General features: G+C 46.5%; 4 protein-coding genes and 2 pseudogenes across 6 annotated transcripts in view; 3 read left to right on the forward strand and 3 right to left on the reverse strand.

Annotated features, from left to right (window-relative positions):
• Nucleotides 1-18240: 18240 nt before the first annotated feature.
• LOC123121641 (endoribonuclease Dicer homolog 4) lies at nucleotides 18241-23000 on the reverse strand. The gene is made up of 5 exons (XM_044541656.1): nucleotides 22568-23000; nucleotides 21148-21246; nucleotides 20799-20979; nucleotides 19439-19553; nucleotides 18241-18848 (listed from the first exon to the last, which is right to left on the reverse strand). Exons 2-5 carry the CDS (start codon nucleotides 21220-21222, stop codon nucleotides 18698-18700), a joined length of 522 nt encoding a protein of 173 aa, XP_044397591.1. The 5' UTR covers nucleotides 21223-21246; nucleotides 22568-23000; the 3' UTR covers nucleotides 18241-18697.
• On the forward strand, nucleotides 22931-32355 carry LOC123121644 (uncharacterized; annotated as a pseudogene). Its single transcript, XR_006459812.1, has 8 exons — nucleotides 22931-23099; nucleotides 24617-25262; nucleotides 25342-25521; nucleotides 25673-26374; nucleotides 30585-30683; nucleotides 30759-31024; nucleotides 31479-31806; nucleotides 31929-32355. The product of XR_006459812.1 is annotated as an uncharacterized protein (transcript).
• Nucleotides 25933-29348, forward strand: LOC123121640 (protein SRG1). The gene is made up of 5 exons (XM_044541655.1): nucleotides 25933-26157; nucleotides 26809-27518; nucleotides 27764-28029; nucleotides 28491-28818; nucleotides 28944-29348. The coding sequence occupies exons 2-5, from the start codon at nucleotides 27297-27299 to the stop codon at nucleotides 29184-29186; spliced, it is 1059 nt and encodes a 352-aa protein (XP_044397590.1). The 5' UTR covers nucleotides 25933-26157; nucleotides 26809-27296; the 3' UTR covers nucleotides 29187-29348.
• An 11773-nt stretch (nucleotides 32356-44128) lies between the features above and the next one.
• LOC123121643 (sugar carrier protein A-like) lies at nucleotides 44129-44431 on the reverse strand. Its single transcript, XM_044541657.1, has one exon. The coding sequence runs from the start codon at nucleotides 44422-44424 to the stop codon at nucleotides 44197-44199; it is 228 nt and encodes a 75-aa protein (XP_044397592.1). The 5' UTR covers nucleotides 44425-44431; the 3' UTR covers nucleotides 44129-44196.
• Nucleotides 44432-46886: 2455 nt separating this feature from the next.
• LOC123121645 (protein SRG1-like) lies at nucleotides 46887-48567 on the forward strand (annotated as a pseudogene). Its single transcript, XR_006459813.1, has 4 exons — nucleotides 46887-47201; nucleotides 47292-47557; nucleotides 47795-48134; nucleotides 48252-48567. The product of XR_006459813.1 is annotated as a protein SRG1-like (transcript).
• Nucleotides 48568-68572: 20005 nt separating this feature from the next.
• Nucleotides 68573-71282, reverse strand: part of LOC123121646 (sugar transport protein 7) — a 4077-nt gene continuing 1367 nt past the window's right edge. The window contains exons 2-4 of the mRNA XM_044541658.1: nucleotides 70042-70361; nucleotides 69329-69955; nucleotides 68573-69245 (exon numbers count right to left, since the gene is read on the reverse strand). Of these exons, the coding sequence (XP_044397593.1) occupies nucleotides 68775-69245; nucleotides 69329-69955; nucleotides 70042-70361 (1418 nt within the window). The 3' untranslated portion in view covers nucleotides 68573-68774. The remainder of the gene's footprint in view (nucleotides 69246-69328; nucleotides 69956-70041; nucleotides 70362-71282) is intronic.

A 71282-nucleotide genomic window follows, 5' to 3' on the forward strand; every position in this document is an offset into this window, starting at 1 on the left:
GTGTTGTTGTGGGAATATTTTGCAATATATTTTTGTGATATATAATCATATGGAACGTGAATATTTGGAATGAAAGTGTTCTGGCAGACACAAGTCCACCATAGTCTCGATAAAAGAAACGCATAGGAACACACGATAACAAAGATACGGTGCATGGGTAAATATCATGCGCTCCCACACCAAAATTACTCCAATGCTCCCACACCCAATATGTAAACCTTTTTTACATATCCTAAACTCATACTTTGTGAATGTTCATATAAAAATGTTGAGTTTTTTAAAACACTTAAATATGTTTTTTTTATAATGGTAGCAATTTTTTTAACACTTAAGATCATTTATTCATTCACCAGCAGCATTGCAATGTTCGCTAGGACCATCGTCCACCCAAATATTAGGAGAAGAAGGTCTAGATAGACTAGCTAACTTATGCGCGACTACATTAGCCTCTCTAGAACAGCGTTCACAGATTACATGAGTGAAGTCAAGCGACATGAAATAACAATCATCAATTAAGACACTAGAAAAGCCCGAAGATGAGCCCCCTTCATTCATCGTCGTAATCACTCCAAGACTATTCTAATTCACAACCATTTTGTTACATCCAATTGTACGGGCCAGGTTCATCTCATGTCTCAATGCAGTGGCTTCAACAATCAGGGTGCGTGGAAGCACCTGGTATTCTTCCGCGCGTGGTGCATGCATCAGAAAACGATCGAGTAGCACGTACAGCTAGACGCGCAAGTGGCACAGAGCACGTGAGCGTAACGCATACTAATCCGCGGTCGTTTCTTCTTCGTAGCCGTGGACGACGACCGGACCAAGCCATCAGACCGTCCATGCAGGACCCAGATATAGTAAAAACAAACAAGCACAAATGGTCAAAATTGGTGTCTGCGGCCGAGGAGCTTCGTAGGATGAGACGAAGGATCGATCGTGCGGTTGACACGGCCGGGGCTTACTCCACACGAACGGACGGTCGGTCGGACGACCTGGACACGGCCGGTCATCGCCTCGCCGCCTGCCGGCACGGCGATATCGATCCTCCTCCGAGGCCGGAGCGCAACCGTCCAGGAGAATCGAGCACGGGTCGTCGGTATTTCACCGGCCGGGACGCCCCGTCGCGCGCCGCTGACCCGGTTGTACGTGCGACCTAGCTCACCTCGGCGCGCGGCCGGCCTCCGCCGGTTCAATGCAGCCGTTTTGTGGTTGATTAGGGTTGGCGGCAGCGGCAGCGTATCGGTGGGTGGCAATCGGCAATCGCCATGTGTTCCACGTGATTCTTTCCTTGTTGGCCGGCATACCAGCTAACTCGGTCGTCAAAGCTCAACCGGGACGACTTGGACCGACCGGCGCTCTCAAGTTTTCTCATGGTCTGCGTGCCACTCCCTGAGAGACTACAACCTTTTAACTTTGCACGCCTGACGCACGAATGGTTTCTTGTCCTTTGCGCTGCGTGGACACTACTTTTCTGCTCAGCTACGAGAGACGCGGAGTATCCTAGTATTACCCAGGAATCTATGAGACGAACACCGTGTATAGTACGTGTATCTCTGTGAAACGGCACGAAGGAAATTGACCTAGCTGTGATAACGACAGTAGGTTGGTGACACAGTGCTAGAGGTGCGACTCATACGACGAAAGCAAGATCGAAAGTGGTGGCAAGTTGACTGTAGTTCTCATACGAGGAAGGAAAGCAACGATGGAAAGTGGTAGTAAGCGTCGTGTTCTTTTCATCGGTTCTTAACTTCTTATAGGAACTTAACTTCATCAGGTTTATTTGTACATAACCACGGGAGTTTGGCAGGGTAGTTTTCGATTTACAATTCAACGAATTTAAGGGACAAATTGTTCAGTGAGTTTAATAGAGAAATATGGATCCAAATATAACCTACTCAAAACAGGGGACAAAGAAACGACTCTCGTGTTGCTCCCCACAAGCGACCCGGGAGTGAAACTCTAGCCACGAGTGTCCACCATCCCATCTCACCCCTCCTCTCCGTTCAGCCGTCGCAGGGCGTCCCCGGTCTCCACCACCGTACCTCATCCCGACCCTCCTTCCTTCGCCATTGTTGAAGGGTGCCTCCTCGCAAAGCCTTTTTCCTTGCAAGGTGTGGGTTGCTAGAAATATGGATCACAATACTCCTTCTAGAGGAGGACCGCCGTCACAGCGAGGGGCCTAGGCTATAGCCGGGCTCCAACGCCGGCCTAACGACCTTATTCCTCGGAGGTCAGACACCCACGGTGTAGTGTACCGTCACTCCGCGCCTTCTTCTCATCGTCACCCCTTCCACCGCCACTGCCTGGACGCATATTTTCCCAGCATTTTTTTTTCATAGATTTAGTTTAGCAGCTCATAAATCTCTGTGGATGACATAAGATTCACATTATGCATAGATCGATCTGATGGTGGAGCTCATGTTTTTTGATGATCCATCCTCGGATTTGAGCTCGAATTCTGAGAGTGAAATGTTGGATGCAGAAGAAGACACGGTTATATTGATGGTCGCTTAATGGATAGCATCCACCGGAAAGAAGAAGAATCGTCTGAAATCTCAAGTTGGCCACGTGACATTTCATCGGGACAGAAACAGAGACCACGACCGTCTGATGAGAGACTACATTTTGCCAGGTTGTATCATCCTGCCGTACGTGTTCCTGCGACGCTTCTGCATGACCGAGCAGTTGTTTCATCAAATTGTCGATGACATGCAAGTCGTCGAATCTATCCTTCAACAATGAAGAAGTATCGCCGGTTTCCTTGGGTTTTTCAATTTTTGGAAGGTGACCACGGCACTCTGAATGCTTGCATATGGCTCCCCCGCAGATTCAATAGATGACACTCTTTGATTGGCTGAAAATACAATCATCAAATGCAGGAAAGTATTCGCTGACACTATGGTGAATCTGGCATTGCTACTTTGGTTGCCTGGATCTCGCAGTGACATAAATGTTTTATAGAGTTGTCATATATTTGCAAGGCATTTATGTCATTTATATGATCAACGGTACTATCTAGCGGATATCATCTATTCATCTTGGTCTACATTAATTTGTGACAACAATTTCTAATCCATCTCCAATGCCGACCCCAAACCGTTCGAATACGTGCGGACCACATGGTCCGGACGCTGGAAGCCATCCAAGGCGGTCCTGTATCAGTTCGCTCCGCGGTCCGGGACACACTTTACTGGATGTCATCACTTAAGTGTGTGTTCTTTATTTTCATTTTAATTATTTGAGGAATCATCAGGTGGAGAGTTCTCCCACCCGAATCTATTGCTCAAAAGCGGCCAAAGCCAAGAATCACCCTTTAGACTTTGACTGATCCAGTTTTTAAGGAAAACCGGACCAAAACCTGAACAAGTTGGCCCTTTTATGAGGGAAACCAGACCGAAAATCGTTATTTTATTTTTAATCATTCAACAAATTTAGGAGCATGCAAATATTAATCGTTAGATATAACACTAAGAAATGACTAATTGTATAATTTGTTTTTAATCTTCTCTAGTAGTATGGTATGCACGACATACGATAAGACCATCTTCTCAACGACTATTGCGCCTTTAGACACAGATTGAGACGCAAAAGAAAACTCAATTGACTACACAGAGGTCCTTCCTCCTAAAATAAACGTAACACTAGAGCGAGGTGAGCTCCCCAACCCAAGGTTCGTGATCTCGACGGCGCACAGACCGCCACCCACGGGCTCCGGCATACCATTGACAGACCACCTACACACACTACACACACCGAACGGAAAACCGCAAAACAACAAAGAAATCTTCCGGCTCGCCCGCTCATATGCCATGCATGCATGTCCAGTCCAGCAAAGGCATAACATAAAGCATCGCACATCATTCCAGCCCGTGACCGGTCGATCCACCCGCGATATGATATGATTATGAACTGACCGCGCGCTCTGGGGCGACAAGAATCGCGGGCTGCCACGCCACCGCCGAGCAATCCTCGTAATCGCTGACAGCAACCGAGCGACCGACGACGTGCGTACGCGCCGCGCCGGCGATCGATGCGCACGCGAGGACGGACGGACGGACCCTCCGCTCCCGAGATCCGGGTCCGGCCAGCGGAGGAGCGGAGCTAGCTGGGCGTGCGCAGTCGATGTCCCCCACCCCGTCTTTCGCTGCTGCCGGTGGGCGACCGGCACGGGGCCGGGCCGCTCAGCGGTCCCTGGCAGGTGGCCAGGCCAGGCCTGCCTGTGACGGTGGCGAAGCAGCTGTCATCAGGGCCAGGCCGGCCCCCGAACGGTACTTTAATCGGGGAGATTAAGTTCCCAAATCATGCCCCCTGGAACTGCAATCGAGCTAATGGAATGAAGTTGGGGAGATTAAGATTTTTCTCCAACAAAAAGTGAGATAAGGATGAACAGCAATCGGACTGGGGCGCCGTCCATGCACAACTCAGTAGTAACATCATCATCCGAGCAGTAACGCAACATTATTCCTGGATAGGAACAGTGGCGGGTGCGACTCGATCGCGGGGCACGCCATGTGGGGGGATAGCACCGCACAGCAGTTCCCTCGCGTTGCCGGCCCGGGCAAGAACTCCATGTCGGTTCCGTCTGGATACGTTCGGCAAGGCACAGGACAGCGCTCTTCTCCTCTCCCAGTTCGGCCGGGCGTGGCGGTGGCTCCTCCTGGTCCTGGCTCGGGTGGATGCACGCGATGCGCCAGCACGGGCGCGAGCGACGTGCGTCCGGTTCGTTCAATGCACGCACCTCGCCCAAGTACATGCAACATGTGGTGCATCTACCGGTCGCCGGATTGGATTGGATCGGATCAGATGAACTGAAAACGAGCAGTCGTCGCGCCGCGAGATGAAAGTTGTGCGAAAATCCACGGGACGCTTTACTCAGTGGAATTGTAGCGACCAGACCTCAAACAGTCTGATATCTGTGCATCGGTGTCATCCCTAGATAAGTAATGCTGACACGCACCGTACTTGAGTATTTATAACAAAGTGGCAATCACACACTTATTACACCGAATGTCTCAAAAGAAAACTTATTACAATAAATATTGCTTAAGGTCATCTAATACGTTAACAGCGGAAGGTTTGGAAGATAAAGTGAGTCCATCAACTCCAACGCATCACTGAGTGAAAAACCACGACCTAAGGCTCCTTACTCGTCGTCTGAAAAGTTTGCAACATGATATGTTACAGCCCGAAAACGGGTCAACACATGAAATATGTTGGCAAGGCAACACAAAAGAGTAATGAACAGAATAAAGCTATCACTACATGCATATATAGCTGGTGGAGGCTGTATGATTAATACGTTTAGCGGAAAGCCAATTTTTTCCTACAACAAAGAAATAAATTTTATTTAACTACAAAGTTGGTTGAAAACATTGAGAATGGTAAACCCCATCTCAATCCCAATTAAAGGTAATTAATAACCCAACAAAATTACTTTAGAGTGTTGAGATCCACATGATAATTCAAGAACCAGATACTCAAGATGTCCATAACCGGGCACACGGCTAACAATGATTAGTTTGTACACTCTACAGAGGTTTGTCACTTTTCCCCACAAGACCCGATCTTCTCCGTTTGATTTTCTCGCACTACATTATGTTTGAGAAACGGATGACCGAGACACAGTCTTTCCGAAGAGGTCCCCTTAACCGATAGATATGCCTGTACACCTACAATCCCCTACATCTGCTAGCCCACCATGGAAAGGTTTCCCACAACTTACTCAACTATGCCAGAGCCCATAATGGCATGTGGCTGCACACGGAAGTTTCTAGCATGAATAATCTTATGTTCCCTTTGAGCCTGGGTGGCAGTCCATAGGAGAATCACACGATACCTCGCGATTTCCAAAAAAACAGACAACACTGGGTTCCCCAGGTGCCTCAATCCACCCAGATGTGTATTAAAGTTGCCACCTTAAGTTAACCATTAATTAGCAATACTCACATCTGTCATGAATACACTTAAACCCAAACCACGTCTACGAGCATAGCATAGCATTATAAGCAACGTAGAAGTAACTCACATAGGTTTGATAATAAACAGGTGAATAGGTACTACCTCATCTACTTCCCAAATCCACAATTTAATCAGATCCTAACCATGCAATTGTTTAAGGATTGATCTAATGCAATAAAACTGGGTAGTAAAGAGGTATGATCAAAGTGTTACTTGCCTTACTGATGATCCGTGAAACCTAGAGACTCGTAGTAGCACGCTTCGCACTCCGGGTACTCTATCGCAAACATACAAGCATACAATAAGCACTCAAGCAACGATGCACGGGTAAAACTCAAATAAGAAGATCTAACCAGAAAGTTCAACTTAAGAACTCCGGTTTGGAAAAAGAATCAAATCAAACGAAGCAACAAAACTCAAACTGCGAAATAAACAAGCTTCGATTACTAATCTGGACTAAAGTCAAATTTTATAGTAGCAAAAATTTGTTTAAGTTGGTTAAACAGAAAGAGGGCTTCGAGACGAAACTCTAGGCGCTTGAATCGCCTGATTCCCATAAACGAGCGAAAAGATAAACTAAAACGAAAATCGGATCAGAAATCGCGAACAAAAATAATCGCGGAAAATCCGAGAAAAAAAGTGACGAACAGACTAACGAACGAACGTTCGCTGTCTGCGGCTAAACGGTGAAAACCGTTCGTTAAAATGAACGAACGGGCGTTCGCTAAATAAATAAACCGAAAAAACCGATCTAAAATAAATAAAAAAAGGGATCCAGGGTTTCGAAAAAAACCGATTGGTTTTCTCGCGAAAACCGAGGCGGCGACGGCTACCTCCGGCGAGACGGCGGCGGCGGCGGGCGGCTCCTCCGGCGGGGTCGGACGGCGGCGGCGATGGGATCCGACGGCGGCGGGCGGCGGCGCCGAGGGCGGCGCGGGCGGTGCACCGGCTCGGCGGCACGGCGGCGCGGGCGGCGGCGGCGCGGGCGGCGGCGCCGCGAGGCTCCGGCGGCGGCGGCGGGTTCGGGCGGCGGTTAGGGTTTCGGGCGCGGGGCTGCGGCTCGGGCCTCCGCGGCTTATAAAGGCCGGCCGGGCTAGTGTCCAGGTCGGACACGGCTCGGTTAGGTCGGTTCTTTTTTTTAATATTACGTGCAGAAAAACAAAGAAAAGAAATATTAAACAGGCTCTAAAAATCCTGAAATAAATTTTTCCCGTCCTCTAAAAATCTACCGGACAAGGTGAACATTTATTTGGGACTCTAATGCAATTTTGAAAAACGCATATTTTTCCTAATTCAAATAAAATAGCAATAAAACTCCGAATAAAATTTCTATTTGATTTTAATATTAAATCTCCCATATTTCTTTATTTGAGGAAGTCATTTTATCCTCTCTCTTTTATTTTCATAAAAGAAATATTTGAAGAGAAAATAATTAAAATCAAACGATCCTCTTTTCAAAATTCGAGAAAACTCAAATATGAAAATATCGAAATCCCCAACTCTCTCCGTGGGTCTTTGAGTTGAGTAGAATTTCTAGGATGAAGCCAAAATGCAATGAAATATGATATGCAGTGATGATCTAATATATAACATTCCAATTTGAAAATTTGGGATGTTATAAACCTACCCCCACTTAAGATGGATCTCGCCCTCGAGATTCGGGTTGGCTAGAAAATAGGTGAGGGTGATCCTTCCGTAGGTCTTCCTCTTGTTCCCAGGTGGCTTCATCTTCGGTATGGTGGCTCCACTGAACCTTGCAAAACTTGATAACTTTGCTGCATGTAACTCGGCTGGCAAACTCGAGGATCTTGACTGGCTTCTCCTCGTAGGTCAAATCGCTATCCAACTGAATCGCTTCCAGCGGCACTATATCTCTCAGAGGTATATTAGCCATCTCTGCGTGAAACTTCTTCAACTGAGAAACGTGGAACACGTCATGAACTCCTGACAATCCTTCGGGCAATTCCAACTTGTAAGCAACTTCTCCCATACATTCCAAAACTTTGTATGGTCCCACAAAACATGGTGCTAACTTTCCCTTAACTCCAAAGCGCTTCACTCCTCGAAGTGGGGATACACGAAGATACACTCTGTCTCCAACTTCGTAAACTGTCTCCTTGCGTTTAGAATCGGCATAACTCTTCTGCCTGGACTAGGCTACCTTGAGTCTATCGCGAATCAGCTTAACCTTCTCTTCAGACTCTTGAATCAAATCTGGTCCAAACAACTGTCGGTCTCCAACTTCATCCCACAACAAGGGTGTCCTGCACCTCCTTCCGTGCAATGCTTTGAAAGGGGCCATCTTCAAACTGGCTTGATAGATGTTGTTGTAAGAGAACTCTGCGTAAGGCAAATTGTCGTCCCAACTAGATCCATAGTCTAGCGCACAAGCTCTCAACATGTCCTCCAGAATCTGATTGACTCTCTCAGTCTGTCCATCCGTCTGCGGGTGAAAAGCTGTATTGAACTCTAACCTGGTTCCCAAAGTTTCATGCAACTGATTCCAAAACTTTGAGGGAAACTGGGTTCCGCTATCCGATACAATGGTCCTCGGAACTCCATGTAGACATACGATCCTGGTCATGTATATCTTTGCCAACTTAGCACTGGTGTAAGTGGTCTTCACTGGGATGAAATGAGCTACCTTCGTCAAACGATCGACTACAACCCATATCGAATCATTGCCTGAACGAGTCCTGGGCAATCCCATGATAAAATCCATGCCTAGTTTGTCCCACTTCCATTCGGGTATCGGCAATGGTTGTAGCAATCCTGCTGGCTTCTGATGCTCTGCCTTCACTCTCTGACATACATCACAAACTGCTACATACTCCGCAATATCCTTCTTCATTCCGGTCCACCAGAAACTATCCTTCAAATCCAGATACATCTTGGTATTTCCTGGGTGAATCGAATATGGCGAATCATGGGCCTCTTGCAGAATCAACTTCCTGATCTCCTGATCATTTGGCACATATACGCGGTCCTCAAACCACAAAGTATCGTGCTCATCCTCACGAAATCCTTTAGCCTTTCCTTTGCTCATCCTTTCCTTTATCTCGGCAATCTCCTTGTCCGTCTTCTGAGCTTCTCTGATCTTATCCATCAAAGTAGATTGAATCTCCAAAGCTGCTACATAGCCTCTCGGAACTATTTCCAAACATAGCTCGCGAAGATCCTCTGCTAACTCCTTGGATAACTCTCCGGTCATGAGTGTATTGACATGACTCTTGCGGCTCAACGCATCGGCTACTACGTTAGCCTTTCCGGGATGATAATGCGACCTCATATCATAATCCTTAATGAGTTCCAACCATCTCCTTTGCCTGAGATTCAACTCCTTCTGCATGAAGATATACTTCAAACTCTTGTGATCCGTGTATACCTCACAATGGTTTCCAATGAGAAAGTGTCTCCAAGTCTTCAACGCATGCACTACGGCTGCTAACTCCAAATCATGCATAGCATAATTCAACTCATGGGGTTTAAGCTGTCGGGAGGCATATGAAACAACTCTTCCCTCCTGCATAAGTACGGCTCCAAGTCCTCGACGAGAAGCGTAGCAATACACTTCATAATCTTGCGTTGATCTGGCAGAATCAACACTGGTGATGTGACCAAGCGTTTCTTCAACTCCTAAAAACTGGCCTCACATTCCTCAGTCCATTTGAACTTGGTGTCCTTCTTTAGCAACTCCGTCATAGGCTTTGCAATCTTCGAGAAATTCTCAATGAACCTCCGGTAGTATCTTGCGAGTCCAAGAAAACTCTGAATCTCTCCAACTGACGTGGGTGCCTCCCAATTTGTCACAGTGACAACTTTGGTGGGGTCTACCGCTATTCGTTCTCCGGATATAACATGTCCAAGGAATCCAACTTCCTTCAACCAAAACTCACACTTGCTGAACTTGGCGTATAGCTGATGTTCTCTAAGCTTCCCAAGTACTAAACGCAATGCTCTTTATGCTCCTCTTCATTCTTCGAGTAGACCAGAATATCATCAATGAACACCACAACGAACTTATCCAAAAACTCCATAAACACCTTGTTCATCATGTTCATAAAATAGGCAGGTGCGTTAGTCAGGCCAAATGACATAACGGTATACTCGTATAGCCCATACCTCGTGGTAAAAGTTGTCTTAGGTATATCCTGCTCTCGAATCTTCAGCTGGTGGTACCCTGATCGCAGATCGATCTTGGAAAACACCTTAGCTCCTTGCAGCTGATCGAACAAATCATTGATCATCGGCAGTGGGTACTTGTTCTTGATCGTCACCTCATTCAATCCTCGATAATCAACAACCATCCTTAACGATCCATCCTTCTTCTCCACTAGAAGCACTGGTGACCCCCAAGGTGACGAACTTGGGCGAATATAACCTTTATCCAGTAACTCCTTAATCTGCTTCTTAATTTCCTCCAAATCCTCTGCGGGCATTCTGTACGGTCTCTTAGATATTGGCCCTGTGCCTGGCAAAAGCTCAATCAAAAACTCAATGTCTCTATCCGGTGGCATGCCTGGCAACTCTTTTGGAAATACATCCGGGAAATCCTGCACCACTGGTACTTCCTCCTGTACAACTCCTGATAAGGAATTTACTTGAGTCCTATTCGGCACATGCCGGGATACATACTTGATCCTTTTTCCTTCTGGGGTGGTGAGCAAAATCGACTTACTGGCGCAATCGATGTTTCCTCCATACATCGATAGCCAATCCATACCCAGGATCACATCCAAACCTTGCGACTCCAAAATTATCAGATCTGAGGGGAAAACATGCCTACCTATGGTCAATGGACATCCTTGGCTTGCCATATACTCTGCTCCTGGCGAGCTTACTAACATAGGGGTACTAAGAACTTTGGTGGGCAGTTTATACTTATCCACAAATCCCCTTGATATGTATGAATGCGATGCACCAGTATCAAAAAGAACGACTGCAGTAAATGACTTAACCAAAAACTTACCTATTACTGCATCAGGCTGGGCTTCAACATCCTCCACGTTAACGTGGTTCACTTGTCCCCTGTTGAAAGGGTTGGGCTTCTTCCCAGAGCTTCCATTTCCGTTTCCATTCTTAGCTTCAGGACATTCATTGGCGTAATGTCCAGTCTTCTGGCACTTGTAGCAAGTAACGTGGCTTAGATCTTTCTTGGCGGGCGTTGCTGGGTTGGAACGGTTCTGTCCGTTGCTTCCTCCATTACCATTCCTGTTCTTGGAGCCACTATGGTTGTGCGAACTTCCTCCAGTGTGATTGTGACCTCCATGGTTATGCTGAAGGGGCCCTCCCGAGTTCGGGGTAAAACGGGGTCTCTGCTGAGCTCCAGAATTATACTTCCCTTGTCCATACTTCCTCTTGCGGTTGTCAATCTGCTGCTGCTTTCCTTCAATCATGAGTGCTCTATCTACCAACTCCTGGTAGTTATTGAAATTTGCCACCATCAACTGCATGGTCAGTTCATCATTCAGTCCTTCCAGAAACTTCTCCTGGTTAGCTGCATCCGTAGTGACGTCATCTGGGGCATAACGTGCTAGCTTACTAAAGTCATCCACATACTGGCCAACAGTGCGCCCTCCTTGGCGTAAGTTGCGAAACTCACGCTTCTTCATGGCCATAGCTCCTGTTGATACATCGGCAGTGCGAAAAGCCTGTTGGAACTGGTCCCATGTAACCGTGTCGATGGGGTAAGTGGCTGTGAAATTCTCCCACCATGATGCTGCGGGTCCATCAAGCTGATGTGCGGCAAAACGCACTCTCTCCGCATCTGTGCATCCTGCAGTGGTCAACTCCCTTTCAGTCTTGCGGAGCCAATCATCTGCAACTATCGGCTCGGTGCTACTGGAGAACACCGGCGGATTCAGCTTTAGAAAACGGGCTAAGTGATCAACAGGTGGTGGTGGTGGTGGGTTGTTGTTGTTGTTGTTCCCCTGATTCTGATTCTGGACTAGTATCTGCATCAATGCATTCTGCTGTTGGATCAACTGAGTGAGCTTCGGTGGGAAAGCAAATCCATTGTCGCGTCTCGGAGGCATCTGCTGGGTTTAGAAAAGGTGAGAAAACAGAGTAGAATGAGGTCTAGGGGAAAACGCTACCCATATGCACATGAGACAAACACAAACATAACACTCAATTCAATCAAGCAAGGGCATACAATCAGTCTAGAACTATCGTTACAAAAATGCTCGGACTATACTATATACATGGTGGAATACTACTACTGATATGGTGGTCGACTAGAAAAATTGATCAGTCGAAGACTCCATGATCTCCTCTCCAGCTTCATCAACATAGTCATCATCGCTATCATCGGGGTCCGAGTCGGTGTCGTCGATGATGATGTAGTTCTCCGGGCAAGTGGAACCGTCGTCTTCTCCTCCTGGCGCGGGTTCTCCCATGAATACTCCGATCTTCTTTGTCAGGTCGTCATTCTTCTCCACTAGTACGACAATTTCCTCCTCATAATCTTCGCGTGTGGCCTTGAGTTCTTCATCCAGCTCCGTGATCCTTGTCATCCCTTCTTCAAATCTGTCATGCCTGCGCACATCTGGTTCTCCTGGCGTCGAATGTGCTGGTTTAACTCCTGGATGAAAGCTGCAATCGATCTATCCTTCCTGGTGCTGATCATCTCCCATTGCTCGTCTCGGCGCCCACAAATCTGGTAGAAAGTATCCTTGAGATCCTTGTGGTAAACTTCTCCAATGCGTCCCATGGTGATGTGGGCTGCCATACTCTTTCCTAGACTCCAGGTTGGTGCATCAAAGGAAAACTCTATGGGCTCAGTGACTGGCGCGAATGGCCTTCCTGGAACTTGAACTTGAATCATCCAGCACTCCTCTTCTGGTAAAGTGGCGTTGTAAGTCACGGTAAAGCTTGGTATTCCAATGTTCAGGTATCTAGTGACTTCCTTCAAGTGTCGTCCAAAGGGGGTGTCTTCATCCGGTTGTGCAAACTTGTTCCTTGCGTCCGCCATCTTAATGAGTAGAAAACGGAGAGGATCAGAAAGAAGAGAGTAGTGATCTAGGGCTTTAGCTTAGTGGTCGTGTCCTACAATCAGTGTGTTCTCTGATACCATCTTGTAGCGACCAGACCTCAAACAGTCTGATCTCTGTGCATCAGTGTCATCCCTGGATCGCTGCTGACACGCACAGTACTTGGGGATTTATAACAGAGTGGCATGTAAGGGAACGTAGCAGAATTTTAAAATTTCCTACGCATCACCAAGATCCATCTATGGAGTATACTAGCAACGAGGGGAAAGGAGTGCATCTACACACCCTTGTAGATCGCGAGCGGAAGCGTTCCAATGAACGGGGTTGATGGAGTCGTACTCGCCGTGATCCAAATCACCGATGACCGAGTGCCGAACGGACGGCACCTCCGCGTTAAACACACGTACGGAGCAGCGACGTCTCCTCCTTCTTGATCCAGCAAGGGGGAAGGAGAGGTTGATGGAGATCCAGCAGCACGACGGCGTGGTGGTGGATGTAGCGGGATCCCGGCAGGGCTTCGCCAAGCACTAGCGGGAGGGAGAGGTGTTGCAGGGGGAGAGGGAGGCGCCAGGGGCTGTGGTCCTGCTGCCCTCCCTCCCCCCCACTATTTATAGGACCCCTGGGGGGGCGCCGGCCCTGGGAGATGGGATCTCCAGGGGGGGCGGCAGCCAAGGGGGAAGGGGGGGTGGCTTCCCCCCCCAAGCCAAGTGGGGCGCCCCCCACCCTAGGGTTCCCAACCCTAGGCGCAGGGGGGAGGCCCATGGGGGGCGCCCCAGCCCACTAAGGGCTGGTTCCCTTCCCACTTCAGCCCACGGGGCCCTCCGGGATAGGTGGCCCCACCCGGTGGACCCCCGGGACCCTTCCGGTGGTCCCGGTACAATACCGATAACCCCCGAAACTTTCCCGGTGGCCGAAACTGGACTTCCATATATATAATTCTTCACCTCCGGACCATTCTGGAACTCCTCGTGACGTCCGGGATCTCATCCGGGACTCCGAACAACTTTCGGGTTTCCGCATACTCATATCTCTACAACCCTAGCGTCACCGAACCTTAAGTGTGTAGACCCTACGGGTTCGGGAGACATGCAGACATGACCGAGACGCCTCTCCGGTCAATAACCAACAGCGGGATCTGGATACCCATGTTGGCTCCCACATGTTCCACGATGATCTCATCGGATGAACCACGATGTCGAGGATTCAATCAATCCCGTATACAATTCCCTTTGTCAATCGGTATGTTACTTGCCCGAGATTCGATCGTCGGTATCCCAATACCTTGTTCAATCTCGTTACCGGCAAGTCTCTTTACTCGTACCGTAATGCATGATCCCGTGGCTAACTCCTTAGTCACATTGAGCTCATTATGATGATGCATTACCGAGTGGGCCCAGAGATACCTCTCCGTCATACGGAGTGACAAATCCCAGTCTCGATCCGTGCCAACCCAACAGATACTTTCGGAGATACCCGTAGTGCACCTTTATAGTCACCCAGTTACGTTGTGACGTTTGGCACACCCAAAGCACTCCTACGGCACCCGGGAGTTGCACGATCTCATGGTCTAAGGAAAAGATACTTGACATTGGAAAAGCTCTAGCAAACGAAACTACATGATCTTTTATGCTATGCTTAGGATTGGGTCTTGTCCATCACATCATTCTCCTAATGATGTGATCCCGTTATCAATGACATCCAATGTCCATAGTCAGGAAACCATGACTATCTGTTGATCAACGAGCTAGTTAACTAGAGGCTTACTAGGGACACGTTGTGGTCTATGTATTCACACATGTATTACGATTTCCGGATAATACAATTATAGCATGAACAATAGACAATTATCACGAACAAAGAAATATAATAATAACCATTTATTATTGCCTATAGGGCATATTTCCAACATGGCAATCACACACTTATTACATCTAATGTCTCAAAAGAGAACTTATTACAATAAATATGGCTTAAGGCCATCTAATACGTTAACAACGGAAGGCTTGGAAGATAAAGTGAGTCCATCAACTCCAACGGCATCACTGAGTGAAAGACCATGACCTAAGGCTCCTTACTCGTCGTCTGAAAAATCTGCAACATGATACGTTGCAGCCCGAAAATGGGTCAGCACATGGAATATGCTGGCAAGGCAACACAAAAGAGTAATGGACAGAATAAAGCTATCACTATATGCATATATGGCTGGTGGAGGCTGTATGGTTAATAAGTTTTGCGAAAAGCCAAATTTTCCCCACAACAAAGGAATAAATTTTATTTAACTACAAAGTTGGTTGAAAACATTGAGAATGGTAAACCCCATCTCAATCCCAATTAAAGGTAATTAATAACCCAACAAAATTACTTTAGAGTGTTGAGATCCACATGATAATCCAAGAACCAGATACTCAAGATGTCCATATCCGGGGACACGGCTAACCATGATTAGTTTGTACACTCTGCAGCGGTTTGTGCACTTTTCCCCACAAGACTCGATCTCCTCCGTTTGATTTCTTGCACAACATGATGTTTGAGAAACGGATGACCGAGACACAGTCTTTCTGAAAAGGTCCCCTTAACCGATAGATAGGCCTGTACACCTACAATCCCCTACATCTGCTAGCCCACCATGGAAAGGTTTCCCACAACTTACTCAACTATGCCAGAGCCCATAATGGCATGTGGCTGCACACGGAAGTTTCTAGCATGAATAATCTTATGTTCCCTTTGAGCCTGGGTGGCAGTCCATAGGAGAATCACACGATACCTCGGGATTTCCAAAAAAACAGACAACACTGGGTTTCCCAGGTGCCTCAATCCACCCAGATGTGTATTAAAGTTGCCACCTTAAGTTAACCATTAATTAGCAATACTCACATCTGTCATGAATACACTCAAGCCCAAACCACGTCTACGAGCATAGCATAGCATTATAAGCAACGTAGAAGTAACTCACATAGGTTTGATAATAAACAGGTGAATAGGTACTACCTCATCTACTTCCCAAACCCACAATTTAATCAGATCCTAACCATGCAATTGTTTGAGGATTGATCTAATGTAATAAAACTGGGTAGTAAAGAGGTATGATCAAAGTGTTATTTGCCTTGCTGATGATCCGTGAAACCTAGAGACTCGTAGTAGCACGCTTCGCACTCCGGGTACTCTATCGCAAACAAACAAGCATACAATAAGCACTCAAGCAACGATGCACGGGTAAAACTCAAATAAGAAGATCTAACCAGAAAGTTCAACTTAAGAACTCCGGTTTGGAAAAAGAATCAAATCAAACGAAGCAACAAAACTCAAACTGCGAAATAAACAAGCTTCGATTACTAATCTGGACTAAAGTCAAATTTTATAGTAGCAAAAATTTGTTTAAGTTGGTTAAACAGAAAGAGGGTTTCGAGACAAAACTCTAGGCGCTTGAATCGCCTGATTCCGATAAACGAGCGAAAAGATAAACTAAAACGAAAATCGGATCAGAAATCGCGAACGAAAATAATCGCGAAAAATCCGAGAAAAAAAACTGACGAACAGACTAACGAACAAACGTTCGCTGTCTGCGGCTAAACGGTGAAAACCGTTCGTTAAAACGAGTGAACGAATGGGCGTTCGCTAAATAAGTAAACAAAAAAACGATCTAAAAAAAGGGCTCCGGCGGCGACGGCGGGTTCGGGCGGCGGTTAGGGTTTCGGGTGCGGGGCTGCCGCTCGGGCCTCCGCGGCTTATAAAGGCCGGCCGGGCTAGTGTCCAGGTCGGACACGGCCCGGTTAGGTCGGTTCGTTTTTTTTAATATTCCGCGCAGAAAAAGAAAGAAAAGAAATACTAAACGGACTCCAAAAATCCTGAAATAAATTTTCCCCGTCCTCTAAAAATTTACCGGACAAGGTGAACATTTATTTGGGACTCTAATGCAATTTTGAAAAATGCATATTTTCCTAATTCAAATAAAATAGCAATAAAACTCCGAATAAAATTCTTATTTGATTTTAATATTAAATCTCCCGTATTTCTTTATTTTGAGGAAGTCATTTTATCTCCTCTCTCTTTTATTTTCATAAATGAAATATTCGAAGAGAAAATAATTAAAATCAAACGATCCTCTTTTCAAAATTCGAGAAAACTCAAATATGAAAATAATGAAATCCCCAACTCTCTCCGTGGGTCCTTGAGTTGCGTAGAATTTCTAAAATCAAGCCAAAATTTGGAATGTTACAGACTAGTCAACTGATCTCACAATCAAGATCGCTGTAACATTAGCGGATCAACTAATAGACTCGCTGACAAAAGGATGTATAATACGTATTTTATACGTATTTGACCGGATCGAACTAGATACATACGTACACGCGGACACGTCCTGCTCTTCTTCGCCGAGCAGAAAAAGAAAAGTAAAAATATCTCCTGGCGCTGTCGCCGCTTGCGGCAGATCACACGTTTGAGTCACTACAAATCTCCTGGTCCGTGGATTCTCCTAGCTAGTTCCTCTCCTCTCCTGCAGGCGACGCATATACGAGTAAAAATCGACATCTGTTGGCACCTGTGCGGATAAAGTCTTGTACTGGCGATGTCAAAAGGTATGGCGACGCCAACGCATGATGGGTGGTGCACAAATGGCAGCGTGTTCAAACGTTTTTACTCATGAGTCGTATTCACATCTTGTTTGCATCTCACTAATTCAGACAAGAATTTTAGATTAGAGCTGGATTCTAGTTTAATAGTGTTTGACTGCGGCGAGAATTAAAATCAAAAATCACCAACCCGGTTGCAGTGAGTTAGAACACGATCGACGGTTTTGCTAGTTCTTACTCGACTAATCAATAGTGTTTGATGCAACAATGTTTGTTGTCGCTAGCCACTTGCCAATCTGCTGGGCGCATCATTTTTCGCCGTTACAGATAATAGTGGTTAATCTTGTACAGTAAGTTGTAAGTAATACTAGAAATCGTATATTGAAGGTTGTTAGCTTTCAGTTACTCATACTGCTTCCTCAAACACCAACCAAGCTCGTTTACCTTCCGGTTCAGGTGAGCCGAGACCTCGGGTTTTCGGACTCCACTGAAATCTCTATGAGCGCCATGGCATGACAACGAGAGAGGTGCCATATTGTGCAAGTGCAAATGTCGTTCGGGTGTTCCATTCATCTACTTATACAGTATAAAACTTCTGTGTGCTTCACGGGCTGATTTTGTATTCCCGTTTGCAACACACAAACACTAGTTTCGCCTAGTTCAGTTTCAGTGTGACATGTATGCTCTGAGCATAAACACGCAGGCTCACCCCACCAAACGAACTGAATCCTTCCAAAACCTTGATCATTCAGGATGCAACTCCTGATATTCAGTGTTCATCCAGGTTTCAGAACACCCACCTGACAACGTCGTCGAAGAAGTTGTAGCATGTGGACTTGCGCTTGAACATAGCTGCTACTCCTGATACTATCTTCCTACTTAAAACAGAACATAACTCTGCTAGAGCCCTTACTTAAGCAGAACTTGAACACAAAGTAATACCGAGAGTTCCTACAGCCGACTGGAAATAACTGGACTAGGATCCTAGAGAGCTAAAGCAACAAAATTAAAACACGACGGAGTAACAAGTTCAGTCATGCATAAGCACCAGCTGACAACGTGATCACAAGTTGAGTCATGGATTCAAGAAAGAGCAGACACCGCTCTTGTGGTGGATCGGATGCCAACAAGAGGGCAGACAGACGCCGCGCTGCGCCTGATGGAGCACGTCTAGAGCTATTTCACATGACCAAGGCACTTGAGGGTCCATAACACACCTTCAGCACCTTGTTCCTCGGCAGCTCTCTTCTGGGGTTTGGGTTCACTGATGCACTCCACAACAGTGTCTGTGAACGTCTCCACAAGAACACTCACCTTGCATGTGAACCTGCAAAGTTAATAGAACATCAGATATGCCCATTTCTATTTTGAACTCTACCTACCATCTTAAGCAAATTACCAACCAGATGCATTTTCCACCGCCCAGAATAGAAAACACAAGACATCAGAGTTGTTATTCATTAGCATTGACGTGGTAGCTAGCCCGTGCTTATGAAACTACAGAAATTTTCTCAAAAGAACATGGACTTCTGGGCTACTTCTGAGTAGCCTTCAGTGTTTATCACCATTCCATTATTGCCGTTCCAGTGTTTATCAGCATTGGATTTACCAACTGCACGATCTTGTATAATTATTCAATTTTCAAACATTAGTGCATGACACATCAGAAATGCAGCTCGATTATCAGCTATGCATGCCATACGAGCTGGTAGTACAGCACAAAGTGTTCAAAGAACACTCAAGTGAGTATAGAATGGCCAGTAACTGTCACACCTTGCGGAGGAAGCCACTAGTGGCTTTGCCTATGATAATATGGATAATACTACATTTGAGGTAATATAATGCACAATGCGCCTATATCTGTTGAAAGTACATAAAAAACAAATTAAAGATTCGCCGGTTAATAGGAAAGCTTACAGTTTTGTATGGCCATGTCCATGTTCTTCAAACTCATATGTTGGACTCTTCCAGCCAATTGCACTGCAGAGTTGAGCCAGTCTCAACCTTGCTTCTGGTTCTGCATTTGCACCGCCTATGAATTCAAACAAAACCAGCAATTATAAAACAACAGTTTAACTTCAAAAATAAGATTTATGCATATATTGCTAGAGTGATGCATCCCTTGTTCCTTGCCCAAGATTTTATTTGAAACACTGTATTCTTAGTTACTTCTTGAACCAAAATACTGAACATTCAGATAATTAACTTCTTAACTGTATGAAATATTTGAACTGTAATGATCCTTTCTACCCGAGTCATGTCTTCGGAATTTGGACATGAAATTTGCCCAAGGTATACATCATCACGAGAACGTACACCATGCAACAGGTAACTTGTGAAGAACCTGTTAATACTATACGTAAGATAAAGCACCATCGTTTTCTGACCAAAAGATAAAGCACCGCCCAGAAGGATATAAAGAACATGCTCGCATGCTATCTATATTACGTCAATGGTTTAAACTGGCAATTTTCTAGAGAAGGATTTCACAGTAAACTAAGAATCATTCTAACCAGTTATTGTGAATTTTGTAATCCTGGACAGACTGCAGAAGCCAGAGAAGTTAGTATCCGTGTAAGTTAGTTTCAGTGCTATGTCCACATTACCTTGTTTTCATGCCAGATCAATGTCACTTTCTTCTGATATATCTCACTTCTCCTAATAATTTAAGTTACCTGTTATAGTACAATAAATATCACTCCCTCTGTCCGTAAAAAGATCATGCTATTTCCACGCAAGAACAGTGTCAGGTCCCTGTTTCTCCGTGGCTTACCAAGACTGCCCCTTAATCGTCTCCATCCCATCGGCCTTTTCCTTAAATCTCATGTGGTAGTTATTCCAAATCTTGCGTGGTAGTTTGTGTGTTCCTAATCTGGCTAATGACTGATGTCAATTACTTCTATGAACGCATGATTAATTAGGGGCAGTTTTGGGGAAATAAGAAGGCCAGTTCTATCATTCATTAATCTACACGCCCAGAAAATTACGCCCTTTTTTTACGATCAGAGGGAGTACATATACAGATGAGCAGGTTATAAGATCATCCAGTCTTTCATTATATAGGCAGCAATAAGTAATTCAAATTTTCCATTCAAGTACATTGATATCTAAATTTTGGCCAACATAACCACACTTAAGAGATATAACTCTTTGTCCATCTTATATGAAACCATAACATTTTATGTACAGGTTGTATTGATTATTCTGAAATCAATCAGATTTAACAGTGGCTAAAAGAATCATGAGAAGAATTAAAAAAGATAAGAATTTCAAATACCAAGAACATGCCCCTCACTGCAACCATTTGCTTCACCATTGCTCAGCACCACACAAGCAGACTCTTTTGGTGAAGGATCACCATGCCCTTTATTCTCACTCTCAATGGCGAGTTCAATTTCCTGCTGCAGTTGGGCAACACACCCTGTAGCTTTGGGCTTTTTGTGCGTGCATAACACCTCCTACAAGTAAAACTATTAGGACCTTTCAAACAAAAAATTGATTTTTTTTGTGAATTACATAAAAAATTCTTCTAGCTGATGAAAGAAGAAAGAAACCCAAGATATCACCAATGTGCTCAAAAGGAAGATGGAAAAGAAATGAATGCAAGAGATGTTGTCATCTTTTACCTTTTCTTCCAACTCCTTCTCCGTTCTTGTATTGATCGGCATGATACTAGGCTCCTGGTACACAGGCGGCACCATAACCACTGAGCGGAAAGGAGTCACCTAACAAAAGTTACAAAAGTACTGGTAATTTGGTATATACTTCTATGAAAATGATTTCTTGAACATTGTACCGTAAACTGAGTAGAACAAGAGCATTTATCAACTGATAATTTTACCCAAAAAATCTCCACTATTATGGACATTAATTAATATAAACTAGAGCGAATCTGAAAGATTGCGATCCAATCGGGGATATCGCGATATGAAGCTTCGATCGAGAGCTACATGAGCGAGAGGAATCAGGGCTCCACCTGAGGGAGCGGCAGGGAATACCGGAATAGAGGACGGAGACCGGGATCGATTGGAATTGAGCACGAGCTGTGCGTGCGGTGGGAGGAGAGAAACTAAACCTAGGGCTATGCAACTCGTATTCCCATGGGGCCATAGTCCACTATATATACACATACATGTGAGGGAAATATGCAGAAAGCCCCTTATACAACGGGGAAAATAAAAAGACTATACATGGCTATAAATATAACTTTGGAGAATTAGGTAATGCACATTAACTAACAACTGGTCCAGATATATGGCTCCAGAAAGCATATACCACAAGTGAGCATGACGCTGTACAAAAGACAGGATCCATTGTATGGCACCTAAGCTAACCCTATGGAAATTTTGGCGAAGGTGGCATGTTATGTTGGGAAGGTTCTATGAGGATCTTTCACAAAATCAAACAGCGAAAATAGAAGCAAAATTTTAAGGTGTTAGAGTAAGCTCACAAAACATGCGAATGAAAATGGGATGATATCAAAATGGTAGAGCTGTGGACAACTAGTAGCACTGAAGAAAACAAAAAACTGCCCTAACATTAAATAGCAAAATGACAACTGCAGAAATACAGTTAAGCGTTTATGATCTGTATGGAACAAATCATTATAAGCTTTTTGTTGAACAAAGATGTAAAAGGTGGAGGTCGCCAATGTAAAAGTTTATCACACCATTCTTATGTGCTTGTAAATACATACCGTAAAAGTTTATCACACTACGAGTCGCCAATGTTACTTGCTTCAAGCAGGCTCTAGAATATATCCTAACTATGACAATCTGTCACGCAACTATTAGTCTGCAATCTTGAACACCCCTCCTAGTCTAAAGACCATCAATCATTCAGATCATTATTTCAAGTCAATCAAGGGCACTACACTTTTCCCCTAAGAAAAAGAAGACTGCTTATTCCAATCTGAGTCGCCAACACTAACGCTACACTGGAGCAGATACTGAACTATCAATTGTGGCACGTACAAGATCAGAAACTGTTGTGCAAACACAACACAGAAAGTGGATGATTGTTCCGAAGTCTCAAGTGAGCGCTTACCCGCAACGAAATGTAGGACCGCGCGATGCTCTCGGAGGCCGCAAGCGTGCGGGATGGGGGCGTCGGGTTGGGAACCGCGTTTGGGGCCGGGGCCAGTCACGGGGACGCCGGGCGCAGGGCACCGGATCGGAGCTCGCGCGAGTTGGAGAGGGAGAATATTTAGTTCTCTTTGGGGCTGCCGCCTAGATCTCGCTGGGGAGAGGATGGGTTGGGGCGGCCGGCCGGTGGCATTCATCCAAATCCGCCAGGGAGAGGGCCTCGGCCATGCGCCTCTAGGAGCACAGGAGGGGGAGGTTCGCGGCGGCGGCAGAGGAGAGGAGACGCCGGAGCTTGGGGTGGCCGCGGGAGCATGGGCTGGCCGCCATGGGAGGGTTTAAGGGGACGAGCGGCGAGGAAGAAGACAAGGGCAAAAAGAAAAAGATCGAATAATGGAAAGGCTAATTTTTTCTTTGAGGGAATGGGAAAAGGCAAAGCGCTCTGTCCCCCACAGGCCCGCAGCGAAAGATTCCGAGTTCTGGGCCAGTGGAACTGCGCAAACCTGGCCCAGCAATAACAGACCATGAGACTAGTGTTAACGCCGAGCGGCCCGTCACAGGAAGCAAAAGAAGCGGGGTGGTGGGGGAGCAACTAGTTAACGAGCGCTCCTTCGCAAGTCTCCCAACAACCAGCGCCACTTGACGTGCTCTCAGCCATTCGCCACGCGTCGCACTCTGGGTGCTTCCTTTAGATTTTATTTTTTATTTTTCCGCCCGCGTTTTCGGCTTTTTAAACTTTTTTTGGTTTTTTTTTGACGTTAGGTTTTCCCCCGATCTTTCTTATCTTTTGGATAAAAAAATTTTAAAAAAAAAATTACGCGAAAAAACGCGCTTTCTTTTTTCCCTTTCGTGAAAGTCACGGTTTTTCTTCCGCATGAGGCACGGTTGTGCTTTAGCGAGAGTCATGGCCGTGCCTTTCGGAAACGAAAAAAACACATTTTTTGTTTTTTTTTTCTTTCGCGAGAGTCATGGTTTTGCTTCCGCGAGAGGCACGGTTGTGCTTTCGCGAAAGTCACGGCCGTGCCTCTCGAAAAGGGAAAAAACAAAACGCGTTTTCTGTTTTTTTCTTTCGTAGAGTCACGGTTTTGCTTCCACGAGAGGCACGGTTGTGCTTTCGTGAAAGTCACGGCCGTGCCTCTAGGAAAGGGAAAAAAATACGCGTTTTTTCTTTCGCGAGAGTCACGGTTTTGCTCTCGCAAGAGGCACGGTTGTGCTTTCGCGAGAGTCACGGCCGTGCCTTTCGAAAACGAAAAAAGAACGCGTTTTTTTTTTTCCTTTCACGAGAGTCACGGTTTTGCTTTCACGAGACGCACGGTTGTGATTTCGCGAGAGGCACGGGCGTCCTCTTTTCGGAAAGGGAAAAATCATGCTCCTGATTCGGTTTTTTCGCCCGGTTTTTTTCATAAAAAAAAGTTCGTTAAAATCTATCAACATGGGATCTAGTTTTGAAGATCTCGACGATAGGAATTCAATGGTAAAAACGGTTTGAGATTTGGACACACGGTTTAAGAATTAAAACGTTTTAAATAAACGGATCTAAAAAAGGAAAAACTCCCAGGTTGCGACAAGTGGCTCGGTGCATGTGCGTCACTTAAAAAGTGGAGTGTTCTTTGCAACTAGTACTCTTGATTAGTGATGTCCGGGTGGTGGCTGATTGGACGGACGGCAGGGAATGGCGACGGCGGCGGAGTTGGACTCCGGTGGCGGCTCGAAGAGGAGGCGGACGGGCGAGGGAGGGGAGCGAGCGCATCCAGGCGCGGGAGCGGCGGAGGAGGACCGTATTTCGTCGCTGCCGGAGGCGCTGCGGCTGCACATCCTCGGCCTCCTCCCGTTCAAATCCGCCGTTCGCACGGGCGCGATCTCCACCCGGTGGCGCGCGCTCTGGGCGCACCGCTGGCCGGAGCCCTCCTCGCTCGACCTCCGCCTCAAGACCCACGCGCCCCCGCCGCCGATCCTCGAATCCCTGGAGCGGCGCGGCCGCCGGCGCCTCGACCGGCTCTCCCTGACGTTCCAGATCGGCAAGGGGGACCTCGAGCCCGACGGCGTCCACCGGATTCTGGACTACGCCGCCGCCTGCTCCGTCGCCGACCTCCACGTGGACTTCGCCCACGGAGCCCTGGGCTTCATTTTCAAGCTCCGCCTCCCGCGGGCGACCCGCACCTCACGCGCCTCACCGTCGGCAGCATCCGCGTCGGCCTCTCCAAGCCCTTCTCCGCCCGCTGCCACACCTTCTCCGTCCTCGAGGTCATCTACCTCGAGGGCGTCACGCTCTCCGACCACACCGTCGAGAACCTGGTCGCCGCGTGCCCCCTCCTCCGCGCCCTCGACCTGCGCTACTGCGATGGCCTCGATTTCGTCAACGTCGAGGCCGCCGGGCCGCACCTGAGGAGCCTCACCGTCGCGGAGTGCGGAGGGGTGAGAGACATTTCTACCATGGAGGCGCCCAGCCTTCGCTCCTTCCGCTACAGCGGCTCCTACAGCCGCGCCCTGACAATCCCTGCCGCCTGCGCGCTCGCCGACCTTTACCTATGCTTCGGCGGACCTGCCGGTCGCCTCCGGCCTCTCGGCACCCCACTCTGTTTCGATTTTGCTTGGCCTGCAGGGGTGCCAAGAAATTGGCTTCAGGCACCGTGCTTACCCTCTGCAGCAGTGCCCTGCGGGTTGGTTGCTTCCTGCATTTCATTCCATCGATTTTTATTGCAATACTTAGTTACTCATTGGTCATGGCCTTCTTTGCAGAGAGTGTCTGCCAAGGCTCGTGAGAGATCACTAACCAAAAGTGGTGCCGCGTCGTGCGAATTGCGGAATTTGAGAGAGCTGCAGCTGCTGATGTTTGCAATGTATAACAGCAGCGTGGATGACATTTGTGTTTTCATCGTGGCCTGCTGCCCCTCTCTATTAGAGAGGATGTTTGTGCAGGTGAAGATGACCTTGTTGCTAAACAGATTTCTCTTGCTGCTAAACAGATTGCACCATGACCATTAGGGATGCATTTATTTAATACACATAATTGTATGCTTTCTCTTGCTGTGCTTTACTTCTTCCTAATGCTTTCTATGCTCTGTCGCAGCTTCCAACAAATAGTCACTATTATAGAGCAGGCTCGGAACCATCAGAATCAGAGGAAGAGCTACTAGAGGAAAACAGGCCAGTGGAGGATCTGCGGGGAGAAGCGCCACCTGAGGAAGATGGGCCAGAGGGAGAGCTACCAGAAGAGGAAGATGAGCTTCAGGAGGAGCTACCAGAGGGAGAGCTATCAGAAGAGGAAGTTGAGCTTCAAGACGAGCTGCCAGAGGGAGAGCTATCGGAAGAGGAAGATGAGCTTCAAGACGAGCTGCCAGAGGGAGAGCTATCAGAAGAGGAAGATGAGCTTCAAGACGAGCTGCCAGAGGGAGAGGCGTCGGAGGAAAATCAATCAGAGGAAGACTGGTCAGATGAAGAGCTATCTGATGGAGGGCAATCAGAGGAAGACCCAGTAGAAGATTGCCTTGAGAACCTTAAGTTGCTCAAGATGACGAATTTCAAGGGGGGTGACAATGAGATGAGGCTACTAAGGTTTGTGTTGAGGAACTCTACTAGTCTCAACCAATTGCTGCTATTTACATCGAAGAGTGATCGACCAGAGTGGCTCCAGAAGGATCATCTGGATACGTCCGATATTCTCGAAACAAAAATATTGCCTCTCCAAAAAGCCCTACCAAATTGCCAGATAATTCTCAGTGAGTCTGATGGTGATGCAATTCAGGCATTTCATCGGGAGGCCTTTGTCAACGTCTAGTTAATTTTTCGGTAGCGTAGTCTTACAAAATAATTTGAAATGTCAAAGGCTAGCAACTGCTGGGCAAGATATGCATGGTTCGGTGTTTCTGTATCCCGTGAAGGATTATGGATAACTGGTGTAGCCTTATACTCTGCAGTCTGCACTCTGCACCTTAGCTATCTGAAATATCACTTTTTACTTCCATGTCTATTAATGTTATTGCCTTGCTGGTGTTTTCTACAAACAAACTGACTTGAGTACAACAACTGAACATGAAAGTCTTGCAAACACTCTAGAATGCTGAGACTTGTATGCGCTATATTTGTACTCTTCAATCTTCATGTAGCAGTAGTATACTGATATTATCGGTTTTTGTTACTTTTTTCCTTGTCAATTGCCATTGTCCCTTTATTTTTTACTAATATTAATGGGTCGCTCCCTTTTAGGCTTGAAGATCAAATGATTATTGTGCTGAAGTCATAAGAAAACCTGATTAAGAACAGAAATCAACTTGAATTGGGCCCGGAAACTGTGAGTCCAAAATATTCTTTCTCAAATTTGACTTGTCAGCCACTTTGAATCTGGACAATGGTCCAGTTTTTGTCAATACTTTCCCCATCAATTTAGCTCAGCCTGGTCTGTGGCCACTAGTGCTATTTTCGATCGTGTGGTACAAGATAGGATAGTGGTAGCACTCACAGTCTGACTGAAGGATGACACAACTGAAAACCTATGGCTATTAGCTCAGTCGCAATGCAATCTTGACTGGAGGATGATACGATTGTGACTGACAAAGAAGAGTCGTGTGGAGTGTATCATGCATGATCCGCCCAGAAAATGACTCGAGGCTATGTATAACCCCATCCCCCCCCACCCCCTGAACTTCAAGTGAACAGTAGTAACCAAACACATACCCAAGCACAGAAATAACAGAATGGCTGCGTCCGACGAGACGCCGATGGTGCAAGACCTGGCGTCGACCGGTGTCGAGGAGCCGCCGAGCCGGTACTTAGTGCACGAGCAAGACCGTCACGGTGACCTGCTGGCCGCCGGCGAAATGCCGGAGCCCATCCCTCTCATTGACCTTAGCCGGCTCATGGACGCCGATGAGGCCGACAAGCTCCGGGCTGCTCTACAGACATGGGGCTTCTTCCTGGTGAGCGAGCATCTGTGCATGCGTGCACCTTAATTACTACTCCCTCCGTTCACAAGTATAAGATGTTCTAACCTTTTTGTGAATTGGATACATATAGGCATGTTTATGTTTTAGTGTGGTTGTTCACTCATTTCAGGCCGAATGTAGTCCATATTGAAATATCCAGAACATCTTATATTTGTAACGAAGGGAGTACTAGCTTGTAAAGTTATTGAACTCTTACTGAAACTGTTTAACTTGTCCAGGCCACCAATCATGGGATCGAGGATTCTCTCATGGATGCAATGATGAGCGCGTCAAGGGAGTTCTTCCGTCAACCGTCCGAAGAGAAGCAGAAATGCAGCAACCTGGTGGACGGCAACGGCAAGCACTACCAGGTGGAAGGGTATGGCAGTGACAAAGTGGTTTCTGAGGATCATGGCCTGAACTGGAACGACCGGTTGCATCTGAGAGTGGAGCCAGAAGATGAGAGGAATTTCGCTAAGTGGCCCAGTCAACCGGAATCTTTCAGGTTACCTACTCCCTTGCCTTCAGTGATGTTTTTCACATTTTGAATACTGTATTAGTTTACTTGCAAAGGAAGGAAGAATGAGAATTTCAGAAAAGTATCAATGTAAACTGCACTCTGGGTAGTCAATGGTCTCGTAGCATTGCGCGTCTAACTTGCTAGTGGGCCCGTATTACCATATCATTTCCTATAATTAAGTAAGGCTGAAAGTTAAATATTTCGGATACAATTTTCCTTTGTGAATGTAGACTTTTGAGAACTTCTCTTAATGACGTAGTTTTCTCGATGCTGTTTTGTGAATTTATTGATGAATTACTTTCTTTATAAGATATTCAGAGTCTGGGGGTGATTACCTTCTTTCCAAAACGAAAAAAAAAAGATTTTCAGAGACAATTCGTAGAAACTGAATAAAGAAACTAAAATCTTTTATTTAACTACTAAACTATTCTAGAGTCTTTCTACAGGGATGTGCTACATGAGTACGCATCAAAAACCAAGAAACTAAGAGACCTTGTCTTGCGATCAATAGCCAAGCTCCTGGACATTGATGAGGATTACTTCGTTAACCAGATATCAAACAAGGCCTCCGGGTTTGCTAGATTGTACTACTACCCTCCATGTCCGAGACCTGACCTAGTTTTGGGCCTCAGGCCTCACTCTGATGGAAATCTCCTTACTATCCTTTTTGTCGACGACGATGTTGGTGGCTTACAAGTTCAGAGAGATGGGAAATGGTACAATGTTCCAGCCAAGCCTCACACACTGGTGATCAACTTGGGAGACTGCCTGGAGGTAGGCACCTACACATACAAGCTAGATACGCACCTCCTCTCTTGAATGGTCTATAATGATCAGTGTTATATCCTATTTCCTGAATCCTAATGTTTCATTGACTCGCATGTGAAATTTTGGCGCAGATAATGAATAACGGAATCTTTAGGAGCCCGGTTCACAGAGTGGTGACAAACACCGAGAAGGAGAGGCTTTCGCTGGCCATGTTCTATGCCGTGGATGAAGAAACAGTGCTGGAGCCAGCGCCCGGTTTGCTGGATGACAAGCGACCACCAAGATATAGGAAAATGCTGACCAAGGATTTCGTGGCTGGGCTCTTTGAACATTTCCGTCAAGGGAAGAGATTCATCGACACCCTGAAGATATAAGTTATGCGTGTTAGTTTATGGAGTTATAGCTGTAATTACCTATGAGGAATAAAGTTTTACCGATATGTAAAAGAGGAGCACCAGCGCCATGCCTCTTTCACCGAATTTTGAGCTGTAGTTTATCAGTTCGCTGCTGCATTTAAACTTTTACTCCCTCCGTTCTATTCCACCTGCGTCCCGTCCACTGCTGTCGATGTTCCACTGCTTGGCAAGATATGCAAGATTCGGCGTTCTGTATTCCGTGAAGGATTATGGATAACTAGTTTAATCTTATACTAAGTATTATGCAGTCTGCACCTTTGTCTATATGAAATATCACTTTTTTACTTCACTCTCTATTAATGTCATTGCCTGGCTGGTGTTTCCTACTACAAACAAACTGACCTGAGTACAATAACTGAACAAAAAAGTCTTGCAAACACTGTAGAATGCTGAGACTTGTAATCCCTCCGTCCCAAAATTCTTGTCTTAGATTTGTCTAGATACGGATGTATCTAAAACGTGACTTGATACATCCGTATCTAGATAAATCTAAGACAAGAATTTTGGGACGGAGGAAGTACTATGTGTTATCTTTGTGCTCTTCAATCTTCATGTAGCAGCATTATACAAATGCTTTAATCTGTTGGAACGGCAGCGTTGTTGCAGCATTACGTTTTTCCTTATCAATTGCCACTACCCTCTTTTTACTGATATTAACGGGTCACTCCCTTAAGGCTTGAAGATTAAATGATTATTGTGCTGAAGTCATGAGAAAACCTGATTATGAACGGAAATCAACTGGAATTGGGCCAGGAAACTGTCAGTCGCTTCGCAAAAATATTCTTTCTCAAATTTGACTTGTCAGCCACTTTGAATCTGGACAATGGTCCAGTTTTTGTCAATCCTTTCCCCATCAATTCAGCTCAGCCTGGCCGGTGGCCACTGGTGCTATTGTCGATCATGTGATACAAGATAATAGGCTATCAGTAGTACTCACAGTCTGACTGGAGGATGACACAGCTGAGAATTTATGGGTATTAGCTCAGTCGCAATCTTGACCGGATGATGATACGATTGGACCGACAAAGAAGAGTCGCATCGAGTGCGTCATGCATGATGTCGCCCAGAAAATGATTGGGGGCACGTTTTTTTTTCTTTGAGGAGGATTAAAACAAATTTTGAAGAGGAAAATCGAGGCACACTCGAGGCTATACATACCGGGCCCCTGTATCTTCAACTTCAAGTGAGCAGTGGTGCCCAAACTCTTACCCAAGCACAGAAATGGCTGCGTCCGACGAGTCGCCGATGGTGCGGCCGACGGTGCAGGAGCTGACGGCGGCCGGCGTCGAGGAGCCGCCGCGGCAGTACGTGTTGCCGGAGCAAGACCGTCACGGCGACCTGCTGGCAGCCGACGAGTTTCCGGAGCCCACCCCCCTCATCGATCTTAGCCGGCTCACGGACGCCGACGAGGCCGAGAGGCTCCGGGCGGCTCTGCAGACCTGGGGCTTCTTCCTGGTGGGCGAGCGTCTGCATGGATCAACTAGTTTCTGAAGTTATTGAACTCCTGCTGAGACTGTTTGACTCATCCAGGCCACCAACCATGGGATCGAGGACTCTCTCATGGACGCCATGATGAGCGTGTCGAGGGAGTTCTTCCGGCAGCCGGCAGAGGAGAAGCAGAAATGCAGCAACCTGGTGGACGGCAACGGCAAGGACTACCAGGTGGAAGGGTATGGCAGTGACAAGGTGGTGTCCGAGGATCAGGTCCTCAACTGGAGCGACCGGTTGCATCTGAGAGTGGAGCCGGAAGATGAGAGGAATTTCGCCAAGTGGCCCAGTCACCCGGAATCTTTCAGGTTACTTACTTCCCTACCTTGAGTGATGTTTTTCGCATTTTTAATACTGTATTAGCTTTAGTTGCAAAGGAGGATGCAGTGAAATTTCAGGAAATCTCAGTGCAAAGAATAGTACTCTGTGATCCAGTCAATGGTCTCGTAGCATTGCCTGTCTCTCTTGCTAGTGGACCCGTGTTATCATGCCATTTCCTATAATGAAGTTAGGATAAGTTTTTTTTGAATTACACAACTTTCCTTTGTGAATTTAAACTTCTGTAAACTTCTCTTAATGATGTAGTTCTTTTGTTGCTCGCGGTGTGGTTTTGTGAAATTTCTTGATTAAAAGATATCCAAATTCCAGGGGGTATTACCCTCTTAAAAAAGGGTATTCAAAGACAACTCATAGAAAGTTAGAAACTGAATAAAAGAACCAAAAGCTTTTATTTGACCAAGCTGGTCTAGAATCTTTCTACAGGGACGTGCTACAAGAGTACGCATCAAGAACCAAGAAAATAAGAGACCTCGTCTTGCGATCGATAGCCGAGCTCCTGGAGATTGACGAGGACTACTTCGTCAACCAGATATCAAACAAGGCTTCCGGGTTTGCTAGATTCAACTACTACCCTCCATGCCCAAGGCCTGACCTAGTTTTGGGCCTCAGGCCTCACTCCGACGGTGGTCTCCTTACCATCCTTTTCAACGATGACAACGTCGGTGGCTTGCAAATTCAAAGAGATGGGAGATGGTACAATGTTCCGACCAAGCCTCACACATTGTTGATTAACCTAGCAGACTGCCTAGAAGTAAGCATTTGGGAATACAAGCTACATACACACTTACTCTCTTGATTAATATACAATGGTCAGTGTTATATCCTATCTCCTAAACCCTAATTCGTTGACTTGTATGTACAACTTTGGCGCAGATAATGAACAATGGAATCTTTAGGAGCCCATTTCATAGAGTGGTGACGAACGTCGAGAAGGATAGGCTTTCCCTGGCTGTGTTTTACGCCGTGGATGCGGAAACGATGTTGGAGCCAGCGCCCGGTTTGCTGGATGACAAGCGACCATCAAGGTATAGGAAAATGTTGGCCAAGGATTTCGTGGCTGGGCTCTTTGAACATTTCCGTCAAGGGAAGAGATTCATCGACACCCTGAAAATATAGGTTCATCGTTTATTATGGAGTCGTAGCAGTGATTGCCTATGAAGAATAAAGAGATGGTTTTATCTGTTGTGTGAGTGGGGGTTTTGTCTACCTTCGCCTTTCTTATAAGCGACTCAGTTCAGTTAACCCATGTAATGCACTCCGTAATGTCAAATAAAAATGGTGCACTCGCATATTCGGGAAATTAGTCTCCAAAAGAAGACCATGGCTACCTAAAATTGTGTCCAAGAACTAACTACCGAACGAACAAAACACATGCGAACAATGATCAAAGCATTGAGTGACAAAAAAATATATAAAATGATAGATGTATGGAATTCTTGTAGTCAACAACCTTCTGCAGCTCCTTATCATCTCACCATGGCCAGCGGTCTTTTAAGTCGGTGGCCTCTATTCTCATTTCTCATTGTCTCACGCATAAACATTTGTGGATGAGAAAAATTGAGTCAACGTCTCCTACTCGCAAGTTGTGTGGAGAAGATGACCAATAATTTCATCTTTCTTCCCCTCATCTAAGAAGATGTGGGAGCGGATAGTTTTTCCGGGGCTAGCCGTCTCTGATGATACAACTTTTTCCATCACGACTGTGGTGGGAAACTTCTCAACAACACTGCGGGTTTTATTTTTCTCCGTCATAGTGGCACGCTTCTCAACGATAACCAATGTTTCCTTCTTCTTCTCTCAGATCGCATGGATTGTGGGAGGCATCTGCGCAGTCAAAGTCGCCTTCATATAAAAACATCGCCAGCAGCCTCCAACTGTCTGGAGTAGCTTGATGTAGGAGGGGGGCTACAGAATGTCAAAGAGGAAGTATCAAGATATTGTGAGTATGTTGTAAACCATACATATTGAGATGTCCATATAAGGACACATACAGTTTGGACTGAGGAATGACTTTGGCGCGAGGTACATTGCCTTTCCTTGGTGAGGCCTTCGTGGTAGAAACCTTCGCCCGAGCTCTTGGTTTGGGTGGAACGGAGTTAGCACAAGCTTTCTTCGCACTAGAACTGGCGAGATTGGGGTTTGCTGGGTCACCCCTTGCCTTCCGCCTCTGCTCTGCAGGCACGTTTGATGGGGGCAATGTTGGGAATCGTAGCATAATTTTAAAATTTTCCTACGCTCACCAAGATGCATCTATGGAGTTTACTAGCAACGAGGGGAAAGGAGTGCATCTACATACCCTTGTAGATCGCGAGCGGAAGCGTTCCAATGAACGTGGATGACGGAGTCGTACTTGCCGTGATCCAAATCACCGATGACCGAGTGCCGAACGGACGGCACCTCCGCGTTCAACACACGTACGGTGCAGCGACGTCTCCTCCTTCTTGATCCAGCAAGGGGGAAGGAGAGGTTGATGGAGATCCAGCAGCACGACGGCGTGGTGGTGGATGTAGCGGGTCTCGGCAGGGCTTCGTCGAGCTTCTGCGAGACGGAGAGGTGTAGCAGGGGGAGAGGGAGGCGCCCAAGGCTGTAAGTTGCTGCCCTCCCTCCCCCCTCCTTTATATAGGCCCCCTGGGAGGAGGGGGGCGCCCCCTAGATCCCATCTAGGGTGGGGGGCGGCGGCCAAAGGGGGGAAGGGGTGCCTTGCCCCCCAAGGCAAGTGGGAAGCCCCCCCCCCCCACCCTAGGGTTCCCAACCCTAGGCGCATGGGGAAAGGCCCATGGGGGGGCGCCCAGCCCACTAGGGGCTGGTTCCCTTCCCACTTCAGCCCATGGGGCCCTCCGGGATAGGTGGCCCCACCCGGTGGACCCCCGGGACCCTTCCGGTGCTCCCGGTACAATACCGGTAACCCCCGAAACTTTCCCGGTGGCCGAAACTTGACTTCCTATATATAATTCTTCACCTCCGGACCATTCCGGAACCTCTCGTGACGTCCGGGTCTCATCCGGGACTCCGAACAACTTTCGGGTTTCCGCATACACATATCTCTACAACCCTAGCGTCACCGAACCTTAAGTGTGTAGACCCTACGGGTTCGGGAGACATGCAGACATGACCGAGACGCCTCTCCGGTCAATAACCAACAGCGGGATCTGGATACCCATGTTGGCTCCCACATGTTCCACGATGATCTCATCGGATGAACCACGGTGTCGAGGATTCAATCAATCCCGTATGCAATTCCCTTTGTCAATCGGTATGTTACTTGCCCGAGATTCGATCGTCGGTATCCCAATACCTTGTTCAATCTCGTTACCGGCAAGTCTCTTTACTCGTACCGCAATGCATGATCCCGTGACTAACGCCTTAGTCACATTGAGCTCATTATGATGATGCATTACCGAGTGGGCCCAGAGATACCTCTCCGTCACACGGAGTGACAAATCCCAGTCTCGATCCGTGCCAACCCAACAGACTCTTTCGGAGATACCTGTAGTGCACCTTTATAGTCACCCAGTTACGTTGTGACGTTTGGCACACCCAAAGCACTCCTACGGTATCCGGGAGTTGCACGATCTCATGGTCTAAGGAAAAGATACTTGACATTGGAAAAGCTCTAGCAAACGAAACTACACGATCTTTTATGCTATGCTTAGGATTGGGTCTTGTCCATCACATCATTCTCCTAATGATGTGATCCCGTTATCAATGACATCCAATGTCCATAGTCAGGAAACCATGACTATCTGTTGATCAACGAGCTAGTCAACTAGAGGCTTACTAGGGACACGTTGTGGTCTATGTATTCACACATGTATTACGATTTCCGGACAATACAATTATAGCATGAACAATAGACAATTATCATGAACAAAGAAATATAATAATAACCATTTATTATTGCCTCTAGGGCATATTTCCAACAGTCTCCCACTTGCACTAGAGTCCATAATCTAGTTACATTGTGATGAATCAAACACCCATTGCGTCCTGGTGTTGATCATGTTTTGCCCTAGGGAGAGGTTTAGTCAACGGATCTGCTACATTCAGATCCGTATGTACTTTACAAATATCTATGTCTCCATTTTGAACACTTTCACGAATGGAGTTGAAGCGACGCTTGATATGCCTGGTCTTCCTGTGAAACCTGGGCTCCTTCGCAAGTGCAATAGCTCCAGTGTTGTCACAGAAGAGAGTCATCGGGCCCGACGCACTGGGAATCACCCCTAGGTCGGTAATGAACTCCTTCATCCAGACTGCTTCCTGCGCTGCCTCCGAGGCTGCCATGTACTCCGCTTCACATGTAGATCCCGCCACGACGCTTTGCTTGCAACTGCACCAGCTTACTGCTCCTCCATTCAAAATATACACGTATCCGGTCTGTGACTTCGAGTCATCCAGATCTGTGTCGAAGCTAGCGTCGACGTAACCCTTTACGACGAGCTCTTCGTCACCTCCATAAACGAGAAACATATCCTTAGTCCTTTTCAGGTACTTTAGGATATTCTTGACCGCTGTCCAGTGTTCCATGCCGGGATTACTTTGGTACCTTCCTACCAAACTTACGGCAAGGTTTACATCAGGCTGGTACACAGCATGGCATACATAATAGACCCTATGGCCGAGGCATAGGGGATGACACTCATCTTTTCTATATCTTCTGCCGTGGTCGGGCATTGAGCCGTGCTCAATTGCACACCTTGCAATACAGGCAAGAACCCCTTCTTGGACTGATCCATATTGAACTTCTTCAATATCTTGTCAAGGTATGTACTCTGTGAAAGACCAATGAGGCGTCTTGATCTATCTCTATAGATCTTGATGCCTAATATATAAGCAGCTTCTCCAAGGTCCTTCATTGAAAAACACTTATTCAAATAGGCCTTTATACTTTCCAAGAATTCTATATCATTTCCCATCAATAATATGTCATCCACATATAATAAGAGAAATGCTACAGAGCTCCCACTCACTTTCTTGTAAACACAGGCTTCTCCATAAGTCTGTGTAAACCCAAACGCTTTGATCATCTCATCAAAGCGAATGTTCCAACTCCGAGATTCTTGCACCAGCCCATAGATTGAGCGCTGGAGCTTGCATACTTTGTTAGCATTCTTAGGATCGACAAAACCTTCCGGCTGCATCATATACAACTCTTCCTTAAGGAAGCCGTTAAGGAATGCCGTTTTGACGTCCATCTGCCATATCTCATAATCATAGTATGCGGCAATTGCTAACATGATTCGGACTGACTTCAGCTTCGCTACGGGTGAGAAAGTCTCATCGTAGTCAACCCCTTGAACTTGTCGATAACCCTTAGCGACAAGTCGAGCCTTATAGATGGTCACATTACCATCCGCGTCTGTCTTCTTCTTAAAGATCCATTTGTTTTCTATGGCTCGCCGATCATCGGGCAAGTCAGTCAAAGTCCATACTTCGTTTTCATACATGGATCCTATCTCGGATTTCATGGCTTCTAGCCATTTGTCGGAATCCGGGCCCGCCATCGCTTCTTCATAGTTTGAAGGTTCACCGTTGTCTAACAACATGATTTCCAGGACAGGGTTGCCGTACCACTCTGGTGCGGAACGTGTCCTTGTGGACCTACGAAGTTCAGTAACTTGATCCGAAGCTTCATGATCATCATCATTAACTTCCTCCCCAGTCGGTGTAGGCACCACAGGAACATTTTCCCGCGCTGCGCTACTTTCCGGTTCGGAAGGGGTGACTATCACCTCATCAAGTTCCACTTTCCTCCCACTCAATTCTTTCGAGAGAAACTCCTTCTCTAGAAAGGACCCGTTCTTGGCAACGAAGATCTTGCCCTCGGATCTGAGGTAGAAGGTATACCCAATAGTTTCCTTAGGGTATCCTATGAAGATGCATTTTTCCGACTTGGGTTCGAGCTTTTCAGGTTGAAGTTTCTTGACATAAGCATCGCATCCCCAAACTTTTAGAAACGACAGCTTAGGTTTCTTCCCAAACCATAATTCATACGGTGTCGTCTCAACGGATTTCGACGGAGCCCTATTTAAAGTGAATGCGGCAGTCTCTAAAGCATAGCCCCAAAATGAGAGCGGTAAATCGGTAAGAGACATCATAGATCGCACCATATCCAATAGAGTGCGATTACGACGTTCGGACACACCATTTCTCTGAGGTGTTCCAGGCGGTGTGAGTTGTGAAACTATTCCACATTTCCTTAAGTGTGTACCAAATTCGTGACTTAAATATTCTCCACCACGATCTGATCGTAAGAATTTTATTTTCCTGTCACGTTGATTCTCGACTTCACTCTGAAATTCCTTGAACTTTTCAAAGGTTTCAGACTTGTGTTTCATTAGGTAGACATACCCATATCTACTTAAATCATCAGTGAGAGTGAGAACATAACGATATCCTCCGCGAGCCTCAACGCTTATTGGACCGCACACATCGGTATGTATGATTTCCAATAAGTTGGTCGCTCGCTCCATTGTTCCGGAGAACGGAGTCTTGGTCATCTTACCCATGAGGCATGGTTCGCACGTGTCAAATGATTCGTAATCAAGAGACTCCAAAAGTCCATCTGCATGGAGCTTCTTCATGCGCTTGACACCAATGTGACCAAGGCGGCAGTGCCACAAGTATGTGGGACTATCGTTATCAACTTTACATCTTTTGGTATTCACACTATGAACATGTGTAACATCACATTCGAGATTCATCAAAAATAAACCATTGACCAGCGGGGCATGACCATAAAACATATCTCTCAAATAAATAGAACAACCATTATTCTCGGATTTAAATGAGTAGCCATCTCGAATTAAACGAGATCCAGATACAATGTTCATGCTCAAAGCTGGCACTAAATAACAATTATGAGGTTTAAAACTAATCCCGTGGGTAGATGCAGAGGTAGCGTGCCGACGGCGATCACATCGATCTTGGAACCATTCTCGACGCGCATCGTCACCTCGTCCTTCGCCAGTCTCCGTTTATTCCGTAGTTCCTGTTTTGAGTTACAAATATGAGCAACCGCACCGGTATCAAATACCCAGGAGCTACTACGAGTACTGGTAAGGTACACATCAATTACATGTATATCACATATACCTTTGGTGTTGCCGGCCTTCTTCTTGTCCGCTAAGTATTTGGGGCAGTTCCGCTTCCAGTGACCACTTCCCTTGCAATAAAAGCACTCAGTCTCGGGCTTGGGTCCATTCTTTGACTTCTTCCCAGTAACTGGTTTACCGGGCGCGGCAACTCCCTTGCTGTCCTTCTTGAAGTTCTTCTTACCCTTGCCCTTCTTGAACTTAGTGGTTTTATTCACCATCAACACTTGATGTTCTTTTCTGATTTCCACCTCCGCTGATTTCAGCATCGAATATACCTCAGGAATGGTCTTTTCCATCCCCTGCATATTGTAGTTCATCACAAAGCTCTTGAAGCTTGGTGGAAGCGACTGAAGGATTCTGTCGATGACCGCGTCATCCGGGAGATTAACTCCCAGCTGAGTCAAGCGGTTGTGCAACCCAGACATTCTGAGTATGTGCTCACTAACAGAACTATTCTCCTCCATTTTACAGCTGAAGAACTTGTCGGAGACATCATATCTCTCGACCCGGGCATGAGCTTGGAAAACCAATTTCAGCTCCTCGAACATCTCATATGCTCCATGTTTCTCAAAACGCTTTTGGAGACCCGGTTCTAAGCTGCAAAGCATGCCGCACTGAACGAGGGAGTAATCATCAGCATGCTGCTGCCAAGCGTTCATAACGTCTTGGTTTTCTGGGATTGGTGCATCACCTAGCGGTGCTTCTAAGACATAATCTTTCTTGGCTACTATGAGGATGATCCTCAGGTTCCGGACCCAGTCCGTATAGTTGCTGCCATCATCTTTCAGCTTGGTTTTCTCTAGGAACGCGTTGAAATTGAGGACAATGTTGGCCATTAGATCTACAAGACATAGTGTAAAGATTTTAGACTAAGTTCATGATAATTAAGTTCATCTAATCAAATTACTCAATGAACTCCCACTCAGATAGACATCCCTCTAGTCATCTAAGTGTAACATGATCCGAGTTAACTAGGCCGTGTCCGATCATCACGTGAGACGGACTAGTCAAGATCGGTGAACATCTCCATGTTGATCGTATCTTCTATACGACTCATGCTCGACCTTTCGGTCCTCCGTGTTCCGAGGCCATGTCTGTACATGCTAGGCTCGTCAAGTCAACCTAAGTGTATTGCGTGTGTTCCGAGGCCATGTCTGTACATGCTAGGCTCGTCAACACCCGTTGTATTCGAACGTTAGAATCTATCACACCCGATCATCACGTGATGCTTCGAAACAACGAACCTTCGCAACGGTGCACAGTTAGGGTGAACACTTTCTTGAAATTATCATAAGGGATCATCTTACTTACTACCGTCGTTCTAAGCAAATAAGATGCAAAAACATGATAAACATCACATGCAATCAAATAGTGACATGATATGGCCAATATCATCATGCTCCTTTGATCTCCATCTTCGGGGCACCATGATCATCTTCGTCACCGGCATGACACCATGATCTCCATCATCATGATCTCCATCATTGTGTCTTCATGAAGTCGTCACGCCAACGATTACTTCTACTTCTATGGCTAACGCGTTTAGCAACAAAGTAAAGTAATTTACATGGCGTTATTCAATGACACGCAGGTCATGCAAAATAATAAAGACAACTCCTATGGCTCCTGCCGGTTGTCATACTCATCGACATGCAAGTCGTGATTCCTATTACAAGAATATGATCAATCTCATACATCACATATATCATTCATCACATCTTCTGGCCATATCACATCACATAACATATGCTGCAAAAACAAGTTAGACATCCTCTAATTGTTGTTGCAAGTTTTTTACGTGGTTTGTAGGTTTCTATCAAGAACGTTTCTTACCTACGTATGACCACAACGTGATTTGCCAATTTCTATTTACCCTTCATAAGGACCCTTTTCATCGAATCCGTTCCGACTAAAGTAGGAGAGACAGACACCCGCTAGCCACCTTATGCAACTAGTGCATGTCAGTCGGTGGAACCTGTCTCACGTAAGCGTACGTGTAAGGTCGGTCCGGGCCGCTTCATCCTACAATGCCGCCGAAACAAGAAACGACTAGTAGCGGCAAGAAGAATTGGCAACATCAACGCCCACAACTTCTTTGTGTTCTACTCGTGCATAGTAACTACGCATAGGCCTGGCTCATGATGCCACTGTTGGGAATCGTAGCATAATTTTAAAATTTTCCTACGCTCACCAAGATGCATCTATGGAGTTTACTAGCAACGAGGGGAAAGGAGTGCATCTACATACCCTTGTAGATCGCGAGCGGAAGCGTTCCAATGAACGTGGATGACGGAGTCGTACTTGCCGTGATCCAAATCACCGATGACCGAGTGCCGAACGGACGGCACCTCCGCGTTCAACACACGTACGGTGCAGCGACGTCTCCTCCTTCTTGATCCAGCAAGGGGGAAGGAGAGGTTGATGGAGATCCAGCAGCACGACGGCGTGGTGGTGGATGTAGCGGGTCTCGGCAGGGCTTCGTCGAGCTTCTGCGAGACGGAGAGGTGTAGCAGGGGGAGAGGGAGGCGCCCAAGGCTGTAAGTTGCTGCCCTCCCTCCCCCCTCCTTTATATAGGCCCCCTGGGAGGAGGGGGGCGCCCCCTAGATCCCATCTAGGGTGGGGGGCGGCGGCCAAAGGGGGGAAGGGGTGCCTTGCCCCCCAAGGCAAGTGGGAAGCCCCCCCCACCCTAGGGTTCCCAACCCTAGGCGCATGGGGAAAGGCCCATGGGGGGGCGCCCAGCCCACTAGGGGCTGGTTCCCTTCCCACTTCAGCCCATGGGGCCCTCCGGGATAGGTGGCCCCACCCGGTGGACCCCCGGGACCCTTCCGGTGGTCCCGGTACAATACCGGTAACCCCCGAAACTTTCCCGGTGGCCGAAACTTGACTTCCTATATATAATTCTTCACCTCCGGACCATTCCGGAACCTCTCGTGACGTCCGGGTCTCATCCGGGACTCCGAACAACTTTCGGGTTTCCGCATACACATATCTCTACAACCCTAGCGTCACCGAACCTTAAGTGTGTAGACCCTACGGGTTCGGGAGACATGCAGACATGACCGAGACGCCTCTCCGGTCAATAACCAACAGCGGGATCTGGATACCCATGTTGGCTCCCACATGTTCCACGATGATCTCATCGGATGAACCACGGTGTCGAGGATTCAATCAATCCCGTATGCAATTCCCTTTGTCAATCGGTATGTTACTTGCCCGAGATTCGATCGTCGGTATCCCAATACCTTGTTCAATCTCATTACCGGCAAGTCTCTTTACTCGTACCGCAATGCATGATCCCGTGACTAACGCCTTAGTCACATTGAGCTCATTATGATGATGCATTACCGAGTGGGCCCAGAGATACCTCTCCGTCACACGGAGTGACAAATCCCAGTCTCGATCCGTGCCAACCCAACAGACACTTTCGGAGATACCTGTAGTGCACCTTTATAGTCACCCAGTTACGTTATGACGTTTGGCACACCCAAAGCACTCCTACGGTATCCGGGAGTTGCACGATCTCATGGTCTAAGGAAAAGATACTTGACATTGGAAAAGCTCTAGCAAACGAAACTACACGATCTTTTATGCTATGCTTAGGATTGGGTCTTGTCCATCACATCATTCTCCTAATGATGTGATCCCGTTATCAATGACATCCAATGTCCATAGTCAGGAAACCATGACTATCTGTTGATCAACGAGCTAGTCAACTAGAGGCTTACTAGGGACACGTTGTGGTCTATGTATTCACACATGTATTACGATTTCCGGACAATACAATTATAGCATGAACAATAGACAATTATCATGAACAAAGAAATATAATAATAACCATTTATTATTGCCTCTAGGGCATATTTCCAACAGGCAAGGGCGGCGAAGCCTAGGGCTGTTGATACAACTCTTTATCTGGCTCAAACGCATGAGGATCTTCTTGAAGAAGCGAAGAACATGCCCAAACACCGTTACAAGCTTAACTACACATGGTTGCGCTGAGATTTTTTCTTTTTCTTTTAGAAAAGGAGGAGGACCCCCGGCCTCTGCATCTGGGCGATGCATACAGCCACTTTATTAATTATTCTTACAAGACCTTACAAAAGTCATACAACAGTAAGACTAAAGCCACCGTCTAAACAACAACTGTCGCTACTCCTATTCAATTGATGAAGGGGCGCTGATAGTCTGGGCCTAATACCAAACAGACATCGCAGCCAAACCTAGACATCTAAGACCTGAGGTCCCAACCAGGACGCCTGCCGGGTATGGGGCACCTACCAGTCCGGCACTCCTCAACCAGGACGCCTGCCAGGTATGAGGCCGCCGCAGCCACCTGCCACTAATCCATCTTCAGTGCTGTACTGCTGCACCACCTTACCCGACCTCTCTGCCATCGACGCCACCACGACGCCTGATAACGTCTCCCTCCTGCGCGAGTCCCTCGCCACACATCGGGCGCCGAGTCTCCACTGCGCCACGCCGCCGAGAAACGCCACCATTAATGTGCAGGATGAAACACCGCTCCACCAATTATTCCGCCACAAGAGGGAAACGACACAATAATGCCGCCGTCATCCGATCTACTGATCTAGGGTTTCCCCCGGAGGTAGCAGATAGTGGCCTGAAACTTCTCAACAGCGATGCCTTCAACAAGGGAACGGCACCGAATAGTGCCGCCATCGCCGGCCTCGGCAGCAGCCGCGAGCAGGTCTTCACCCAGATCTGTTCCAATGGTCCACCACCGCAGCCGCCGCGTCGCCCGTCACGAGTCCACAGCCACCGACACATCCTCCGCCGTCCGGGGCCGCCTCCCCGGGATCCAGCCCTCGCTGGCCGCCAGAACAAAGCCACCGAGCCCCATCGAGGGCGGCCAACGGGGACGTAGAAGCTAGATCCGGCCAAGGCCAGCCAGGATCCGGCCTATCCCCGTGCTGAAGCCACTCCCGCGGCCCTGCATCTCGCCTGCGCCCGAGGCGACGCAGGCAGCGCATGGCACGCAACGCCGCGGAGAGGGGAAAACGCCCCGCCGCCACCTTCCATGGGGCGCGCGCGGACTTCGCCGGCGGCCCCTCCAGCGGCGGCGAAGCGAGGGAGGGGGTGAGGGGGGACTTGGCGGCGGCGACGCTAGGGTTCCCGGTGTCGCCCGGGGGCGACGCGGGGGCGAGAGGGGCGTCTGTTTCACAAGATTATGTGTATTGGGAACAATGCACGTGATGGATAAGCTTGACCGTCAGTCTACGCGTCTTCCCCTAGTCTTCGCTCACAACACAACTAGGCCTGACTGGTCTGGTTCCCATTGGTAACCTCGGCAGCAAGCCTCCCAGCTGCACATTTTCGCAGATTGCCGCACGCCGGCTCCATAACGGCGTGATTCATGCGTCGGTGCCTCTGTTTTCATGCTTCACAACGGCTCCACGCGGTTCATTTCTTGTTCAATAGTCTAGGTCATCTCATGTTATGTGTGGCAACTTTTGCTTTTCATGCTCGACTTTGAATTGGTGAATGCCATCCTCTTGAATATCATTTTGTTTTGATATATTTGTATCAGATTTTCTCATCACTTTGTATCACTTTTGACGCTTTGGCTTTATATATAAAGCTAGGCTCATACCAAGCGCACTATAAATAGTATACTACTACTCACTTCATTTTTGAAAGAGTGTATTTTCAATCTTATCGCAAAGTTGACCGTATTTATACAATAATACACCACATTTGTGTCATCAAATTAGCAGCATTAGATTCACGATAAAATATATTTTCATCATATACCTATTTGGTTTCACAAACACTGATATAAAACTCGGTCAAACTTTGAGATAGTTTAACCCTCCAACAAAGTTTTTGTGTGTGCGGTAAACCCTCTAACAAAGTTGAAAGTACACTCTTTCAAGGACGGAGTAAGTACTGTGCAAGTTATAACATAAACATACGTTGCATTGATGCATATACAAAACATTCTGCCTACATGTTAAACTGTGTCTTACAGGATCTAACCAACAAACAATGCACAACAACTGATTCCAAATTATCTTCATCACTCACTAGTGGCCCTTATTGTCAGCACGCCCACCGTCCCCTTCTCCACACCCGTCCTTGAGCGGCATGTCCGGCATCACCTTCTTCCAGAACCAGTGCTTCCTCCACAGCAGCACCATCTCCTCGATGGGCACGCCCTTGGTCTCCGGCAGGAAAACATAGACGAACATGGTCATGACCGTGATCCAGGTGGCGAAGAAGAGGAAGATGCCGAACTTGAAGGCGCAGAGCATCGACAGGAACGCCTGCGCGATGACGAAGGTGGAAAAAAGACTTGTTCACTAAAGTAAACCGGTCGCTGATTGATATTTCTTGTAGTCCAAGTTTCCTAGTTAGATACTGAAGCCTATCAGATCTTGTCGCTAGCGACGAGCAGTCAGTAGCGAGAGCTACAACGTTCGATCCATCGCACTACCATTCTATTTTCGGTGATTTTCCCTGATTTCCCGCGCGACCTAAGGGCCGGCCTAGTCTGGCGTCCTCCTGTGCGTGGCGCCGTCTAATTGACGCTACTCCCTGAAAGTACGGAATTTCCTGTTTGCCGCACGTCACGGCAAATAGTAAGGCAATCGCACACACAACGTAGGATGGGCCGACCCATCTGAGCATTCGAGCACCGGTATTTCCTTCACTCTTTTAATTAATGTTTAGAATTTCAAAATTTGTTCGTGTTTTCATAAAAGTTCAGCGTTTCAAAATTTTCTCATGTGAACAATTTTTAAAAAAATCATAATTTATATTTCCCTATTTTTTATAAATGATTTCAGAATTTTAAAATGTGCTCTAGTTTTTCAAATATTATTCGTGTTTTCAAAAAAATGTTCTCTTATTAAATATTGTTCACAGATTCAGAAAATGTTCATGTATTAAAAAAAGTTCGTAGATTTCAGAAAATGTTCGTCTTCCCAATTTTTTTCTGTAATTTTGGAAAATGTTTCTGTTTTTAAAAATCGTTCACATAACCTAAAAAATATTCAAAACATTTCGTGAAATGCGGAATTTTGTAAACGTTGTTTCAAAACAAAAAACGCCGCTTCTGAATCTGTACATAAAGTACCTGCGCTCAGCGCATGGAGCTGGCCGATCGAGTGGTTAGCAGCTCCAATTAAATTCCCTCAAAAAGAAACTACAGTATGGTGGCGAGTTTGAATCCACTCACAGCGCGTCTCATTTTTTTGTTACTTTTGCGCCTCCTTATATCGGTTCATGTTAGTGGGCCGGCCCAGTAGCGGGTCCTTAACGATGTATGGCGTGAAATGTCCCTATTATCCTTTATACGTTCTGTAAAGATGTTGAACCCAAGCGGATGGGGATTAGCTCTTTCCCAATCTAAAACATTGAACCCAAGCGGATGGGGATTAGCTCTTTCCCAATCTAAAACAGCTGAGAAGTTATGGATATTAGCTCTGTCGCAATCTTCTAGAGGATGATACGATTACGACCGAGTTCGAATCCACTCGCAGCGCATCTCATTTTTTTGTTACTTTTGCGCCTCCTTATATTGGTTCATGTTAGTGGGCCGGCCCAGTAGCGGGTCCTCTACGATGTATGGCGTATACACATACGGAAGTGGGTATGAACTGTAAAATGTCCTTATTGTCCTTTATACGTTCTGTAAAGGGGGTTGAACCCAAGCGGATGGGGATTAGCTCTGTCCCAATCTGAAACAGCTGAAAAATTATGGGTATTAGCTCTGTCGCAATTTTCTGGAAGATGGTACGATTGCGACCGACAAAGAAGAGTCACATGGAGTGCGTCATGCATGATCTCGTTTTTTGGGTTACTTTTGCGCCTCCTTATATCGGTTCATGTTAGTGGGCCGGCCCAGTAGCGAGTCCTTTACGATGTATGACGTGAAATGTCCCTATTATCCTTTATACGTTCTGTAAAGATGTTGAACCCAAGCGGATGGGGATTAGCTCTTTCCCAATCTAAAACAGCTGAGAAGTTATGGATATTAGCTCTATCGCAATCTTCTGGAGGATGATACGATTACGACCGAGTTCGAATCCACTCGCAGCGCGTCTCATTTTTTTGTTACTTTTGCGCCTCCTTATATTGGTTCATGTTAGTGGGCCGGCCCAGTAGCGGGTCCTCTACGATGTATGGCGTATACACATACGGAAGTGGGTATGAACTGTAAAATGTCCTTATTGTCCTTTATACGTTCTGTAAAGGGGTTGAACCCAAGCGGATGGGGATTAGCTCTGTCCCAATCTGAAACAGCTGAAAAGTTATGGGTATTAGCTCTGTCGCAATCTTCTGGAAGATGATACGATTGCGACCGAGTTCGAATCCACTTGCATGGCGTCTCATTTTTTCGTTACTTTTGCGCCTCCTTATATCGGTTCATGTTAGTGGGCCGGCCCAGTAGCGGGTCCTCTACGATGTATGGCGTGTACACATACGGAAGTGGGTATGAACTATGAAATGTCCCTATTATCCTTTATATGTTTTGTAAAGGGGGTTGAACCCAAGCGGATGGGGATTAGCTCTGTCCCAATCTGAAACAGCTGAAAAATTATGGGTATTAGCTCTGTCGCAATTTTCTGGAAGATGGTACGATTGCGACCGACAAAGAAGAGTCACATGGAGTGCGTCATGCATGATCTCGCCCAGAAAATGATTGGAGGCACGTTTTTTCCTTTTTCTTTTAGAAGGATTAAGACAAATTTGGAGAAGGAAAATCGAGGCACACTCGAGGCTATACATATCGGCCCCTGTCTCTTCACCTTCAAGTGAGCGGTACTACCCAAACACTTACCCAAGCACAGAAATGGCTGCGTTCGATGAGTCGCCGATGGTGCGGCCGACGGTGCAGGAGCTGGCGGCGGCCGGCGTCGAGGAACCGCCGCGACAGTACGTGCTGCCGGAGCAAGACCGTCACGGCGACCTGCTGGCCGCCGACGAGTTTCCGGAGCCCATCCCCCTCGTCGATCTTAGCCGGCTCACGGACGCCGACGAAGCCGAGAGGCTCCGGGCGGCTCTGCAGACCTGGGGCTTCTTCCTGGTGAGCGGGCGTCTGCAATCTGCATGCGTGCACCTTAATTAGTTTATAAAGTTACTGAACTCTTGCTGAAACTGTTTAACACTCATCCAGGCCACCAACCATGGGATCGAGGAGTCTCTAATGGACGCCATGATGAGCGTGTCGAGGGAGTTCTTCCGGCAGCCGGCAGAGGAGAAGCAGAAGTGCAGCAATCTGGCGGACGGCAACGGCAAGGACTACCAGGTGGAAGGGTATGGAAGTGACAAGGTGGTGTCCGAGGATCAGGTCCTCAACTGGAGTGACCGGTTGCAATTGGAAGTGGATCCAGAAGATGAGAGGAATCTCGCTAAGTGGCGCCGTCACCCGGAATCTTTCAGGTTACCTACTTCCCTAAACTTCTGATGTACTAGGTCTTCTGTTGCTCGCGGTGTAGTTTTGTGAAATTTATTGATTAATAATCTTTTAAAAAAATTGACTAATAATTGATTTCTTTAAAAGATATCCAATGTATGGGGGTATTTACCCTCTTAAAAATGGATATTGAGAGACAAGTCATAAAAAGCTAGAAACTGAATAAAAGAACCAAACGCTTTGATTTGACCAAACTGTTCTAGAGTTTTTCTACAGGGATGTGCACAAGAGTACGCATCAAGAACCAAGAAAATAAGAGACCTCGTCTTGCGATCGATAGCCAAGCTCTTGGAGATTGAGGAGGACTACTTTGTCAACCAGATATCAAACAAAGCTTCCGGGTTTGCTAGATTCAACTACTACCCTCCATGCCCGAGGCCTGACCTAGTTTTGGGCCTCATGCCTCACTCCGACAGTGGTCTCCTTACCATCCTTTTCAACAATGACAACGTCGGTGGCTTGCAAGTTCAAAGAGATGGGAGATGGTACAATGTTCCGACCAAGCCTCACACATTGCTGATTAACCTAGCAGACTGACTAGAAGTAAGCATTAGGAATACATACACACTTACTCTCTTGATTAATATACAACGGTTGTTGTTATATCCTATCTCCTGAACCCTAATGCTTCATTGACTTGTATGTAAAACTTTGATGCAGATAATGAACATTGGAATCTTTACAAGCCCAGTTCACAGAGTGGTGACAAACATCGAGAAGGATAGGCTTCTTGGCTGTGTTTTACGTCGTGGATGCGGAAACTATGCTAGAGCCAGTGCCCGGTTTGCTGGATGACAAGCGACCGCCAAGATATAGGAAAATGTTGGCCAAGGATTTCGTGGTCGGGCTCTTTGAACATTTCCGTGAAGGGAAGAGATTCATCAACACCCTGAAAATTTAGGTTCACCGTTTATTATGGAGCTGTAGTAGTGATTACCTATGAAGAATAAAGAGATGGTTTTATCTGTTGTGTGAATGAGGGGTTTTGTCTACCACCGCATTTCGTATAAGTGACTCAGTTCCAGTTACCGGTGTCACATAGGACGTTAGCATAAACTATGTAGTGCACTTGCATAGTGCCAAATAAAAGTGGTGCACTCGCATCTTTGGGTAATTAGTCTCCAAAAAACAAAAATAACAACCTATAATTGTTTTTGTTTGCGAGGACGAGTTAACGAACGAACAAAACACATGGGGACAATGATCAAAGCATTGAGTGACATTTTTTTAAACGATACATGTATGGAGTTCATCTAGTCAACGACCTTTTGCAGCTCCTTATCATCTCACCATGGCCAACTGTTTTTAAGTCAGTGGCCTCTATTTTCGTTTCTCACTGTCTCGCGCACAAACATTTGTAGACGAGAAAAATCGAGTCAACATCTCCTATGCGCAAGTTGTCTGTAGAAGATGACCAATGACTTCGTCATCTTTCTTCGTCTACGCAGACGGGAGTGGATAGTTTTTTCGGGGCTAGCTTGAGCCGTCCCCAATGATACAACTTTCTCCACCATGACCGTGGTGGGAAACTTCTCAACAACATTAGGGGTTTTATTTTTCTCCGCCATAGTTGTTGGGGAACATAGCATGCAATTTCAAAAAAATCCCTACGATCACGCAAGATCTATCTAGGAGATGCATAGCAACGAGAGGGGGAGAGTATGTCCACGTACCCTCGTAGACCAAAAGCGGAAGCGTTAGGTTAACGCGGTTGATGTAGTCGAACGTCTTCACGATCCAACCGATCTAGTACCGAACGTACGGCACCTCCAAGTTCAGCACATGTTCAGCTCGATGACGTCCCTCGAACTCTTGATCCAGCAAAGGGTCGAGGGAGAGTTTCGTCGGCACGACGGCGTGGCGACGGTGATGGTGATGTGATCTGCGCAGGGCTTCGCCTAAGCACTACGACCCTATGACCGAAGGAGTAAACTGCGGAGGGGGGCACCGCACACGGCTAAGAGAACAACCGTTGTGCTTTGGGGTGCCCCCTGCCCCCGTATATAAAGGAGGGGAGGAGGAGGCCGGCCACCAAGGGGGCGCGCCATGGGGGGATTCCTACTAGGACTCCACTCCTAGTAGGATTCGGCCCCCCTTTTTTTCCTTCTTCCGGAGGGGGAAAAGGGGAAGGGAGAGGGAAGAGGAGAAGGAAAGGGGGACGCGCCCCCTCCCCTAGTCCAATTCGGAATCCCTATGGGAGGGAGGCGCGGCCACCCCTTGTGGGCTGCCTCCCCTCTCCACTAAGGCCCATGTAGGCCCAATATTTCCCTGGGGGGTTCCGGTAACCCCTCGGTACTCCGGTATGTACCCGATACACTCTGGAACCCTTCTGGTGTCCGAATACTTCCTTCCAATATATCAATCTTTACCTCTCGACCATTTCGGGACTCCTTGTCATGTCCGTGATCTCATCCGGGACTCCGAACAATCTTTGGTCACCAAATCACATAATCATATAATACAAAATCGTCATCGAATGTTAAGCGTGCGGACCCTACGGGTTCAAGAACTATGTAGACATGACCGAGACACCTCTCCGGTCAATAACCAACAGCGGAACCTGGATGCTCATATTGGTTCCCACATATTCTACGAAGATCTTTATCGGTCATACGGTAATGATAACATACGTTATTCCCTTTGTCATTAGTATGTTACTTGCCCGAGATTCGATCGTCGGTATCTTCATACCTAGTTCAATCTCGTTACCGACAAGTCTCTTTACTCATTCCATAATACATCATCCCGCAACTAACTCATTAGTCACATTGCTTGTAAGGCTTCTTATGATGTGTATTACCGAGAGGGCCCAGAGATACCTCTCCGATACTCGGAGTGACAAATCCTAATCTCGATCTATGCCAACCCAACAAACACCTTCGGATATACCTGTAGAACATCTTTATAATCACCCAGTTACGTTGTGACGTTTGATAGCACACAAGGTATTCCTCCGGTATCCGGGAGTTGCATAATCTTGTAGTCAAAGGAATATGTATATGACATGAAGAAAGCTATAGCAATAAAACTAAACGATCAACATGCTAAGCTAACGGATGGGTCTTGTCCATCACATCATTATCCTAATGATGTGATTACGTTTATCAAATGACAACACATGTCTATGGTTAGGAAACTTAACCATCTTTGATAAACGAGCTAGTCTAGTAGAGGCTTACTAGGGACACGGTGTTTTGTCTATGTATCCACACATGTATCAAGTTTCCGGTTAATACAATTCTAGCATGAATAATATACATTTATCATGATATAAGGAAATATAAAATAACAACTTTATTATTGCCTCTAGGGCATATTTCCTTCAATAGTGACGGGCTTCTCGACGACAACATTGGTTTCCTTCTCCTGCTCTCGGATCACATCGATTGTGGGAGGCATCTGCACAGTCGAATTCACCTCCGTATGAAAAACATTGCCAGCAGTCACCGACTGCCTAGCGTAGCTTGATTCAGGTGGAGGGCTACAGAATGTCGAAGAGGAAGTATCAAGATATTGTGCGCATGCTGTAAACCATACATATTGGGATGTTCATATCAGGACACTTACAGTTTGGACTGAGGAATGAGTCTAGCATGAGGTACATTGCCTTTCCTTGGTGGGGCCTTCATGGTAGAAACCTTCGGCCCGGCTCTTGGTTTGGGTGGGACGGAGTCTCGCCATGCGCCTCTGCTCTGTAGACACGTTTGATGGGGGCAAGGGCGGCAAGCCTAGGACTGTTGATACAACTATTTCTTTGGCTCAAACGCATGAGGATCTTCTTGAAGAAGCGAAGAACATGCCCCAATACAGTTACAAGCCTAAGAACACATGGTTGCGCAGAGATAAATGTGTGTGATATCATTCACATGGTTGTGTGTATTGGGAACAATGCACATAGTGGATAAGAATGACCGTCAGTCTACGTGTCTTCCCCTAGTCTTCGCTCGCAGCATAACTGGGCCTTGGACTTATCTGGTTCCCGTTGATAACCTCGGCAACTAGCCTCTCAGCTGCACATTTTTCGCTGATTGCCACACGTCGGCTCTAGAACGGCGTGATTCACGCGTCGGTGCCTCCGTTTTCATACTCCACAACAGCTCCACGCGGTTCATTTTTTGTTCAATAGTCTAGGTCGTCTCATGTTATGTGTGGCGACTTCTGTTTTTCATGCTCGACTTTGAATTGGTGAGTGCCATCCTCTTGAATATCATTTTTCTTTTGATATATTTGTATCCGATTTTTCTCATCACTTTGTATCAGTTTTGATGCTTTGGCTTTATATATAAAGCTAGGATTACACCAAGCGCACTATAAAGTATACGTCCTACGATACAAATTATAACATAAACATACGCTGCATTGGTGCATATACAAAGCATTCCGCCTACATGTTAAACTGTGTCTTACATGATCTAACCAACCAACAATGCACAACTCATTCCAAATGATCTTCATCACTCACTAGTGGCACTTATTGCACGCCCACCGCCCCCTTCTCCCCACCCGTCCTCGAGTGGCATGTCTGGCATCACCTTCTTCCAGAACCAGTGCTTCCTCCGCAGCAGCACCATCTCCTAGATGGGCACACCCTTGGTCTCCGGTAGGAAAATTTAGACGAATGATGCGGCTTGAAGCTACGTCGGTATTTCCCCAAAGAGGAAGGGATGATGCAGCACGGCGACGGTAGATATTTCCCTCAGTAAAGAAACCAAGGTTATCGAACCAGTAGGAGAACCAAGCAACACAACGTAAACAACTCCTGCACACAGATAACAAATCCTCGCAACCCAACGCGTAAAAGGGGTTGTCAATCCCTTCCGGGTAGCGGCGCCCCAAGATGGGCAAACGGACGTGAGGAAATTGTAGTAGATTGATAGATCGAACGCCAAATAAAATAAATAAGAATAAAACGCAGCAAGGTATTTTTGTATTTTGAGTTTAATAGATCTGAAAATAAATGCAAAGGAAAAGTAGACCGCAAAGGCAAATATATGAGAAAGAGACCCGGGGGCCGTAGGTTTCACTAGTGGCTTCTCTCGAGAAAAATAGCAAACAGTGGGTAAACAAATTACTGTTGGGAAATTGATAGAACTTCAAATAATCATGACGATATCCAGACAATGATCATTATATAGGCATCATGTCCAAGATTAGTAGACCGACTCCTGCATGCATCTATTACTATTACTCCACACATCGACCTCTATCCAGCATGCTGATACGTCGCCAACGTATCTATAATTTTTGATTGTTCCATGCTATTATATTATCTGTTTTGGATGTTTATGGGCTTTATTATACACTTTTATATTATTTTTGGACTAACCTACTAACGGAGGCCCAACCCAAATTGCTGTTTTCTTGCCTATTTCAGTGTTTCGAAGAAAAGGAATATCAAACGGAGTCAAAACAGAATGAAACCTTCGGGAGAGTTATTTTTTGAACGGACGTGATCCAGGAGACTTGGAGTAGACGTCAGGAAAGCTTCGAGGTGGCCACGAGGCAGGGAGGCGCGCCTGCCCCCCTGGGCGCGCCCCCCACCCTCGTGGGCCCCTCGTGGCTCCCCTGACCGACTTCTTTCGCCTATATATGTCCATATACCCTAAAACATCGAGGAACAGAATAGATCGGGAGTTCCGCCGCCGCAAGCCTCTGTAGCCACCAAAAACCAATCGAGACCCTGTTCCGGCACCCTGCCGGAGGGGGGATCCCTCACCGGTGGCCATCTTCATCATCCCGGCGCTCTCCATGACGAGGAGGGAGTAGTTCACCCTTGGGGCTGAGGGTATGTACCAGTAGCTATGTGTTTGACCTCTCTCTCTCTCTCGTGTTCTTGAGATGGTACGATCTTGATGTATCGTGAGCTTTGCTATTATAGTTGGATCTTATGATGTTTCTCCCCCTCTACTCTCTTGTAATGGATTGAGTATTCCCTTCGAAGTTATCTTATCGGATTGAGTCTTTAAGGATTTGAGAACACTTGATGTATGTCTTGCCGTGCTTATCTGTGGTGACAATGGGATATTCACGTGATCTACTTGATGTATGTTTTGGTGATCAACTTGCGGGTTCCATGAACTTATGCATAGGGGTTGGCACACGTTTTCGTCTTGACTCTCCGGTAGAAACTTTGGGGCATTCTTTGAAGTACTTTGTGTTGGTTTGAATAGATGAATCTGAGATTGTGTGATGCATATCGTATAATCATACCCACGGATACTTGAGGTGACATTGGAGTATCTAGGTGACATTAGGGTTTTGGTTGATTTGTGTCTTAAGGTGTTATTCTAGTATGAACTCTATGATAGATCAAACGGAAAGAATAGCTTCATGTTATTTTACTACGGACTCTTGAATAGATTGATCAGAAAGAATAACTTTGAGGTGGTTTCGTACCCTACCATAATCTCTTCGTTTGTTCTCCGCTATTAGTGACTTTGGAGTGACTCTTTGTTACATGTTGAGGGATATTTATATGATCCAATTATGTTATTATTGTTGAGAGAACTTGCACTAGTGAAAGTATGAACCCTAGGCCTTGTTTCCTAGCATTGCAATACCGTTTACGCTCACTTTTACCACTTGTTACCTTGCTGTTTTTATATTTTCAGATTACAAGAACCTATATCTACCATCCATATTGCACTTGTATCACCATCTCTTCGCCGAACTAGTGCACCTATACAATTTACCATTGTATTGGGTGTGTTGGGGACACAAGAGACTCTTTGTTATTTGGTTGCAGGGTTGTTTGAGAGAGACCATCTTCATCCTATGCCTCCCACGGATTGATAAACCTTAGGTCATCCACTTGAGGGAAATTTGCTACTGTCCTACAAACCTCTGCACTTGGAGGCCCAACAACGTCTACAAGAAGAAGGTTGCGTAGTAGACATCAAGCTCTTTTCTGGCGCCGTTGCCGGGGAGGTGAGTGCTTGAAGGTATATCTTTAGATCTTGCAATCAAATCTTTTTGTTTCTTGTTTTATCACTAGTTTAGTTTATAAAAGAAAACTACAAAAAATGGAAGTGAGTTTTTCTCATACGCTTCATCTTTTTAATATCTTTCGTGAAAATGATGGGAATGAAAATTGTGCTCAAGTACTAGAAGAAATCTATAAAATGTTTGGCACTAAATATTTGTATGATGAGCATGATTGCAATGTTGTTAGTATGAATTCCTTGAATACCCATGATGCTAATGATATGCAAAGCCACAAGCTTGGGGATGCTATGTTTGATGAAGACGATATGTTTAGTCCCCCAAGTTTTGATGAACAAATTTATTATGATGAAAGCATGCCTCCTATTTATGATGATTATTGTGACGACACATATGCTATAAAGAATAATGATAACCATGAAAATTGTCATCTTGATCTTAATTTTCAATCACATGATAGTTGTTTTGGTGAGTTTTCTCCCACTACTATTCCGAATGAGAAGAAATTTGCTTATGTGGAGAGTAGTAAAAATTCTATGCTTGTAGATCATGAAAAGAATGCTTTATGTGATGGTTATATTGTTGAATTCATTTATGATGCTACTGAAAATTATTATGAGGGAGGAATATATGCTTGTAGGAATTGCAATAATATCAAGTTTCCTCTCTATGTGCTTAAAGTTTTGAAGTTATGCTTGTTTTGCCTTCCTATGCTAGTTGATTATTGTTCCCATAAGTTGTTTGCTCACAAAATCCCTATGCATAGGAAGTGGGTTAGACTTAAATGTGCTAGTCATATTCTTCATGATGCTCTCTTTATGTTTCAATTATTATCGTTTATGCGAGCATCATTGAAATCATCATGCCTAGCTAGGGGCGTTAAACGTTAGCACTTGTTGGGAGGCAACCCAATTTTTATTTGTGTTCTTTCTTTTTGGTTCTGTTTAGTAATAAATATTCTATCTAGCCTCTGGTTAGATGTGGTTTTATATTTTATTTAGTGTTTGTGCCAAGTAAGACCTATAGAATCTTCTTGGATGATAGTTATTTGATCTTGCTGAAAATTCCAGAAACTTTCTGTTCGCGAAAACAATTGTTTAAAATCACCAGAACGTGATAAAACACTGATTCCAATTGCAGAAGATCAATAATCAAATTATCTAGGTCGTCCTATTTCGGTAGAAATTTTTGAGTTCCAGAAGTTTGCGTTAGTTACAGATTACTACAGACTGTTCTGTTTTTGACAGATTCTGTTTTTCGTGTGTTGTTTGCTTATTTTGATGAATCTATGGCTAGTAAAATAGTTTATAAACCATAGAGAAGTTGGAATGCAGTAGATTTAACACCAATACAAATAAAGAATGAGTTCATTACAGTACCTTGAAGTGGTGTTTTGTTTTCTTTTGCTAACGGAGCTTACGAGTTTTCTGTTAAGTTTTGTGTTGTGAAGTTTTCAAGTTTTGGGTAAAGATTCGATGGACTATGGAATAAGGAGTGGCAAGAGCCTAAACTTGGGGATGTCCAAGGCACCCCAAGGTAATATTCAAGGACAACCAAGAGCCTAAGCCTGGGGATGCCCCGGATGGCATCCCCTCTTTCGTCTTCGTTCATCGGTAACTTTACTTGGAGCTATATTTTTATTCACCACATGATATGTGTTTTGCTTGGAGCGTCATTTTATTCTATTTTGTTTTGCTTGCTGTATAAATAAAATACCAAGATCTGAAAATCTTAAATGTTAAAGAGTCTTCACATAATTGCATAATTATTCAACTACTCATTGATCTTCACTTATATCTTTCGGAGTAGTCTGTCGTTTGCTCTAGTGCTTCACTTATATCTTTTAGAGCACGCGGTGGTTTTATTTTGAAGAAATAGATGAACTCTCATGCTTCACTTATATTATTTTGAGAGTCTTAAACAGCATGGTAATTTGCTTTGGTTATGAATTTAGTCCTAATATGATGGGCATCCAAGATGGGTATAATAAAAACTTTCATATAAAGTGCATTGAATACTATGAGAAGTTTGATACTTGATGATTGTTTTGAGATATGAAGATGGTGATATTAGAGTCATGCTAGTGGAGTAGTTGTGAATTTGAGAAATACTTGTGTTAAAGTTTGTGATTCCCATAGCATGCACGTATGGTGAACCGTTATGTGATGAAGTTGGAGCATGATTTATTTATTGATTGTCTTCCTTATGAGTGGCGGTCGGGGACGAGCGATGGTCTTTTCCTACCAATCTATCCCCCTAGGAGCATGCGCGTAGTACTTTGTTACGATAACTAATAGATTTTTGCAACAAGTATATGAGTTCTTTATGACTAAGGTTGAGTCCATGGATTATACGCACTCTCACCCTTTCACCATTGCTAGCCTCTCTAATACCGCGCACCTTTCGCCGGTATCATACACCCACCATATACCTTCCTCAAAATAGTCACCATACCTACCTATCATGGCATTTTCATAGCCATTCCGAGATATATTGCCATGCAACTTTCCACCGTTCCGTTTATTATGACACGCTCCATCATTGTCATATTGCTTTCCATGATCATGTAGTTGACATTGTATTTGTGGCAAAGCCACTGTTCATAATTATTTCATACATGTCACTCATGAGTCATTGCACATCCCTGTACACTGCCGGAGGCATTCATATAGAGTTGTAACTCTTGAGTTGTAAGTAAATAAAAGTGTGATGATCATCATTATTAGAGCATTGTTCCAGTGAGGAAAGGATGATGGAGACTATGATTCCCCCACAAGTCGGGATGAGACTCCGGACTAAAAAAAGAGGCCATAAAGAAAGAGAAAAGGCCCAAACAAAAAAAATAAAAAAATGAGAGAAAAAGAGAGAAGGGACAATGCTACTATCCTTTTACCACACTTGTGCTTCAAAGTAGCACCATGATCTTCATGATAGAGAGTCTCCTATGTTGTCACTTTCATATACTAGTGGGAATCTTTCATTATAGAACTTGGCTTGTATATTCCAATGATGGGCTTCCTCAAAATGCCCTAGGTCTTCGTGAGCAAGCGAGTTGGATGCACACCCACTTAGTTTCTTTTGTTGAGCTTTCATACACTTATAAGCTCTAGTGCATCCATTGCATGGCAATCCCTACTCACTCACATTGATATCTATTGATGGGCATCTCCATAGCCCGTTGATACGCCTAGTTGATGTGAGACTATCTTCTCCTTTTTTGTCTTCTCCACAACCACCGTTCTATTCCACATATAGTGCTATGTCCATGGCTCACGCTCATGTATTGCGTGAAGATTGAAAAAGTTTGAGAACATCAAAAGTATGAAACAATTGCTTGGCTTGTCATCGGGGTTGTGCATGATTTAAATACTTTGTGTGGTGAACATAGAGCATAGCCAGACTATATGATTTTGTAGGGATAACTTTCTTTGGCCATGTTATTTTGAGAAGACATGATTACTTTGTTAGTATGCTTGAAGTAGTATTATTTTTATGTCAATATTAAACTTTTGTCTTGAATCTTATGGATCTGAATATTCTTGCCACAATAAAGAGAATTACATGGATAAATATGTTAGGTAGCATTCCACATCAAAAATTCTGTTTTTATCATTTACCTACTCGAGGACGAGCAGGAATTAAGCTTGGGGATGCTGATACGTCTCCAACGTATCTATAATTTTTGATTGTTCCATGCTATTTTATTATCTATTTTGGATGTTTATGGGCTTTATTATACACTTTTATATTATTTTTGGGACTAACCTATTAACTGGAGGCCCAACCCAAATTGCTGTTTTCTTGCCTATTTCGATTTTTCGAAGAAAAGGAATATCAAACGGAGTCCAAACGGAATGAAACCTTCGGGAGAGTTATTTTTGGAACAGACGTGATCTAGGAGACTTGGGGTAGACGTCAGGGAAGCTTCGAGGTGGCCACAAGGCAGGGAGGCGGCCTGCCCCCCTGGGCGCGCCCCACCCTCGTGGGCCCCTTGTGGCTCCACTGACCGACTTCTTTCGCCTATATATGTCCATATACCCTAAAAACATCAAGGAACAGAATAGATCGGGAGTTCCGCCGCCGCAAGCCTCTGTAGCCACCAAAAACCAATCGGGACCCTGTTCCGGCACCCTACCGGAGGGGGGATCCCTCACCGGTGGCCATCTTCATCATCCCGGCGCTCTCCATGACGAGGAGGGAGTAGTTCACCCTCGGGGCTGAGGGTATGTACCAGTAGCTATGTGTTTGATCTCTCTCTCTCTCGTGTTCTTGAGATGGTACGATCTTGATGTATCGCGAGCTTTGCTATTATAGTTGGATCTTATGATGTTTCTCCCCCTCTACTCTCTTGTAATGGATTGAGTTTTCCCTTCAAAGTTATCTTATCGGATTGAGTCTTTAAGGATTTGAGAACACTTGATGTATGTCTTGCCGTGCTTATCTGTGGTGACAATGGGATATTCACGTGATCTACTTGATGTATGTTTTGGTGATCAACTTGCGGGTTCCATGAACTTATGCATAGGGGTTGGCACACGTTTTCGTCTTGACTCTCCGGTAGAAACTTTGGGGCACTCTTTGAAGTACTTCGTGTTGGTTTGAATAGATGAATCTAAGATTGTGTGATGCATATCGTATAATCATACCCACGGAGACTTGAGGTGACATTGGAGTATCTAGGTGACATTAGGGTTTTGGTTGATTTGTTTCTTAAGGTGTTATTCTAGTACGAACTCTATGATAGATCGAACAGAAAGAATAGCTTCATGTTATTTTACTACGGACTCTTGAATAGTTTGATCAAAAAGAATAACTTTGAGGTGGTTTCGTACCCTACCATAATCTCTTCGTTTGTTCTCCGCTATTAGTGACTTTGGAGTGACTCTTTGTTGCATGTTGAGGGATATTTATATGATCCAATTATGTTATTATTGTTGAGAGAACTTGCACTAGTGAAAGTATGAACCCTAGGCCTTGTTTCCTAGCATTGCAGTACCGTTTACGCTCACTTTTACCACTTGTTACCTTGCTGTTTTTATATTTTCAGATTACAAAAACCTATATCTACCATCCATATTGCACTTGTATCACCATCTCTTCGCCGAACTAGTGCACCTATACAATTTACCATTGTATTGGGTGTGTTGGGGACACAAGAGACTCTTTGTTATTTGGTTGCAGGGTTGTTTGAGAGAGACCATCTTCATCCTACGCCTCCCACGGATTGATAAACCTTAGGTCATCCACTTGAGGGAAATTTGCTACTGTCCTACAAACCTCTGCACTTGGAGGCCCAACAACGTCTGCAAGAAGAAGGTTGCGTAGTAGACATCACATGCATCTAGTGTATTAAGTTCATGGGAAAACGGGGTAATGCAATAAGAGCGATGACATGATGTAGACAAGATCTATCTATATAGAGATAGACCCCATTATTTTATCCTTAGTAGCAACGATACATACATGTCGGTTCCCCTTCTGTCACTGGGATCAAGCACCGTAAGATCGAACCCACTACAAAGCACCTCTTCCCATTGCAAGATAAATAGATCAAGTTGGCCAAACAAAACCCAAATATCGGAGAAGAAATACGAGGCTATAAGCAATCATGCATAAAAGAGATCAAAGAAACTCAAATACTTTCATCGATATAAAAAGATATAACTGATCATAACTCAAAGTTCATCAGATCCCAACAAACACACCGCAAAAGAGTTACATCATATGGATCTCCAAGAGACCATTGTCGGTGTCAAAACCGGCGGATCTCGGGTAGGGGGTCCCGAACTGTGCGTCTAAGGTCGATAGTAACAGGAGACAGGGGACACGATGTTTACCCAGGTTCGGGCCCTCTCTATGGAGGTAATACCTACTTCCTGCTTGATTGATCTTGATGGATATGAGTATTACAAGAGTTGATCTACCGCGAGATCGTAATGGCTAAACCCTAAGTGTCTAGCCTATATGACTATGGTAATGAGTATCTCCTCCTCCGGACTAACTCCTCGGTTTATATAGACACCGGGAGGATCTAGGGTTACACAAGGTCGGTTACAAAGAAAGCAATCTACATATTTGATCGCCAAGCTTGCCTTCCACGCCAAGGAGAGTCCCATCCGGACACGGGAGAGAGTCTTCGGTCTTCGTATGTTCGTGGCCCATCAGTCCGGCCCATGTACAACAGGTCGGACGCCTGAGGACCCCTTAGTCCAGGACTCCCTCAGTAGCCTCTGAACCATGCTTCAATGACGAGGTGTCCGGCGCGCAGATTGTCTTCGGCATTGCAGGGCGGGTTCCCTTTCCCCGAACTCCAGGATAGTCTTCAGACGCAGCGATCATGTCCGAATCTGCAACACAAGTACCACACACAATCACAGAGAGTATAATATTTCACGAGTCCAATCTGCTGACAACTTTTAGTAACGTGACATCACGCTTGTTCGGTCATTATTTTGAACCGTTTCCTGTACTGTCGTTCCCCGTTTTGAGGCGCGGTTTCTATTGGCACGTCTTGTCGAAGCAAAGATCGTGTCCCCTTATGGCGGGATTCTCATTAATGCGAGCGTGGGTAACCCAACCGTTCCACTGGAAAGATTCCTTAGGAATATGCTGGTTTTCAGGCTTAGGAGGAGGCGTTCGATACCCATGGTCTTTATAAAGGAGCCAAGGGCCATCTCTTTTTACGCCAAACCTCTCCCCAGCCTTTTCAACCTCGAGTTCTAGCACCCCAGGTTTGACTTCATTGCTTCAAGCTCCCCGATCATGTCCGGACCTGGCCTACAGGGCCGATGGGTGGCTTCCTTGGTTACAGAGGAGGACATTGCGAAGCTTCGGGCGGCCAGATACCTGACCGTAGAGATCCCCCACAGACTTCCTGCTCCAGGACAGGTTATTCCGACTCCCAGATCCGGCGAGAGGGTTGTTTTGATCTCTCACCTCCTCCGAGGGCTAGGGTTCGCTTTTCACCCTTTCGTCCGGGGACTCATGTTTTATTACGGACTAGATTTTCATGATCTTGCCCCAGATTCTTTCCTCCACATCTCGGCGTTTATCATCACGTGTGAGGCCTTCCTCCGGATTCCCCCACACTTTGGCTTATGGCTCAAGACCTTTAGTGTGAAGCCGAAGGTGATCGAAGGGGAACAGGCGGAGTGCGGCGGTGCTATAGTCAGCAAGCTTACCAATACTTTCTGGCCAAAACGTTCTTTCACCGAAACCTCCAACCAATGGCAGCAGGAGTGGTTTTACGTCACAGAACCCCGCGGTTCCAAGTGGGCAACTATACCCGCGTTCCGTTCTTGCCCTCCGGTACAGCTCGCATCATGGATTAATAAGGGGCTAGACTGGGGATCCGTTGATGAAGTGCAGACTCTACAGAGCCGCGTCCGAAGCCTCCGTGAGAAGGACATCGATCTCTTCAACGTGATTCAAGTAATGCTGGTCCGCCAAGCCCTGCCATGCCAGCGTCGGCCTCTCCGTATGTGGGAGTTTAATACGGAAGGGCCACGAACCCTCCAACACTTCTTCGGCACTACGCATAAGGGAATGTGGAAGTTGTTCTTCGGGAAACGAAAACAGTGGCCGGACACCACCGAGGACATCGGCCTCGACTGCAATCATCCGGATACCTCGGTCAGCGCTCGACTCCCGAACTCTTTCTAGTTAAGTATGCCGTAATATGTCGCTGAGCAAACTATCTTCTTTCAGGGTTGGATAAAGAAAATGGAGCGAATCAGGTGCTCGGCCCCCCTTCCCGAAGACTCAACAGATCCCTTACTAACAAGGATGCTGGCCCCAGCACCGTACCAGGTGCCTGCGAAGGGAGGCCAGGCCGAGAGTGGGAAGGCCAAAGGTGGCCTTCCTTTCGAGGGCATACCAGACACCGTCTCCGGGGAGATCAAGATTCCCCTGCCCGAAGACAAAAGCGACGGAGAGGCCAACATCCCTTTTCCCCAGGGTAAGAAGAGGGCGGCTTCCGAAGAATGGGAGGAGAGGACTCCTAAGCGGGGCAGGGTGCCCCTGTCGGGTGGTTCGGGCCCGGAGGACGACATCGTCGCGTAGTCCCATAATGAGGACGAGCCCCTAGCCAAATCGTAAGTGAACAAGGGTGTTTTAAACATGTCCCGTTCCTTTTCTATTACCAAGGTAACATCTAGAATATGTGTTGTTGCAGCTCGGCACACAGCCTCCTTCACCAATCCTCTTCCTCGGGGGATCTTCTCCAGGAGATGATGGACAGCGAGACACCTCCACCGGTCTCCTCGCCCAATAGGGCAGACGACCTCGAGGTGTCGTCTCGGAGGATCTCTCCTGATCAACAAGTGAGGCAAGGGGCGGTGAAGACACTACCCGAAGGTGATAGTTCGGTGGCCCAGGGTTCGGGGGCCAACAATGAAGGCCCCGAACTATCCGGCCTACGGTCGGAGATAACTCCAGGGACGAATAAACAGATCCCTTCCAAGGAAGGCCGTACTCCTACAGCCACTTTCGGAGGTCCTGAGGCACCAGATATATTGATGAACCTGCTGCGACAGGCGTCCGTCTCGGAGGAACATCGTACCTTGATGGGTGCGGTGGTTGAAAGGGTTCTGTCCGCGAAAAGCGGTTTGACTGAAGCCTGCACGAGCCTACTAAGAGGCTTCGAGGTATGTATTGTTAAATTTTTGATTGTGTTTTATTCACAAACTGTGCCTGTGTATAGGTAGTAGCCCCTGAGACTCTGGTTGTCTTCCCAAGGGAGGCGATCAGAGGATCAAACAGATATGCCCAGGAAGTAATCTAATTAATTGAAATGCAGGCTGTTACCTCCCTGGCGACTGCCCGAAGTACAGAGGTTGCGGATGTGCAGCGGAAGCTCGTTGTAGCGGATGATGTCATCACGCTTATCAACAGGCGGCTTGACGAGGCGCAAGGTATGTCCTGGGGGTAATCGTTACATGCATGTGCTTATAATATAAGCGTGACTCTGAAGAGTGGTTTACTGAGATATGCATGACTACAGATGGTGTCGCCGCAGCTGAGATTCTTCGAGCGGAGCTAGTCCGGGCCAAGGAGCAGGCCCAGTTTAGCAATGCGGCTACCTAAAATGCGTATGCCGAGTTAAAGGCCGAACAGGCTGCTCGGTGCCAAGACGAGGAGAAGATATCCACGATGGCGCGTGAATTGAAGGATGCCGCTGACCGCTGTGAATTCCTCGAGAAGGATAATAAAGCCAAAACGACTAATCTTGATAAGGCCGTACGAGAGGCGAAAGAAGCGCGGTTCGAATCTAGAGCGGCCCGGGAGGAGATCCGGCAAGCTGGGGAGATCGTGGCTGCTAAGCCCTTTTTATTACAAACTAAGTTCGGCGATCCGAATTATGCCTCGCTTAACCAAGTGTGGAGTTCTCCAGACGCTTTATTGGATTTTGCCGAAGAGTGCCTCCAATGCGGCGCAGTTTTATCAAACGCAAGAGGGGTATGCAACGGAGAAGCTTTTCTGGTCACAATTTGGTGCGTGAAAGCGCCCGCTGTTGCTGAATGAACAGATGACCCAATGGCCCGAGCTTCACCGGGTATCCGGCGCTGCCATGAAGGACGTCGTGGTCCGGCTGTGGCCAACCGAGCCAATTCCGGATAGTTATTTTGGTTTAGTGTGGCGTCTTGCTGATGCGGTGCCGCGTATCGATGCCGTTAAGCGATCAGCGTGCATTGAAGGTGCACGGATGGCCTTTGCCCGTGTCAAGACATACTAGACGAAGATGAAGGCCGTCGATGTTGCAGCGAGGAGTCCACCCAAGGGCAAGGACCATCATGCACCAGAGCATTATTTCGAGGATGTCTTAGAGGCTGCCCGCTTGATAGAGGGTCAGTATCGAAAGACATAATTTTCGAATGAAGTGTATGGAAATTGTAAAAAACAATATTGTAATAAAGCTAGCTTCATTTTAGTGTTGCCTAAAAGCTTTGGGTCCTCTTGTGCGGCCGTTTTTGTATAATCTGAAAGTTTTCCAGTCGTCGGCTTCAGCCCCCTCGTAGGAAGTACGGGGGTGTTCGGAAAAGCATTTGATCACTCTTAATCCAACGTCTTGGTCCATGAAGGAGGTGTCAATGCGGCGAACGAGGCAATCGGAATATAGGGCGTTAACACTTTCACTTAGCCATAGGAGTTTTACGGCGGGTCTACGACATAGCCCCTGGTATGTATGCGGTTATCCTAATATGGTGCGTTACATGTATGACCTGAAAAAAGGTCCTTCGTGTAATACGGAGGGAATCGCGAAAGATTCCAATAAGTCGTCGAGTGGTTGACCAGCTCTCGCCGCATCATGACAGTCAGTTTTCGACTTTCTCTACTGAGGTGCTTGACCAGATGAACCGGAAGCACAATCGCAGTAGTTCTCCCTTTACTACCTTAGCCGATAGAGCGGAACGTAAGGTAGCAAGCACAGGAGCCGGGTAACCCAACTATTGACCTAAGACATGATTCGGAGCTGATGCATATAAGGCCAAACTCGCGACGCCGAAGTATGTTGTAAAGCTGTTCGGACTTTGCCGACAACTCATTTGTTCCCATACCGAGCCCCTGGCAGGTTATGCTGAGGTGTGTGTGAAACAAACAAGGAGGCAAAATTCAATTCTTTAGAAAAATAAATACCAAATACGAATTATGTTTACCAGGACCTGAGTAATATGCCGATCGTTATTTTATTGATGACAAAGCCGCAACCCCGGCTATTTGACATGTCGGTGGTCGAAGGCTGAGGAAAAAGGCACCTTACAGGCTCCAGATAGAGAGTGCGGTCTACAAAAAGTTATTTTGGACCTCCTGTCGCATGTCTGCGCCGCCTGTCCTCGGTGAAGGGGCTCTTTGACGGGAATAGTCTTTGGGTGAGTGTATGAAACCGAACTTCGCTAGAGTCCGTAGGATGACCCGCCTTTGAGCCACTTGCAGGCTCGTCCGTATATTGCTTCCGCCGATGCCCAGGGTATCTTAAGTGCGTAGTTATGTATGCGCGGTACCGCTTTCTCAGGTATATGAGGAGGACGGCGGAAGCCGAACTGCTAGTCCAGCTCCGACATTGGTCGATCCAGTTGAATGGAGACCGGTGGCTTAATGGCTGACAAGGTATGCAGTTTGATAAGACCGCTTTGTACTTCGGCTAAGGTTGTCGTAGTACGATCCTTGGTCCGGAGGGAGTGTTTCTCTTGCTCCTGTTTAGAGTTGTGTGTCACGTATACCATGTTCACTGTTTTTACTTTGCGGGGAGATTGTTTCGGACCCCCGGTGTTTGGTTGGCGAGTCTCTTCGTCGTCGCTGTCGCCGGGCAGCCTCTTCCCCTTGTGTTCGGCATTTAACTTGCCGGCCTGTTTGAAGACCCAACAGCTTCTGTTGGTGTGATTGGCTGGTTTATTTGGGTGGCCGTGAATTTGGCATGGCCTATCCAATATCTTGTCTAAATTGGATGGTCCGTCTCTATTTGCCGTAAATGGCTTTTTCCGCTGACCCGGTTTGGGGCCGCTGAATCCAGCGTTAACCGATGTGTCGTGTGTTCCCTCATTAGTATTACCACGTTTGTGTTTATTGCGTCGTGGTTTCCCATTCCATCTCGAACTTTGGAAGTGCCCGGATCATTGGCGCTGTTGCTTCTACGGGCGAGCCAGCTGTCCTCTCCCGCGCAAAAGCGGGTCATCAGAGCGGTAAGGGCTGACATGGATTTTGGTTTTTCCTGACCGAGGTGGCGGGCGAGCCACTCGTCCCGGACACTGTGTTTGAAGGCCGCTAGGGATTCCGCGTCCGGACAGTCTACGACTTGGTTCTTTTTAACTAAGAACCTGGTCTAGAGCTTCCTAGCTGACTCTCCGGGCTGCTGGACGATGTGACTTAAGTCATCGGCGTCTGGTGGCCGGACATATGTACCTTGGAAGTTGTCGAGGAAGGCGTCTTCCAGATCCTCCCAGCTGCCGATAGAGTTTTCAGGCAGACTGTTTAACCAGTATCTTGCTGGTCCTTTGAGTTTTAATGGGAGATATTTGATGGCGTGGAGATCATCACCACGTGCCATCTGAATATGGAGGAGAAAATCCTCGATCCATACCAGCTCTGCACTTGGAGGCCCAACAACGTCCTATAAGAAGAAGGTTGCGTAGTAGACATCAGCTGCTGGGACCGTCCCAGTGTCGTTGTTTGATGATTCATGTTGGTGAGCAATCAGATTGTTTCATGGACGGGGGGCATCAAGTGCATCTGGACAAACAACTACTAAAAAGAAAGGGTCGGTACAACAGTCGGTTAGCCGATCAATGCGATCTTGGTGTCGTCGTGGCTTCGGCGGTGGCTGCTACCTGGTCTGGATATGGAGGTCACATGCTGGCAATAAGGACCTTCCCGCGTTTGGGCTGGGTCCCTTGGTGCCTCAGGTGGCATGGGTGAGGATCCAAGAAAAAGATCCTTGCTTTAGAGCGATGATGCCTACGGGTGTCACTTACCTCTTGGGGGATGTGGTTGTGGGTATTATCTCCAAGTCAGGTTTTCGGGTGAAAACCCAAGCATGTTGTTTCAGGCTCGGCGGTGGCAGCACTTTGTGCCGTTACCCTCTTGAGGGCGTTGTAGGGGAATTCAAGTGTCATCCGGTTGCAGTGTGTCTCCATCTTCGGGCTTGTTGTGATCCATGTGTGTTGCGTGAAGCATCTTCTAGTCTAGCATGGAGTAGACTCATTGGTCTACTATCATTTACATGTGTCCCAATAATCTCCATCTTGGGTCCTTGCTATCCGCTGGCAGGATCAGAGCTCCACTGTCCAAGAGGGCAGTCAACTCTCTTTGACGATAGCTTGGTGTGTTAGCTGCGCAAGGGCCCGGTGGTTTCCCAAGGCAGGTCTAGGTCGCCTCTGGTTGGTGACTTATGTTTTCATGCTCGACTTTGAGTTGGTGAGTGCCATCCTCTTGGATGTCATTTTTCTTTTTTATCTATTTGTGTGAAGATTTTCTTATCACTTTGTATCAGTTGGTATCTTCAATAATCTTTCTATATTTATACTCACTTGCTATTTTAGCAATCTTGGCCAAAACACGTACACCAACAACCTTTGTATAAGTTGTCCCTCACCAATTTTTTTTACAAAGCTTGCAAAATCTGCCATCCCACTTTGCATATTTGCAAACTCAAAGGCCACTTGCTAAATTTTGGCAAGACTTTGTAAAAGTGGTCCTCGTCATATTTTTGTCTGAATGACTAGTGGGCCCGGGTGTGATGTGTACGTGTATGTGTGCATTGAGTGTGTGTGTCGTGTGTGCATGTATGTTTGTGATGCGTGTGTGCATGTATGTGTGTGATGCGTGTATGTGTACGTGTGTACGAGTACGCGGATGTGCTGTGTGTGTATGTGTACGTGTATACGTGTAAACGAGTGTACGCATGAGTGCGATGTGTCTATGATAAACTATCCTCATATGTCATGTGTTTTATGCAAATATAGCAATCCAATATACTACCAAAGTTTAGAAAACATGTTAGCTTTGTAAACTTTATCTCTTCTTTTGTTATAACAAGTTTTTAGCAATACAAAGACTGTTGAAGATGCTCTTACCCGTTTAGGTTTGTATACAAAGACTGTTGAACGATATTTTTGTTTGTTTGTTGATAGCTTACCAGTCTTGCCGCCTGTTTACGGAGAGATGGTACCGAGAGCATCTCCAACAGAAGCGCTACATAAGCGACGCGCGGTATAAAAACTGCTTTTAGCGCGCGCGGACCCGATTTGGAATCTCCAGCAGCCGCACAAAAAGCACGCGCGCTATAACTAATGCAGTGCGTGCATTAAAAAGGCATAGCGCGCAGCATATTTAGTGCGTTCGGTCGCGCGCGCTGCAAACTCTGGGCTGCTGCAAATGCGACCGCTTGATTGAGAACGCTCGACTCGCGCGCAGCATATTTTGCAGCGCTTGTTGGAGCAAACGTTTTCTAGCGTCCTAAAAAAACTACTTGCGCGCTGTAAACCCGTTTTTTGAGCGCCGCGCATTGGGCGGCTGTTGGAGATGCTCTGATACGTGATGACTGATGAAGTGAAGATGCTGCCTTCGAATTGTTCTCTATGAGACTCACAACAAGCGCACTATAGTACGTACAAGTCATAACATAAACATAGGCTGCATCGGTGCATATACAAAGCATTCTGCCTACATGTTAAACTGTGTCTTACAGGATCTAACCAACCAACAATGCACAACAACTCATTCCAAATGATCTTCACTCACTAGTCACTAGTGACCCTTGTTGTCAGCACGCTCGCCGCCCCCTTCTCCCCAGCCGTCCTCGAGCGGCATGTCCGGCATCACCTTCTTCCAGAACCAGTGCTTCCTCCACAGCAGCACCATCTCCTCGATGGGCACGCCCTTGGTCTCCGGCAGGAAGACGTAGACGAACACGGTCATGACCGTGATCCAGGCGGCGAAGAAGAGGAAGATGCCGAACTTGAAGGCGCAGAGCATGGACAGGAACGCCTGCGCGATGACGAAGGTGAAGAAGAGGTTGACGGCCACCGTGATGCTCTGCCCCGCCGACCGCGTCTCCAGCGGGAAGATCTCGCTCGGCACCGTCCACCCCAGTGGCCCCCACGACCACCCGAACGCCATCACGAAGAGGCAGATCACCACCACCACCACGATCGAGTAGCTCCGCGACAGCTGCTTGTCCGTCCCGAACTTCACCCCGAGTATCACCGCCACGATCACCTGCATGCGCGCAAATGCCATGGCGTGAGACATGAATTGTGATTAGCAGTTTGTATGTGCGTTGTGTTGTCTCAAGTCTCAACCTGGCAAACGATCATCTGGATGCCGCCGCTGATGAGGAGCTTCCTCCGGCCGAGGCGGTCGACGGTGGCGATGGAGATGAGGGTAGACAAGAAGAGCACCGCGCCGGTGATCACGGAGGAGTAGAGCGACGCGCTGGCGCCGAAGCCCATGGTCTGGAACAGCACCGGCGCGTAGAACAGGATGGAGTTGATGCCCGTCAGGATCTGGAACGCCGGCATGCACACGGCCATCACCAGCTGCGGCCGGTTGCGCGGCTCGAGGATGTTCCGGAACGGGTTCTTGATGGTGTTCGCCAGCTCGCTGGCCTCCGACATGTCCATGAACTCGGCGTCGACGTCCGCCGTGCCGCGGATGCGCTCCAGGATGCGCCGGCCCTCCTCGGCGCGCCCGCGCTCGATGAGGCTGTTGGGCGTCTCCGGCAGGAGCAGCCCGCCGACGGTCATCAGCAGCGCCGGCGCCGCCGCGAGGCCGAGCGAGAGGCGCCAACCCCAGGGCTTGAGGTTCTGCGTGCCGTAGTTGACCATGTTCGCCGTGAAGATGCCGAGCGTCGTCGCGAGCTGGAACATCATGTTCAGCCCGCCTCGGAGGTGCGCCGGCGCCATCTCCGACAGGTACAGCGGCACACCCTGCACCAACCAACAAGCACTACATTGTAAGAGCCAGTGCAACCAGACGCACTCTCGGTGTGGGTAGGCGAGAATTTGACGTATACCTGATTGCCGAAACCGATGCCAACGCCGAGCATGATACGACCGAGGATCAGCATCTCAAGGTTCACGGCCGCCACGTTGAGGATCGCGCCGATGAGGAAGCTGATGCCGCCGCAGACAATGCTGGCGCGTCGGCCGTAGTTCCTCGTCACCGGCGAGGCGACGAGGGAGGAGACCAGGCCGGCCAGGTACAGAGAGGAGGTGAATGCCGAGAGGCCCTGGTTGTCGTACTTGCAGTAGTTGTTCTGGTGGCCGGAGTTCTTCCGCCGGAACACCACCGGGAAGAACTTCTCCAGGAATGGGTCCATGGAGGTCACTCCTCCTGCAAACATTCGGCAGAGTCAGAACAGATTTCCTGAAGTAATCCCTGGTAAAACTAAAACAGCTATTTTTTTCAGATTCAGAGACAGTAAATTTTCATCTAAAACTTTAGGAAATGGAATCTGAATACTGATATGTAACGTTACAAGCTTCAGATGATTTTATTGCCTAGTGGACATGTTTGCATGTCCAAAAAATTATTAGGCATTGTTGACAGAATCACAACATTTACTGTTCAGACTTTAGACACTGAACTATTATTTAGCTGAATTAGTATCATACACTGTTCTACTTATACAACATTACATAAGTTTTACACGCAAAAAAAAAACCTTGCATATTTTTTTTGGTGAGTGAACATTACATAAGCTTGAAGAACAAATTAATCTAACAGTTCCACACACAAACTCAAATGCGGACTTTCTTTCAGGTAACTCGAATTTACTACCCCCCGTTTCAGTATTATAAGACGTTTTAGATATTCCAATATACACTAGATACTGAGTAAAATGAGTGAACAAACTTGTGAACTGAGCCTTCCGTCAAAAACTGTTTTTTTTCTTTTTTTTAGCTATGTTCTGAATCTGGGTTTGAAATTTTGCAAAATACGATAGATGCATATTTCATCAATGCTAATTCAGATTATTTTTTTTCTACGTCTTCTAATAGGTTTTAGCGAGTTTTAGAGCGCACCGCCTGAACGATAAAGGTTGGGTGTAATTTTGATTTACGAGCTCTAAGAAGTTTTAGCGAGTTAGAGTGCATCCGTTGCACCACAAAAGCTGGGCGTGTTTCAAATGTGACCAACATCAAAGGAACAAAGGAAAATAAATCAGATTATGAATAGTTGCTAATTCAAACTGAGTTGTAAATTGGGCCCAATAACACTACCAAACTTTGTATTTTTTTTCCTTTTTAGGCT

Source organism: Triticum aestivum, chromosome 5D, assembly GCF_018294505.1.
Source record: "Triticum aestivum cultivar Chinese Spring chromosome 5D, IWGSC CS RefSeq v2.1, whole genome shotgun sequence".
Classification (NCBI taxonomy): Eukaryota; Viridiplantae; Streptophyta; class Magnoliopsida; order Poales; family Poaceae; genus Triticum; species Triticum aestivum.

What these genes read in the sequence shown, in the direction of transcription:
- LOC123121640 (XM_044541655.1), top strand. Translation starts at nt 27,297, where the DNA reads ATGGCTGCGTCCGACGAGACGCCGATGGTGCAAGACCTGGCGTCGACC. An exon ending in AGTCAACCGGAATCTTTCAG is followed by an intron (nt 28,030 to 28,490) that starts GTTACCTACTCC and finishes GTCTTTCTACAG; the next exon opens with GGATGTGCTACATGAGTACG. An exon ending in ACTTGGGAGACTGCCTGGAG is followed by an intron (nt 28,819 to 28,943) that starts GTAGGCACCTAC and finishes ATTTTGGCGCAG; the next exon opens with ATAATGAATAACGGAATCTT.
- LOC123121643 (XM_044541657.1), bottom strand. Translation starts at nt 44,424, where the DNA reads ATGCTCTGCGCCTTCAAGTTCGGCATCTTCCTCTTCTTCGCCACCTGG.
- LOC123121641 (XM_044541656.1), bottom strand. Translation starts at nt 21,222, where the DNA reads ATGGTGCCGCCTGTGTACCAGGAGCCTAGTATCATGCCGATCAATACA. An exon ending in AGAAGGAGTTGGAAGAAAAG is followed by an intron (nt 20,980 to 21,147) that starts GTAAAAGATGAC and finishes TTTTACTTGTAG; the next exon opens with GAGGTGTTATGCACGCACAA. An exon ending in GGACATGGCCATACAAAACT is followed by an intron (nt 18,849 to 19,438) that starts GTAAGCTTTCCT and finishes TTAACTTTGCAG; the next exon opens with GTTCACATGCAAGGTGAGTG.